Raw genomic sequence first — 72089 nt, forward strand, 5'->3', positions numbered from 1 at the left:
ATTTTATTCTGCGCGGTGAGTACCGCTTCAGTTGTGGCCGTCATTTTACTCTGTTCCTCTACCAGATCTAACAGAATATCCCTATCTGTTTTTCTAGCCTCTAACAGCCTTCTAAGAGATCGGTCTTGCATTGCAATTCGCTGCAGATCTCTTCATTGTCTTCGCATATTTGTTGCGTCTCCTGAGTTTGTGATGCCGATAGGCTGGTTGAAATGCACACGTCCTGGCGCGATTGCTGCTGGTGAAAGTGCAGAAAGGGTATTTCTTCGCCTTCAATGCCATCTTCTATTGTGCTGACAGTCGCTATGTTCGAAGTCTTCGGCTGTCGTCCTTCGTGGGTCTTGAGCATGTTCACGGAGAAGAGGTGCTCTTCTTGCTCAAGTCGATTTTGTAGTTGAAGTCATCGCGCTTTACAACTACCGTGAAGAGTCCCTTACAGTGCATCATGAGTTTGTTAGCCTCACTCGGAACGAGAACGAGAACGTGATCTCCAGGTTTAAGCTGGGGTGAAGCGTTCTTCCGGTAATAGTATTTATTTAGCGACATCTTCGCCTTTTGCAGCTCTTTTTTGGCAGCTTTGCACGTCTCTTCGAGCCTGTGTCGTACCTCGACGAGGTACGTGTAGGTGGTTAGTAGGTCGTCCTCCATTGCCTCGCCAGTCTATAGTTCTTTGATGACTGCCACAGTTCTACGGATATGTCGGCCATATGTCAGTTCGAAACGCGACAATCCGAGACTGGTTTGGGGTACTTCTCAGTAAGCAAAAAGCAACAGTGCCAAATACCCATTTCATCATTTTGGTCTTTCGTGACACATCCGTCTGAGCATTGTCTTCAGGGTACCGTTATACCCGTTTATTGCTCAGGGTCATGATAGGGCGTCGTATGAAGGGACTTGATGGACAAGACTCGGTTGACTTCTCGTATGAGCCCTAAGGTGACGTTTTTTCAACGATTTCTGTGACAATTTCTTTTGGAAGTCGCACTCTGGAAAACATCTCTAAAAGACATTCTGCGACGTGGACGATGTCGATGCTTGGCAGCGCGATGGCGTCAGCGTAGCGCGTCACAAGTCTGTAAGAGTTGGGGTAGATTTGTTTCCTTTCTCGAAATCAGGTGTGATCAGACCGATTATATCAACTGCTACTCTTCGAAACGGAGTGTCGTTGAGCGGCCTGCGCCTAACGCTGCAAAGCCTGTTTTTCTTTTGGTGCAGAGGACTTTAAGAATCGCTTCGAGTTGGCATGCATGCTCGGCCAGTAAAATTCGTCAAGCATCATATTCATTGTTTTTTGGATACCTCTTTGTCCGCCCATGATGCCTTATCGTGCCATCTGTAGAACCACGTTCCACAAAGGTTGGGGCACCACAACCGGCTTGAATGACCGTCCAGACGAAAGGTGATTCTGGCGATACAGCAAACCCTTGCCTATGACGTATTTATAGTTGTTGCCACTTCTTGATGTGAATGTTGTCACCCGCTTACGGAAACAGTCTTTTAAGCTGTCATCTTGTTCTTGTTTTTCCATGACCTGATCTTTGGTGACCTGAGCTATGTTAAAGCTACCTGCAGGAGGCCTGTTGGTTTCGGCGATAGCCACGAGCTTCTGAGCGTCCATCACAACATTAGAGGTGCTCGGGCTCTGAGCTGGTTGTTTAGAGTTTTCTGAGTTTGTTTTGGTGTCAGAAACTTCTGGTTGACATTTCGAGTCAGGGTTGCTTGGAGGTGTGGCTTCTGGTATGTCCCCCAACACTAGATGATACAGCTGTTCCTGCATGCATTTCGCCAGAAGCATCCCTGAAAAAAGTAAGGCGTGTGGACCTTCACGCACGGTTGTTGAAGTCGGTGCGCATTTTTGTGCAGGAACGCCGCACTGGAAGCTTGGCCCGTCATATGTCTGGGGCAAGATCACGGTGCACGATTACGCTATTACTGTCGGCATCACGTAAAACCTATATCTGCTTCCCGTACATCTCCCCAGTCAAGACAGGTAGGTTTTGAACCAAGAACTTGTGTATTTGAATCGCTCTTTTTGGTTGGCTCTTCACCCGTACACTTTTCTAGCAGATTGGAGGCCCTCTCCTGCATACGTCGGCGTTTTGCTACGGTGCAAGCCGAAACCTGTTTTGCGTCGCACTCTTTGCCTCGACAGTTCTCGGTTTTATGACCACGTTTGCCGCACTTGCCGCAGCTACCTTAGAGTCCTGACATTCAACAGTCACTAGCACAGTGGCCTAGTTTGCCGCAGATTAATCAACCTTGTGTCTTTCTTGATTTTGGAGACTCATTTGCACTGTGGTCTCCTCTCAGTTGATCTCGGGCCTTACCCTAGTTTTTGATCGCCTGTGCTTCCATGAAGTGATCGCAACCTTCTTCCATCTCCCTAGTTGTCTTGCAGTTTCTTTCCTTAATAAAGCTGATAGTTGCTCGTGGTGGCACTTTATGAATTGTTCTCCAATCATTTTGTCCCGTGGTTCCTTGAAAGTTTTCGCGACGCCAGGCGTCTCACGCCACCTGTCATAATAGCCAGCAAGGCGGGAAACCCACTAACCACCGGTTTCCCCACCTTCGGCTTTCGTGTGCCTGAACGTTTCATGTACCTCTGCGAAATGAAGCAGAATAATTGAAGCAGGACGAGCTTCACCGTTTTGTAATTTAGGGAGTCATCTGGGGTCATTCTGCCTAGCACTGGCAGCGCTTCAACCACGAGGCACCAGCTAAGATACCAACACATTCAAAACCGTCATTCATGAAACGCCGTATTGAAATATTTCTTTGTACCTTGCGCATTTTTTAAATATGTTTATTCACCCACTCGTTTCTGTAATGCCTTCGGGCCCTGAAAGTATGTTGAATAAATAAATAAATAAATAAATAAAAATATAAATAAATAAATAAATAAATAAATAAATTTACTGCCCATTCACTTCCAGGCCACTTCAGCGAAACCACGATTCTTTCGAGCCTGACAAGTTAGGCATGGAGATGTTTTTCATGTCATCAAAAGGGGTCATACGTTTGTGAGGCCTGATCGCGTTGCGTGTCCAGAGACAACAGGTTCAGGTGCGGAGCGATCAACATGGGCGCTATCCCTCGCGAGCTCTTCTAAACGGATCTTCAGCTCAAGCGCCTTCTGGTTCCCCGCGGATGCTACTTTCTAGAGTTCCGCTTGTTGGCTCTGCAGCTTGCTTCATAGCCTCCCGCTCTGCTTGTCGTTGTACCCTTACTCGAGCCCGTTCAGACTTCAGCCATTCCCAAAGGTCTGCGTCCTCAAAACCCAATTGCTTTCCAAGAGCGATTGTCTGTTCGGGGACCATGTTGCCACTTCACTCGTGAAATCCGCTCGTAGGTTCTACGTCCTGTTCTTCAAGATGTTAAGAGTCCTGTCGCGGTCGCCACTTCGATGTTATCGCAGGTTCAGGATTGTAGTTTGAGCGGCTCAAGAGACACGAGGCAGGCGACCATCATGTGAAAGCGGAAGTCTTTATGCCGAAAAATACCATACAAAAAGATGGGAAAGGAACGAGAAAAAAAACGGATAAAGAAGTCTAGAAGTCAGGCGTAGCACGCGAAACAACTCTCGCAGCAAGAAGAGCTCGATTCCTAGCCCGGGGGGAATTGCACAGGGAAAGTTGATACAGTTTTTGTGGCGCCGGCGGCGAGTAGAAGCTCATGTCGAATGCCAGTACCGATGGCGGTTGTTAATGTTGATGCGGCGCGGCCCCGGCATCCGAGAACCGTCACAGCGCCGTGATGACGCGGCCGTTCACGCCGTTATGACGCCCCAAGAAGTTGGCGGCTGGAAACACGAGCCGCGCTCGGGGTAGCGCTCCCGCAGTACGGGCGACTGCCGCCGGAACGCAGGATCTTCGAAGGATCGCTTACCGTCAGCACGGTCGACTGCTGCTGGTCCGCAAGGCTTCCTCGGGGTGGACAATCAGCCGGTTGCTCTCCATCTCTTCTTGATCTTACTGGAACCCCGTGCTTCGTTCGTCCTCTTCTTCGCCTCCCTTGTCTCGAGACCCCTTCGGATCGCCGTTTCTTCTTTCTCTTCACTCAACCATTCGCGCGCTTGCTGCGTCTTTTCCCCCGATTTCTTATTTATTTATTTATTTATTTATTTATTAACAATACCACTAAAGGCCCCATGAGGGGGTTATACATAGGGGGTTGCGTAGCACACGTCTTGTATTAGCGCAATAAATTGAAGGATACAAACTTAAAACAAAAAGAAGCAGCAGTGCACAAACTGTAAACGCAAATAAACACAGTGTAAGCCTAAAAAAAGTGATAAGAGAGAATTCAATACATGATAGCAAATAAAGAGAGGAATTTTATACAAATGGTTCAAACTCAAACCTGACACGATATACAACTTATCAGCTCAACAAAAAAAGAAAATAAAGAGCAAGAACAAAATTGTTCAGTGCACGTTTTGAAGGAGGAAAAGAAAAACCCTGAAATGAGAACACCGTGTTATGTTCGCTCTTTAATTAGTTTCTGGAATTTCCTGCTGTCTTTTTCAGAGGCGATATGAGATGGTAGATAATTCCATTCGACTATCGTACATGGAATCAAATACCGGGCAAAAGCAGATGAGTGCAATATTATGTGTTTAACTTTGTAGGATTGGTTTGGGTGAGACAAAATTATGGGAGGTGGCTCGCAGAAATCATCGTGCAGTTAGGCGTGGTGATAAAGCTTATGGAACAGTGATAGGCGGGAAAGTGGGCGGCAATGTGCTAGATCAGGCAGCTTGGCGTGACATTATGGGGCTGTGACACTAGAATAAGGTGAGTAGTCTGAATATGTGAAGTGAGCAGCAAGGTTTTGCAGGCATTCAATATCAGTTTGTTCAATATCAGCGATTCAATATCACCGTGTTATTTGTTCTTGTGTTTCCCGCGCTCAGAGCACTTCATGACGACGTACAAACACCCTGGGATAAAATCATCGGGGGATAAACGACGGCCTTATTTTACTGCCCTGCTTACGTGATCAAATGTCCTATTGAGTTTGAAATGGTTGCTGCTTAGTTTTGTAAATAATTTCGTTGATTTTTCTTCAGTACCCGTACGCTGAAAACCATCTATTAGGTTTGCAAAAACGTACAGAGAAACACTACCGCATTCCATTGGTCAATTTTATAAAAATAATGGGAATAACGGTTTCTTCTGCATTTTAATACAGGTGACCTCGAGAAGCAGATTTTCTACAAAGTTGCTCTGTGTAGACTCCATGAAGAGTGTATTCCAATTCACCGTTCGGAGTTTTCTTGAATTTATCGTTTACGCCTGCGAGGTTACCCACGTTCTCAGCAACGAAGACTCCATCTTCAATCATGTCCTCATAGTAATCGACGCCATCGGCAACAGCTTCATGGAACACAAACTTTCCTTTGAAGTGTACTGTTGTTGTGAACCCGCAACTCTGAAATGTGAGAAGATATATAAATGATTTACTAAACATTATTAAATAATTCATCTCTTAAATATATTCATCGCACATGTGCCTACGCGCAGGTTTTACAGAATGCCGCAGAGAAATCTAAATTAGAAAATTATAATTTTATGAAGCCATTCGACGCATTCTGGATTAATTATCTGCTAAAAATCATGATTTACCCAAACGCCACATAAACTGCAAATTATTGAGAAGACAACTTACGGGGTGCACAGAAAAGTGAGTACTCACTTAGAAATATATCTGCACTCTTTGCTTTTGCAACCAGCAGGGGACTGTCCTCTGGTAGAGTTGGAGGCTTTGCGCAAAAATCAAATATTTGAGCGCTAATTCTGGCATTATGCATTTTAATGTGGCCGTATGCAAGTCAGGATGTGGATATGAAAAACGTTTTAATTATGAGGTGGTAATTTTGTTCAATAAGTCATAGAATCTTATTAAATACCAAGGACGTATTCCGTATCATTTTAACACCTACCAAGAAGGGTGTTCATCATTTCCTTCTCTTTTTTCCCTCATGGGTGTAAAGCTACATATTTGGGTGGTAGAAACTAACAAACAATGCATTGAAAACAGGTCAAAATTTGCAGTTATTTTATACGGGTGGACTGGAACATTTTCTACAAGCGGGGGAATAGTTTGGACCTCACGATGTTTAACACAATATGAATTAACATAATTTATTACCAGCAGAGCTGTTTAATCTTGAGCCAGGCTTGTTGGCTTTAGCAAAAAAGACCAAGTAGAGAGACTGCGCCCATTGTGAAGTGTCACCACAACAGACAGAGCTCTATAACAGTGCAGCCGGCTTTCCCGCAAGTTCCGGTGTGATCCCAAGGGGCGCATGCGTATGCGCACAACTTAATGTACCATATCAAGGATAAAGGTCTTTTTTGGATGGTAAAGCACGTAAAAAGTTGCACAGCTTGATCTAGGAGTTGCAAGACTGGAGAAAAAGCGGAGCTGTGGGTCGACGTAGCTTGATTCCCCCATTGATCCGCTGCCAGTGTGGAAACAGGCTTCTAAAATCCGGGTAAACATAATCTCACCCCTGGCCACTTAGCCCTGCCTAGCAAGAACATATCAAAATCTAACAAAACAAAACAAAAATTAGCGAGACGTCGCAAAACTAAGGAACAGGGGAAGAATCTAGGTCGACCACCAGCTCCGCTGCTGTTTTGCATCTAAACACCTAATTTGCATCCTTTACAAATAAGTGTTCAGTTGAAAATAGTCGGTGAACACCCTTCTTTCGACACAAAGAGGGTGTAGTGCGACAAATGGTGGTGTTGAAACCAGAGAAAAATGGCGTAATGACTGCCAAACACCCTTAATCCACTTATACTACCGCTTTTTTAGGCAATAACGGTGTACAAGGTTTTGGGAGTGGACTTGCTGATACTGTGGTGTTATTAGTCTTTCAGCGGGAGACTAGGCTTCGATGCCACAAGCCATTCGGTTTTAGCACACTGCGAATTCTTTGCCTTTTAAATATCAACTAGCTTTCTGTATCATTTTTTCTTTGGAAACAATGCATTACTCAATAAACTTGGGTATTTTACGTGGTAAGGGCCGACAACATTCAATATTTGGCATCGAAGGAATCCGATAATAAACGGTAATTTCAATGCAAGCATATTTTCAAAAGCCGTGCAATCTTTGACGCGGTAGCCATTTTACCAAATGTATCACATACTGGATGCAGCGAGAAATTACTGCCATTGAAAAAAAAATCTAAAACTTATATTTACATTTTTGTGATTTGCTTCACTAGAGTTTGAATATTTTTGAAAAGCTTAAAATATAACAATGCGTAATCTAACAAAAAAGTCATCTGGAAGTTTTTTATTACGACGTTTTAGGTTTATAGCAAATTGGAAGTAGTGAAGTCCCCTGCGCACTTTATGCTTCAATCACCATTTCCGGACCAGCCTGTGAGGATAGGGCACAAACGGAAAGCTGAGGCTTACTCATAAAAACAAGCGCCAGCATTTTAGCTCCAGCATTATTCGTTGCTAAACCTGTTTATTTTCACAAGCTGGCAACTGCTGCCGGGGATCAGACCGCAACGTGTGGGTATCTCACATGTCTGGATACATGCAGGAGGGAAGTACTTACCATCCAATACCTGGTGACATAGTCTTGTGGCTTAATTTTTAGTGGTCGCGTTCTTATCTGGCTCTGTATTCTTGTTGTATTGTTCAGGTCGAACACGAGCGTTCTCTTTGGTGCTTTCTTGGGGAACTGCGTCTTTATAAATGGAATGTAGGCTTCGGCTTTAAGTTCTACGGGGCTTTCAATAGGATTGATGATATGCAATGTTGCTGTTTCCTCACAGGAAAAGTTTCTGCCACCCTTTAAATTGAACTCTGGAGGTGAATTGTTACATTTCAGCGGATCTACTGTCGCAGAGACGGGATTTCTGAAATAAAAGGAGAGCATAATTTGCGTTTATAAATACAGTGCCGATATTTAACAATGAAAACGTATGGCGGCTTCTGTAAGATTTATGAGAACTTGCAGCTAAAGTAAATTGGGACGCACTTTGCGCTGATTCTTTGGAAGAAAATGTGAGGTTGTTTTGTGGACCAGTTACTTATACTGAAAATTCCGCGTGTTTAATCTGACAATAAAACACGGTACACACCGAAGTGGCCAGCAGATGGGAGGTTATGGCACCAATATGAATACTGATTCCTTTAAAAATGGCATGTCTAAAACCGTGAGAATCAGAGAAGGCATATTACTTGGAGATTCAGCAAGAAAATAATTCGTAAGTCCCTCCACTCTGTGATGCATGACGATCGGCGAAGCTCTGTGTTTTATCTCCCTCGAGTAAGCTTATGTATTTGATCAAAATGTCTAAACAATCTCTTGAATGATACTTTAGAGAACTACAGCTTTATTTTAGGGGGCAAACATGCCACATCCGTCTACCCTATGGTATGATCCTATGTATTGACCTAAGACGGGAGTTACGCAGTGTGCACACTTCAACTGTGTGCTATGTAATAACAATAGACAGGTTAAGTTCAGTTTATTGTTTGAGTCTAGTTCAAGCATGTTGTCATATTGTTTCTTTCCGATTAGTCCGCATAAAACAAGAATTATATTCGTTTTCTGTGACCGCCACCCTACTCTAGACGGCCATGGGCTGACAGCAGACAGGAGTTCTGTCACGTTTACCACTTCAGCAGGAACTGTTTAGGAAAAGCATTTAAAACCCTGCAGAATGATAGAATTGTCACAGCGGCATATTTCAATAATTTTTAAATGTTTGATTGACAGCTGCTGATGTTTTCCTTCTTAGTGGTGTGTCCGTAACTAGATAACGTGGAGGGGTTCCGCCGCGTACCAGGAGTTTTTAGAACTACCCAATAGTTTGCCCAGTGCGATGATGGTCGGCAACATGTCCACTGCACGACTTTGTGCGGGACGATCAGGTGACTATTGCTTTAGCTCCAGAACACGCGGCAGGGTCTCCGTCTTGTACAGCGTCACTGATATATATCTAGAGCGACAGAATTCATTCGCAATTCTTATGTTTGACGGCAAGATGAATCACCCATGGCATTAAAACCCCCAGTGCATTATGTGAATAATGCCTGGCCGCCAGCATGACTTTACAGCACGTTTAGAGGTGTTCACGCGCTCCAACTTGGTATCCTGGCTCGCAAAGTGCAATTTTCATTCCATGCCAACGATGTGACCGAACCTGTCAAGCAGCGAAGACACTTGAATCGATGACGTTGTTTGTGCCTGGCTTTACCGCAGACCTCAAACCAAGTGAACTACTCCTACATCGTGGCCGCACTTCAGGCACACCACAACCCTCATCCACCGCGGTCTACAGTCGTGCGATACAGGAAAGCCAGGATCAGCTGCCAGGTGGGTCGATGGACGACTAGGTTGCAGTACTACGACATTGGAGAAGCCTACGAGCTGATATGTAGGCACACTGCTTACGGCAACAGCTCCAGGATGACGCCAGCTGGTGAGGTGACATCACAGGTACAGCGGGGAAGAAAGGCATGCAATCCAACATTTCTGTCGTTAGGGGTGATGTTGCGAGATTGTTTTGTGTGTAGTGTCTGCAAGGAGAACGTTCAACAGCGACTGATCCCAAAAAATCTCACATTATCAAGCCCTTCTGTTCCGCTATTAGAGCTGAAAGCGTGTAAGATTTGTAAAAAACGATAATACCTGATAACACGCAAGTCAACAAGGCAACAATGCCGCCCAACCACAGTTCTTCGATCTGCAACATGCATCCCCAGGTAAACGCTGTTGGGGTGCGGACGAGCCGCACAGTCTTAAGGCATGAAGATATTTTACTCAACGTTGAAGTATAGCTGCAGATGAGTCGCATTTTGAGAGCTTGTATCTAAGGGAGAGAGGCGAGAAAAAAGAGTACTGTCGCGACGTTTTATTGGGAACAGCACAGTCAACCGAAATGACCTACCAAACAAAGCTCGGGATTTGAACATGCCACCTCTGTACAGTGGCAGAGTGGTTCAGCAACCCGAAGTTCACCTTAAAGCTTGAACTGCACGGGAAACCCGTCACGTTTAAATTGACTACGGTGCAGCATGAAACATGGTAAGCAGAGAGACGTTCCCAACTGTGTGGCCAACACACCTACCTTCTCTAGGGCAAGACAACATCCTTCTACGCACCTGGTTACGTCAGCAACCCGGAGGGGTTGCAACAGCGATAATAAAGGTTCGTCACCAGAGCACGACTTGCCAGCAACTACACGTCGTTCCCAATGCACCGGATGTGGCTTGTTGGGATGCAACTGTTTTGACAGCTGGGCATCCAGCTAGCGGACTTAACTGGACAAAAGATGAAAACAGTTTGACCGAGCTGCTACAAAATTATGAAGACGTCTTTTGAGGAGACAGCATGGTACACAAGGGACCACCAGTAAACCTAGTGCTGAAGGATGGGACAAGATACATTTCGCCAAGGCACAGTTTCGGCCCTTGCCATGCTGACGTCTTCGGGTGAGCATATTGACACGTATGTAGAAGACAGTACTTAAAGCGGCCGAACAATCAGACTGGACTACGCAGAAAATACGGGTGAGGAAAAAGGCGGTCGTTGGCGTGCCTGTCGTGGCTACCGTTGTAGAGTACACGTGTCTGGGAAAAAAGCTTCATACCCTTGTTAACAACTTCGGAAGGGTGTAGCACTTTGAAAGGAGCCCAGTTTTCAGCGCCTTGCACATAAGTTAACCTTACGTTCACCTTCACGTCACACCAGCGACAGCACAGATCCTTACACTGAACACCACAAAATACCTGCGAATGTCAAAAGTCAACAATTTGGTGTTTTAGCAGCGCCAACGTTTTTCCAGTGCTTTATAGAGACCACCTAGAGCGGCGAGCACGCGGTGTGTGGAACTGGATGGTGTTAATGAAACATTTATTTCCTGTGAGAGGAGGCTCACAAGCCAAAGCGGAAGTCCTCAGTTCAGGGCTCTTGCGGCGGCTGCTGTCCTGCGCATCCGATCCATAAGCTGCAGCTGGTCCTCAGTACCGAACTGCACAGCGCGGCGTGCACTCCTCGAAAAGGGGTGCGAATAATTAGCAATGCTGGGAAATCTACGTGTTGTGGTAATGCAGGACATTCGCTGCAGTGCTGGGAGGTTGGTGGATATAACGTAAGGTGTAAGATATGAAGGAAGCTGAGGTGGCGTTCGTCTGTGGTTGCCCTCAAGCTACAGCCTCCTCTCGGGTGAGTTTCAGTATTAACGAAAGAGACGCAGCTTGTGTGATCAAGCTGAACGAAAAATACAGTTTAAAGATACTACAGGCTTATGCGCGAACTAGCTGCGATAATGAAGCCATATACATTTTCTCCGAGGACTTAGAATCAGCAATGAAGAAGGCAAAAACAGTTTACAATTGTGATGGGAGACTTTAATGCAAAAGCCGATTAGAAGCAAATGGGAGAAGGGCCAGTGGGAAACTGGAATAAGCAATCCAAACAGTCGAGGAGATACACTGTTCATATTTGCGAAGAGAAATAACCTGCGGTTGATGAATATATTCTACAAACAAACGAACAGCAAATAGACATGGGGATGTCCCCATGGCACAAGAAAAAACTAATTCGACTTCATTGTAACCAACGACTGAAGTATTGTGCAAGATGTACAGGAGCTAAGTTAGATTCGGAGCAGTTATTATAGAGATTAGATGGAAGCTAAGGCTGAATCTTAAAAAGTAAGGAGAAAATTCGTGCAGACAAGGAACCCTGAATGTACCTATCCAGAGCCAGATCAAAATAGTAAAAAATAACTCTTCAAATTCAATTTGCGCTTCTAAAGGACGCAAACGAAGATATTGTAACAACGGCGAATAAAATTTGCAGCAGCTGTACGAGAAGCACCATGTAGGAAACAAACTGAAAAACTATCAAAGAAAACGAAGGAACCAATTGCGGAACGTAACACCGTGAAAGTGTCTAATACAGTGGATCAAGTGGAGTTAGCAGAGCTGCGTAAAGTGATTAACGGAAGTTAATAATGACATTTGCGCATATCACTTCGCGTGATCGAGGAAACTCTGCCAATAGGAGGTATCTTAAAAGCAACTAAGAGGAAGCTGCCCATCGGCAAAGGCATACTCTACACATTCAGGGACGCGCAGGGTAACATTACGCACAACGTGGACGACATAATAAAGGGAGCAGATCTAATCTACACGATACTATGCCAGCAACGTTAGACCAGGGGAAAATACTGGGTGTACAGGCTTAAGCTGGGAGGTCCCACTCGTAACTAAATAAGATGTAGGAAAGGTTATCAAGGGCATGAAAAGAGAAAAAGCTGCAGGTGACGTCGGTATATCCGTGAATCTCTGGAAGACAGAGCAGATATTGTACTGGAAGAGCTTGCTGTACTAATTTCGGAATCTTTAATAATCCTAAAGCGCCAATACCGAGGAGAAAGGACATTTTTTTCTTGTTTATGATAACCGAGATACAAAAGACATTAGGATTTACAGACTCATCGGCCTACTATCAGCTGTTGCAAGCAGTTATCTAACGTTATAATTAACCGTAGATGCTACAGTTTGGATTCCCAACCACCCGGATAGCAGGCTAGATTTAGGAAGGTGTACTAAACCCCAGATCATATGTGTGACGAAAACCATGTGTTAGAAAAATTAGCAGAATACACTAAACCCCTTTTCTAGGCGTTTAGAAACTACGACAAGGTATTTTACTCACTACACACGGCAGCCGTGCTAAAATCATCAAAAGACAACGGAATAAGAGAGACCTTCGTGAGGACTTATGTACGGATGTATGGACTGGATAACACTTCACAAGCAAAGCGATTATTCCCAGATTCGAAAGGGAGTAATGCGCCGAGATACGATCTGGCCAAAACTATTCCCAGCTTGTCTGGTGGGGGTATTCAGAAAGCGTTACTGTGAAAACACTAGATTAAGGAGAAACGAAGGATACTTGAGACATTTCAGACGGGATGGCCTTGCTGCGTGAGACTGCAGAAGGCCTGCAAAAAATGGTATCGGTCTATAATCGTGAAGGAGAGCGTGGAGCTAAACGTTATTATGAATAAAACTAAGTTACAAAAACATGTCAAAAGCATCCTATTCAGCATGGAAAACGGAACTGTAGAAGAAGTAAAAAATATAACTACCTCGGACTGACTGCTAGTTCTAATCACAGCTACGATAGAGAAATCCGGCGCAGAATAGGTATGGGCTGCGGAGTACTGGGCAAGGTGTCCCAAAATGACAAAGCGTAACATACCTCTACCACTAAAAAGAAAAACATACAACCTGTGCCTACTGCCGGGGATGACATACGGACTTGCTGCTTACAACACAACTGTAGAGCAAACTTAAACCGACTTAACGGACCATGGAAATAATAATTTTAGGAGTAACACTTAATAGCAAAAAACGAGCTTCCTGATCAGGAAACAAATTGAGTAGGTGGCATCGTAACTTAAGTAGAGAAAAAGAAATGGATTTGGGATGGCCACGTATTGAGGCCAGGCGACAACCGGTGGACAAGTACGGTAACAGAATGCTAACCAGGAGATGGTTGTAGAAGAAGGGTACGGCAATAACACGATAGAGGGATGACATTACGAGATTTAGTAGGCCACCGTGGACTTGAGCAGCACTGAACAAGCGTGGCTGAAAGTCACTGGTAGAGGCCTTCGCCCTGTACGTTGGCTGGTTGGTTGGTTGGTTGGTTGGAGGAACAGCAAGATTAGCACGTACCCACCATGGGGATTTGCCAATTCTTATTGTGGTTTCATTGTTGAAGAAGCTTACGAATTTAAACGAAGGGAAAACAGAAGTGTGATAATAGTGGCTAAAGTAAGGCTAACAACTTGAGAACCTAAAAAACAGAAAAAAATAAATGCTGCTATAAAAACCGGTTTTGTAATAAACGATTAGGCTGTTCTTTATAGTGATGATAGTGGTGGTGTGTAGGCACATCTGGCAAGACGGTGATGTTCGAAAAGTGATGGTACTGCAGCTGGATAGGCTCTGGATAATGTTATGGCTAATGCTGTGTTTGGAGGCTGCTTCATCGGGCTGTAAACTCTTCTCGCTCATTTCCATGGTCCCACACGTGACTTGTTGTCGTTATAAGCAAAGTCATCATCATCACCAGCCTATCTACGCCCACTGCAGGGCAAAGGCCTCTCCCATTATTCTCCAATTACCTCGGTCCTGTGCCAACTGTGACCAATTTATCCCCGCAAACTTCTTGATCTCATCTGCCCATCTAACTTTCTGCCGACCCTGCAGCGCTTGCCTTCTCTAGGGATCCACTCTGTTACCCTTAATGACCAGCGGTTATCTTGTCTTCGCAATACATGCCCTGCCCACGTCCATTTCTTCTTCTTAATTTCTACTAATATGTCTTTAACACCAGTTTGCTCCCTGACCCACTCCGCTCTCTTCTTGTCCCTTAATGTTACACCTATCATTTTCCGCTCCATTGCACGCTGAGTCGTTCTCAATTTAAGTTGAACCCTCTTAGTAAGCCTCCAAGTTTCTGCAACGTAGGTGAGTACCGGTAAGATGCAGCTGTCATACACTTTCTTCTTCAGCGACAATGGTAGGCTGCTATTCATTATCTGAGAATATCTGCCATATGCACACCACCCCATTGTGATCCTTCTAATTATCTCTGCCTCATGGTTGGGATCCGGGGTCACAACTTGGCCTAAGTATATATATTCGCTTACCACTTCCACTGCCTCGCCATCTATCTCAAACTGTTGTGCTGTCCCCAGATTATTGATCAGTACTTTAGTTTTCTGCATATTAATTTTCAGGCCCACGGTTCTACTCTGTTCGCCCAGTGCGGAAAGCATGCTTTGCAATTCGTCACCCGAATTACGTAGCAAGGCCACGTCATCAGCAAATCTGAGGTTACTGAGGTATTCTCCATTAACCCTTACTCCCACCTGCTCCCAATCCAACGTTCTGAATACTTCTTGTAAGCATGCTGTGAATAACATAGGAGAGATTGTGTCTCCTTGTCTGACACCCTTCCTTATAGGTATTTTACTGCTCTCCCTATGGAGGATGATGGTAGCTGTAGACCCATTATAGATATCCTCTAGTATTCTTACATAATGCTCATCTACCCCCTGGTTCCGTAATGCCTGAATGACTGCTAGGGTTTCGACCGAGTCAAATGCTTTCTCATAATCTATGAAGGCTATATATAGGGGTTCAGTATACTCAGCGCACTTCTCTATCACCTGATTGATCGTGTGAAAATGGTCCATTGTTGAATAACCTTTACGGAACCCTGCTTGTTCTTTAGGTTGACTGAAATCTAAGGTTGCAGAGATTCGGTTAGCGATTCCCTTGGTAAATACCTTGTAGACGATGACCGTAAGCTGATCGGCCTGTAATTTTTCAAGTCCTTCATGTCGCCTTTCTTATGGATTAGGATGATGTTCGCGTTCTTCCAAGATTCCGGTACCATTGCAGTCATTAGGCATTGCGTATACATCTTTGCCAGTTTTTCAAGTACAATTTCTCCGCCATCCTTCAAGAGGTCTGCTGTTATCTGATCCTCACCAGGTGCTTTGCCCCCTTTCATTTCTTTCAAAGCCTTCCTTACTTCTTCGGTCGTTACTGGTGGGATGTCTATCTCCTTTAAACTACTGTCTCGTTCGGCATTATCCTGTATGTCCCGGCTACTGTACAGATCCCTATAGAACTCCTCGGCCACTGTGATTATTTTATCCCTATTTGTGATGACATTGCCTTGCTTATCCTTAAGTGCATACATCTGATTTTTTCCCCACGCCAAGACGTCTCTTTACTGCTTTCAGGCTACCTCCGTTCTTTACAGCGTATTCGATCCTCTCCATATTATACTTCCGTATGTCAGCTGTCTTGCGCTTATTGATTAACTTCGAGAGCTCTGCTAGTTCTATTCTGTCAGCTGCGGTAGAGATTCTCATGGTTTGCCGTTTCCTGATTAGATCTTTCGTCTCCTGTGAAAGTTTACCAGTACCAGCTGTGGAGTAAAACATGTGTCAAGTTTTGTGCCTTGTAGTATTGGTGTGGTGTATATGATTCCGTTTGTCTGCGGTCATGTCTATATCGGCCAAACGGGCCGATGCCTTAAGTAGTAGTAGTAGTATGAAACTTAATGAGCCTTATAAAGTAGGAGTGGTTCCCTAGTCCGGAAATCCAAGTGACGACCGGGCTACCGACGCCCTAGATGCCAGTAGTTGCTGGACGTCCAGGTGGTCGCTGGTGATCAGGTTCTCCCACAGCTCATGGAGGGGGAGGGGGGAAGAAAAGGGAGGGAGGTCCGGGTTATGCGTACACTCTAATAAAATGTGGACGAGTGTGCCAGGCTGAGAGCAAAAAGTGCATTGGGCGGGAAATTGAATAGGAAACATGTGGTGTAAGCGAATTGGATGGACGAAGGTATTCGTTTGGATGCGACGAATAGTCGTTTCTTCTGATTTGGACAGCTTTGAGTGAGGTTGAGGGAATCGTTGCCTGTCGAGTCGATAGTACTGTGTGATGCCCTGAAACGTAACCAGTGGTGTGGACTCCGCTTGTTCTTCTGGGGCCTGCGAGGAGAGTGCGCAGGCTTGATGATGGGCAAAATTATTGCCTGTCAATGTACAGTGGGCGGGTGTCCAGACGAGGGCGACGTTTCTTTGTGGCTGATGTTGCGAGAGGAGGCGGAAAGTTGGTGGGGCCCCCCTCCCCGCCAAGAAGCTCCGACAGGCAGCTTGGGAGTCGGTTAAGATGACCGCGCTCTTGGTGTGAATAAGTGCGAGTGCGATGGCCAGTTCCTCAGCAATATGCGTGGATGTCGTGGTAATTGAAGCACAGGTTATAAGGGCCGATTTGGTGGTGACGGTTGCAACCTCGTGCTGCCCGCCTGGATACGAGCTAGCGTCTGTATACGCGACGTCCAGACGGTTACCATAGATGTTCTCGTGGGCTTGACTCCGTGCTTGTCTTCTGCCCGGGTGGAGATCAGGGTGCGTGTTCTTCGGTATTGGGCGAACCCGTACAGCAGATCTCCAAGCCTCGGGGAGGACAAGAAGAGCAGGAGGAGATGCTGGGTGCGCGAGTCGTAGGCGTTGGAGTAACCAAAGGCCCGCAGGTGTTTGAGTGAGCCGGACACGTTGGCTGGCAAGGTGGCCTTCAATTAATTCCGAAACCGTATTATGAAGACCCAGTTGTAGAAGCAGCTGAGTAGAGGTGTTCATAGGTAGGCCCAATGCCTGTTTGAATGCCTTGCGTACGAACTTGTCAAGGGCGTCCAAGTCACCTTTCGTGAGCAGAGGTATGGAGCAACGTAGATAACTCTAGAGATCAGAAGTGCTCGAATCATTCTAATCATATCTTGTTCTTTTAGGCCCCGATGGCGGTTAGAGATGCGTCGGAGCATGTGCGTAACTTGAGTGAACGTCTTGGATAATTTGGATAAGGTCAGATCGTTCCGCGTATTTGCTTGTATGGTGAGACCAAGAATTTTGATTGAAGAGCTGGGTTTGATGTCCTGGCCGTCCAGATGTAAGGAGATATGCTCAATAGTTCGAGCAGGTGGGTGCTTGCGCACAATTATTAATTCTGACTTATGAGGTGTGCATTGAAGACCCACTGACAATGCGTAAGACTGCACAATGTCCGTGGCTTCTTGGAGAGCATCTTGCATGTTTCCTATAGAGTCAGTATCTGTCCATATGGTGATATCATCTTCATATAGAGCATGATGTATCTTGGGGATGGGATCCAGTTGTTTGGGCAAGTCGATTAAGGCCAGATTGAACAGAAGTGGGGACAATACGGAACCTTGCGGCGTGCCTCGATCACCAACCAATATAGGATCCGACGTGAGGTCGCCAACTTTCAGGATAGCCTGATGTTGGGTTAAAAAATCTGAAATGTAGGAGTAGACGCGATGGCCACATCCAGTCTGATTGAGCCGGGAGAGAATAGCAGAATGTAAAACGTTATCGAAGGCGCTTTTAAGATCAAGTGCTAGGATGGCCCTCGGAGAATGACGGGTAGCCGGCGCCAAGACTTCTTCCTTCAAACGGAGGAGGATGTCATGGGTACTGAGGTGTTTGCGGAACCCATACATGGTATTCAGGAATAGGCCTCTGTCCTCCAGAAATGGTTGAAGACGCCTCAGTACAAGCCGTTCTACCAGCTTACCCACAGAGGATGTGAGGGATATCGCGCGCAAGTTGTCCAGATGAGGTGACTTGTTGGGCTTAGGTATGAAGCGTATCTCCGCCGTTTTCCATTGGGGAGGCAGGCGACCAGATGACCACTGGGTGTTAATGTGGTGAAGTAGGTGATCAAGGGAGTTGCCGTCCAGGTTTGCAAGAAGCCTGTAAGTTACGTGGTCTGGTCCTGGAGCGCTATTCTTCTTGCATTCTGAGAGAGCGGATTCCAATTCGTAAATTTAAAAGTCCCTGTCAAGTAGGTCATTCGGTAGTCCTGTGTATGAGGGCGGGGAAAAGTTCTTGCTGGTGTTGACGTACCGATCTGCTAAGGCTTGTAGAAGGGCTTTTGGGGAACCTTGAAACGAATGTATGGTCCGAATCATGCTTCGTTGGAATTCACTCTTGCTAGTTAGGGGGTCGATCAGATGTCTAAGTAAGCGCCAAGTATTACGTGTGGTCAGGGTTCCTTGAAGACTATCGCATAGTTGAAGCCAATTTTCTTTCGATAGTTGTTTGGCATATTCAGTGGCAGTTTGATTTAGTGCGGCAATTTTATGGCGAAGTCGGCGATTGTGGCGTAGGCGTTTCCATCGCTTAGTGAGGCTTCGACGCGCTTCCCAAATGTGAAGCAGCTTGGGGTCGACGCTGGGTGTTTGGTAGGACGTGGCGATGCTTTTGGTGTGCGTTCGTACTGTTTGGACGAGGTCGTCAATCCAAGCGCTAAAAGGTTGAGTGGTGTCAATTGAGTGGGAGGATGTAGCCTTTCGGAAGGCGTCCCAATTAGTAATACGGGCCACACCTGTTTTGGCGTTGTAATGCCTATTCCGGATGGTGAGTTGAACAATGTCGTGATCAGAGCCCAAATTTTCATGAGTTGAAGTCCACATGACATCGAGATTCCCGGCTAAAAAAGATAAGTCGGGAGTTGTGTCCCTGGCAGTACTTGTGCCCGTACGGGTGGGTGAATCCGGGTGATTGAGCAAGATAAGCTGGAAATCTTCTGCGGCCTGGGCCAGCAGGGCGCCTCTTTTTGTTTTGTACGTGTAAGCCCACTGCGGGTGGGCGGCGTTGAAGTCGCCCGCTATGATCAATGGTCTGCCATTTACAAGGAGATTTGTATCTCTTATAGTGGCGGCGATATCAACTGTCTTTTGAGAAGGGCGACAATATACATTCAGGATGAAAAGGCTAGACTTAGTTTTAGTCGAAGGGGAGAGGAGCTCGATGAGAACTTGATTGCATCCCCGTTGTGGGGTGACGTGATGAATCGCTGAAATGGTTTTATGCACTACAGTAAGCGTAGTGCATAAAAAAGTGCTTACTGTAGTGCACTACAGTAAGCGTAGGGAACGTGTCAATGGAACCATAAGCGACGTAGCCAGGTAGTTTGACAGATGAATTAGCCTCCTGCAAGGCGACAACCGCCGGTTTTGGATCAAGAGTGTTAATGAACTGATTTAAGGCAGCTGCTTTTTGTTTAGGACCGCGGCAGTTCCATTGAAGGATGGTCGTAATATTAGACTGGGTCCCGGCCATCTGGAAGAAATGCGGTGATGCAGTTGTCGGGAGTGCGTGAATATGGGACGCTTCGGCTATGGGCTCTGATGGGCCTGTAGAAGACTTCTCTTGACGCGTGGTTCCCAGTTCATAATTGTGATCGGTTGAATTACCGGCGGTGGTAATTTCCTGTCGGAGGGAAGTGTGATCGGAACGTAGAGACCGGAATTCTTGCTGTAGCAACTGATTTTCTTGGCGGATGTTTTGGAGTTCTTGGGTGATGGAAGTCAACCGACTAGCTAATTCAGAAAACATGTCTTGGATCTGAGGTGGAGGAGGCGATTGTGTTTTCGCCACAGGAGGAGAGGGAGGGGCCTCTGTTGTGGCCGGATTCGGTTTCTTGCGTTTTTCATTGGGTGTTGCCTGTGTTTGCTCAAGTAAATCTAAGCGAGCCTTGAGTGACGCTATTAGTGTGTTTTGTTGCTCAAGTAGTTGAGACAGATGTTTGCAATCCACACAAGAAGTAGGGTTTTTGGGGTAGGGTTGGGGGTGTTGGAGGGGTAGTTTGGGGACGAGCTGTGGGAGAGACTCGTTGGGCCCAGCTTACTTGTTTGGGCTCGTTCTGGTCTTCTGGGCGGGTAGCCGACTTGCTTCGAGAGTGGTGGCGATTATGTTCGGCTGCGTTGATTCGCGAGCTTGATCTTGATTGTCGCCTCCTCTGGCTGCTACCGTTCATGTTGGGATCCCTGGAGCTTCTTCTCGCACCCCTGCTTGGCGTTGCCGACCGGTCCCTCTGCCCACGGCTTGGGCATTCGACTAATGGAGCATAGACGTTTTTTGAAGGGCGATGACTATTGCCACGTCGCACAACAGTGCACGAAATGTAAAAAATGTAAAGATGTTACCCTGTTTTCACGGAAACAAAAGTATTAGCCAAACATAAAAACCAGCAGGTCCGAGAGATAATAGAGGCCTTCCATATTGGAAGGAACTAGGGCAAGTGCGTTAGTGTACCTTCTCTGGCATTACTTGACAAGAAATTTCAGTTTCTTATCCTCTAGCAGATTGTGTAACTTCTTGAATTCTGAATTTTATCGCGTGCCGCAGTGTTTTAAAAGATGTTACTCTGTTGTCGCTCACACGCTTTGTCAGTGTTATCTGTTCACGCGAGAGTATGGTTCTTGTGTGTAAATATGTGCTCTTTCTAATAAACTTTCAGTTGCGGGTTCAGCGCTGCGCGTCGTCCACTCTTCCTTTTTGTCCTTGTGTTCCTTGCGCTGTTTTTCACCATGAATCTTAAGGGAGATACAGGTCTGAAATGTGCTCGTCTTTTAGAACACCGAGTATCTGGTCGTCGCAGCCATTGTGGGAGTCTGGCGTCAGCTCTGCGCTGCCATCGCAGAGCTGACGCCAGAACAGTCTCTTGAGCTCGGCTGCGTGCTCCACTGCTTGCTGTGTGGACTCCACTACCCTTCATTCCAGCATTCTGCTAGTTTTCGGCCTCTTCCATTTCCGTTGGGGATGGAAGAGGTAGATGGTTAACAGAAATACACTCGGCTCGCCCCTGTTTCTATGTACGACTTCTATGAGTGCATTCTCAGTGCTTCAGCTTTCAATTTGGGGTTGCACAATGCTCGTGGTTCGTGGAGTGAGGCGGGCTGCCATACGCAAAAGGTTCTCCGAGGGCTGTTTGACTCACCATTCCTCACGTGCTGTACATCCGGTCTTCTGTGGGGGTGTTATAACTGTTCTTTTGCAGAATTGTTTTCAACTTTCGCCTAGTGTCGGTAGCCATGCTGATGTGAAGCAGAGGTAGCAGTGTTTAGTGGAGGCCGGGCGTATGGCTTCTCGCGCTTCTCATTATGGGCGGATGTAATTCCCGTGTGCTGCATTTCGTCCAGCTCCACATCAAGCTTAGTCAGGGTTTCCTTGGTGGCCAACATGTTCTGACGTATGAGGGTGCATTTTTCTCGTAGTATGATAAGTACGGAGTATTTAGATTCCCGGCTTTTTGTCGTCGCTTGTCCGGCGTCAAGCGCCAAAACAGGGCATGGCATCACGGTGTCACGCACCCAACCAGAGGCTTCGAAAAGGCAGCGCATCTACTGGCGGGGATCGAACTAGGGTAGCTCGCGTTACGTAGCTGATGTCAGTCCCACTGCACTACAGCGGCACTCGTTCTTTAGATGCAAACTTTTGGGGGTGATCTTTGCGCTGCGGCGTTGCCATGGAGGCTTCCACTGCTAGGATGCAAATAGGTGCACAAAAACATAAAATAGTGCAAAAATTATGAATTATGGCATATTCACCCCAAAGTAATGAGAAGTCAATATAGTGTCTCTTTATAAGCACGTTCAGGGGATACAGAGCTCTATCGTGACTGCTTTCAGTATCAACGCCGCGGTGATACTGAAACTAACCAAGAGATGGCACCACAGCCCCTCTGGCGAGTCAGAGGTCTGTAGTTGACCGCTTTCTTTTTCAGTGGAGCTGCTGTTTGCCTGCACTTTCACATCATATTTCGATGATGCAGTTGTCATACGTCTCGCTGAGGTATGCGCCCGCTTTCTTGTTTATTGGCCTGCAGGGCTTTTCCGAGTTCCTGGTTTATATTTCTAAGCTCCGCATTTTTGACTCGGAGTGCATTGACTCCCAGTAATCCGGTTCTAGGGGAAGTAGGCTCTCGGGGGAGGTGTCATTGAGTGGAATAGCAGCAGGATAGCACGACTACCATCTGGCGTCAGTTCGCAAGAGGCTGGCCCAGGGAACGCTTGGACTGTTCCATTTCAAAGGTTGGTTTTGTGTCGCTGAAGTTTCTGGGGCACGAGATTCTTGCAACAGGGATTCACACGTCATACGACAAGGTTAGGGCCAGCGTGAAAACACCGGCGTCTGTGAGTAGGCAGACACTACATTCTTTTCTGGGCAAGCTAGCCTTCAGAGACAGCTTTCTGGAGCGCAGCGCTACACTGGAATGTAACCTGTATGAACTTTCAGTGAAGGACACAACTTGGAGGCCGGAGCAGCCGCATCAGGAAGTGTGTAAGAGGCTCAAACAGTCGCTGTTGTAGAGGGCTGCCCTGTCACACTATGAGAAAAGCATACCCCCCCATGATTTCAAGTCAGGGTTTTTCTCACGGTAGAGGTACGGTGCTTGCTGGGCTCCGAAATCAAGGTAGGGGGCGGTAATTGTATTTTCATGCCGGAAGTTGGGTGAGGCTGACTGTAGCTTTGTGGAACATGACCTTGAAGAACTTGCCTTAGATGTGGCTGCTACTCGTTTCCATAAGTACGTTGTGAGCCCAGAAGTTGCTTTTTTCATGCTTGACCAGCTGTTACTTGAGATTCTCGTAGCACGGAAACGAGTACCTGAAGAAGTTGCTTTTTTCATGGTTCAGCAGCCGTTACTTGAGATTCTCGGATCACGAGAACCAGTACCTAAAGTGATGTCGCCCGGAAGAAAAGGGTGGTGCCACAAACTCTCCCCGTCCAACCGCAACCTCAAGTATCACGGCAGTAGCTGAAACCAGAATCCGGATGCGCTTACGAGACTTACAGTGCAGTGCCGCATTACCGCAGTTCAGTGCCACGTTACCACTGCCATCTTCGACAGCTGAGGTTGTGGCGACACTCACCCAAGAGTACCACAGTCGGTGAAGTCTTCACAGCTTTACTGAATGGCACCGTGAAAAAATGCTGACAGTTTCACTGCATACAGCACTAGTCTGCCGAAGTGCTATTCATAGACGATACTTCAGATGGGGCTCACAAGCCGTGATAAGCCGCATTTACATGGATGCGACAAGCGGCTCATCGCATTGAGTCGCATCAACTTCATAGCGCATCGCATCCAGGTAAGCAGGGCTAATGTGTTAGGAAAGGACGTGAAAATAATGCGCCAGACAGGGGTGTATTTGGACACGCAAGTCAACTTTCGAAATGCATGTAAACGGGAGCGCGTCGCATTAGACATTACGGGAAGAGAACTGTCGGTGGATGTGCTACGCTCGTAAAGCTGCTGGAGAGCAAGTTCCGGCACGTTCTTTGAAAAAAAAAAAACTTCCCGACTAATCTGGTGTGAGGAGCCAAACCAGGCGATTCGAGATAAAAACGCGAACCAGACGCGCCGCAAGTACCGTAAGAGCCAGAAACGCTGCCTTGCCTCCGCTGTGCGACACCGTTTGGCGCCAACATCGCAACAGGGGTAACGCACTACATGGAAACGCTAGCCCGTCGCATTACTTGTGATTCTCTAGGAAATGTGACGTGCTATTGTCGCATTCTCTCGCATTCATAAAGACGCGGGTATATTTGCAGAAGCAGGATAAAAGGGCACGTCCATGTTCAATGTTTGGAATCGTGTCATCGTAACCATGAAAGTTTCTACCGGAAGTTATATTTGGTGACATGGCTTGGACACGAAGCTTAAAACAACTCAGAGGTCAAATGGCCAGTGCCAGCGCACCCAGAGCGACGCCAAAACGGCTCCAGTTTCAACTTGGACGCAGCCGCCGACAGCACGTAGACCTTGCATATAAATTTTGTGCGTCTTGTGGAGGGTCATATCTTTTGGGTAATTCTCGACGCTTTCACAAAATGTCTGATGGTGCGACCAATGAACAGCCTAACATCGACATCAGTCATCAGCGTGCTGCGCATTCTTTTTTGCATACCCCACAAAGCTGGGTCGAACAAAAAATGCGTTTGTCTTTTCTGGGATACAAGACTTCTACCGGGCAAAGGGTATTCGAAGAGCAACTTCAGCTGCAAACCGCCGTTTTAGGTATGGGAAAGCTGAACGTTACGTGGAGAAAACGAGAGAGCGCGCTAGCCATAGATGCTTCGTGTTCGTTCAACATTCGCTTGTCACATTTTCTGTTTAGGAAAGATACCACTGGGTATCACTCGACACGGTTAACACCAGCTAAGGCCATGTTCAAATGAGACCGGCCTATCAAGGAGGACCACGTCATCGTATCTAAAGGATATCATCGTATCTGAAAGATAGTCGACCTACACAATAGCCGTAAACTCGTTCAAAGAAATGCAGTGTGAGTCCAGCAGTTGCTTGAGAGCAAGGGGCAGGACTTGACTGAAGGAATTGTGGTTAAGAGGATTGGTTACCCATCTTTCTTTATGAGTTGTACAGAAAGCTCAGGAAGCGAACAGGCGAAGTTACGCTCGACAACACCACCTGCAAATCCGTCCTCACGTGCGCTGGATTATAACCTACCGAAACGTCCAGCGCGGGTACGACGACCGCATACATCTTACAAGGCATCCTTCTAAGGCGGAAAAAGTGTTGTATCGGTGATCCGATAAAGTGGACGGGGGGCGCCACATATTAGGAATTTGTAGATCTACACTTAAGGTACGCCAGTGCGACAATCTGTGGCACCACATCGCCAGCAGGCACGTCGTGTGGAACTGCCACGGGATTAGTGCTTTTGTGCCAAGAAACTTGGCGCTGTCTCCGCCTCGTGCACAATCAGTGATGTATACCTCGAGAAATTTATTCGGAATGCTAAACAGGCTTTTACACGAATGAAAAATACCAAAATTAGAGCACACTGTTTTTTTCGTTACGCAAACTCACAACGGCGTCAGCGTTATTTTAGTATTCTGGCGATCAAGAACGGCAACTCTTCTAGCAAAGCATAAAAACAATTCTGGGCCATCTCTACTGACGTGAAACCTGTGGATTGGCGAAGCATGCACTGTATAAGTGTATTCAAATATTGTAAGTCTATCTCTTGCCATACGATGGCGCTGAAAAAGCGCCGGTCGGAGAAGCAATCGCGAACATGCTGAAGCAGCGGCGCCCTCTCTATTACTAAACTGGATTTACGCAAAGTGCATGCCCACTCTGCCTCAGTTTTGGAAAGTGGTAGGGGTGAACGTGAGAGCAGGGTCAGTGCTCATGCCTCAACCTCGGGGCTCGTCCTCGGTCATCAACGAGGCCCCGGCAGCAGCTAAGCAAGAATTTTCTTTATTCGAACATCCACCTCAGCCGTTGAGAGCTAGCGTCGATAGCCGGCGGATATTTGTTGTAACACAAATTACGACTCATCTACAAACAGCTTCAGCCTGTGCTTGACGATTGCTGAAGCTGGCAGAGAGAGTTTCACAATTATTTAACTTATGCTAGTTAATTTTTAACCGGTTTTATCTTATACACTCTTCTTTAAGCACGTTTTGCGTTCTAGTGCAAGGCGCTGGAAAACGAGTGTCCCGATGTTTTATACATTGACTACATGAGTCAACTACTACAGTTGATTCCGAGAGCTTTAGCCCCAAAGGGGCATCGCCTCTAACAATGCTGCAGAAATTCAGAGAATTGTCTGCTAATGCGTAGCTATCTTACAGCGTAGGAAGAGACGTCGGGTTATTCAAGGGTTTTTAATTTTTTGTCTGTTTTTCCCCATTGTGTGAAGGTATAAGATTACTCCGAATAATCTCCTATACTTTGGTAATTATTTGTACTTCCTGTGATGCAAGGCCCAGTGCAGGCTAGGTCCATTTTTCTTATTTTTATGAGTATGTAGGTGGGAGACTCACTTGGTGCTACTGATGCGGCTTCCTAAATTTAGTTGGAGAGCGTAGGCCCAGCCAGATGTGGGAGCGGCGAAGACGAACTACCGCTCATCGGCACCGTCGTGTTCGATATTTTGTCACGTGGCTCTGCTGACGCCCGCCAGGCACCGCTGATGATGATTGTGGCGCTGATGATTACGATGACGATGCTGTCACCACAGGCCTTCCCCCTGACACGCGGCGTGTTAATATGACAAATGAATGACATGTTATGCGTAACAATATAGTTAAGTACAGGTATGTACAGCACGAGTGTTTAGCAGGGTATGTCCACGTTCCATGTACTTAGGTGGTCGTGATCAGTTCCGTGACTCCGTTGAGTAAAAGCCGTAGGGTGGTCTTGGCTGGGAGTGACAAAGGGCACGAAATGGAGGGCGGTTTTTATGTCCCGAAGACAAAGAGCATAGAGCCGCGGCAATGGTGTAGACGAAATTGCGATGCTCCGAGAAATGGTGCTCAACGAGCAGCCTCTTGCGATGCCTGCACATCGGCGTTCGGCTGCGGTTAGAGGAGGCTGATGTCCTTGACGTGGAATTATCGAGCGTGGTTTCGGGCGCAGCATCGTTCCTCAGCTTCGTAGTGCGTCCGTGGTATGACGACTCTGGCGAGCGCGACTACACCAAGACACCCGAGTGCCGGGCGCCAAAGAGTGCTTGCACGAATCCGGAGTCGCCGTCGACCGGGGAGGTGCCAAGGACGTTAGGCAAGACGCCATTGATGGCTTAGGGATGTGCTTTGAAGGAGCCCCATGGACGAAACTCGCATTGGCGACTGCTACCAATGACGTCCATGTCGCTTTGGCTGCGCCGAATGACACAAACGCTCTTCATTTGTTTCGAAATCAAGCAGTTTTCAAAGTGAATGTGTGCCGCCGGCGTGCCAGACTTTGTCTGCTCGGGAGACTGTGGCCACGTCCTGGTCATCCAAGTCGGGAGCGATAGCCTGTTCTCATGGTGTTGTTGTCTTGGGTGTGCTGTCGACGTGCTCTTGTGCTTCGATTTCTGGGCGTTCCGCTGGTAGCCGGAAGGATGGGATGTAATCGTCACGCGTGGCATTACCACGTCCTTGAAAATCCAGGTGCACTGTTGTCTGCAGCAGGACGGGAAACGTGAAGTCATCGGGGTTGGCGTGGTGTGCAACAAAGTGCGTCCTGCGTGAGTCACGCTGTGGCTGCAGTGGAGCAGGGCAGTCTGTCAACTTTGCGGGCCTCATGACGAGCGATGGTGCGATAGCGCGCGATGAGATTGGAAAGTATTTTGTGGTTTCACCGCACATTCCTTCACCAGAACCCTCCCTTGAGGCGGTAGAAGCGGCCGAGGCGGGCTGTGGCTGGTGGGCGTCCGCGATGCTATCGGCTGCAAGTCTCGTCAATATAGGTGCGGCTGCCGCGCTAGAGATGGCGTGTAGGGGGCCGACACTAGTGGCCGCGTATGAAGGCGATGGGGCACAGGGTAAAATGGCCGCTGCGGAGCGTGCACTGAGCGTGCGTGTATCTCTTCTGCAGCGGGCCGAAAGCGGTTGTCGCTGATGCCGTAGTGCGCGAGCACGGCACCACAAAGGTCGTCGTAGGGGGGTTCGGTGCACGGTGGTGTGGCGAGGACACAGTGGAGCTCGAACGGAAGCACCTCCCAGAGGATGGAGTGCTTCATAGGCTTTATGCTGACGTGGTTGATCCAGAGTGTAGCCTCGAACTTGAAGAACCAACCTCTGAGGTAGCGTGTCTCGAAATCTGGTATTGGCGGGTCCCCCTACGTCACGATGTCGGTGTGCCGCTGGTCGGGTAATAGGCGCGGAACTCCCAGGTCCCCCCATGTAGGGAGCAGACTCGGTTGGTGTGGCTGATGCGGCTTCCTACATTTATTTGGAGAGCGTAGTCCCGGCCAGAAGAGGAAGTAGCTGAGACGAGCTACCACCAAGCTGCACAGTCGTGTACAATCTCTTGTTGCGTGGAACTGGTGACGCCGGCCAGGCATCGCTGATGATGATTGTGGCGCTGATGATTCCGATGACGGTGGTGTCTCCACAAGTATTTCCAACGTCTTTTTGGGGACTTATGTTTGTTTATTCTTTGGTTTCGCACGAGATATGTAAGACGCAGATATTTGATTTTGTAAAACTATTTGTGTGAACATTCTCTTCCTATTTTTGGTATTTCAGACTCCCGTTCAGCCAAACCTCTCCATTTCCGCTATTATAATATTTAAATGTATTACTTCCCCCCTTATGGACTTTTGTGGAAATCGACGGCGTTACCGTATGCCCGTTCCCGGTATTTTTTCGTATTGCCAATGTTCTTTCCTGTGCCTTTTTCTATTTAGTACTCAGTTTTTGCAGAAGATGCATCATTATCATCAGTAGCCTACTCAGGTCCACTGCAACATGAAGTCGTCATAAAAAGCATAATTCTGATGTCGTTAACTTTTCATTTTCCTCTTTATTCATTGTTTCCGAAACGTTTGGTGGACCATTTATCCCCATTTGCGCTATTTTGAAGATTACATGTATTACTTCAGTGGCCAAGGCGTTGTTCTACTGAGCACGAGGACACAGGTTCGATTACCGGCCGCGGCGGCCGTATTTTTGATGGAGTCGAGAAGCAAAAACGCCGGTGTGTTCGTAGATTTTAGCGCACGTTAAAAATCTCCAGGTGGTGAAAATAAACTCGAGCCCTCCACTAAGGTGCATCTCATCGCCTGCATTGCATCGGCGCATTAAAAATTTACAATCAATCACACAGAATGATTCCGACCATTCAGCATTTTTGTGGAAATGACGGGAGTTTTAGGGTTTGCTCATTTTCGCTATTTTTTAATTCCCAGTTCTGACCTAATTTTTGGGGCTTCTTTCATAATTCTTTGATTTTTGGAGCAGATGCATATTTGATACCGGCCGATAATTTTTGTAGATGTTTTATTTTCCGTATTTTTCTTCTTTTTGGGTTTTTGAAACTCTGTTCAACCAATTATCTCCCTTTAAGCCATTATAACGAATAAATTTGGAACTCCCGCCAATGCTGCATTTTTTGTGCGATTGCAGGTCCTGGGTGAGGGGGCGCTCGGCCAACAATGGTAAGCAGTAAAAAGACTTTAGTAGGGACCTCGGGAACCGTGTGATAGTTGCTTACGTAAAGGTTTTAATGTGCCGTTTCTCCATTGCGACGCCGAAAATGGCATAATGTTGGCGAAAAACCAGAGTATAGCGTTGGACAAAAAACTGGTAACACCGGTAATAGATTTTCCTTGAACTGGCACTGAGAATCTCCTTGTCCCACTACACGAATGAATAGGACAGTTTAAAAGGTATTCTGTGCAGTCAGTTTACTTTTATTGCCGTGGTTATTGATGTATAAGGAAATATTTAAATGTCACGATTCATATACAATCACAAAGAGTCTGCCAAATCCCAAAGTGCGATACGCACACTGTCATTTCGAAATTGTGAAACTGAGCATCTTTAAAGCTAATTCCAAAACTCGCATACAGGACTTCAAGATATTCTTCTTTTGTATACACACGAGCAACCATTTTTGTCTTTTTCCAGCTCCAGTGCCATTCCCTAAACTGCAGAGTGCAGTGCAACTGCTGCCTACGCCTCCCTTAATTACACCATTCTAAGAGTCGATAGAACAAGATTATAAGTTCACCAAATAAAAAACTAGGAAGTGGTGAAAAACGGAGAGAGCGATTCATCCCCGCCGTGGACATCCTGTCCTCCCCGCCACCCCCGTATTAACGCCGGCACACACAAAAAATAAAACCGTTCCACTAAACGTGAAAGCTATGGTAAGCGCAAAGCAGTGATTGGCCAAATGGCCTGCAGCGGCGTTCCGCTCACTGCTACCACCCATCGCATGCCCTGCCTGAAACGGCGCCAGAGGGAGTACTGTTTTTTTTTAGCTTTCATTTCATCCCGCCCGTGCTGGCGCCGCCGGCGCCTTACCCCGCAGTGTGTAACACGCTATTTGTAACAGTGTGTAACACCCCACAAGGCTCCATTTTACGACCTCTCCTTTTTTTACTATATATAAATGACATATGCAATATACCGCAAACGCAAGATATTATACTATATGCAGACGACCCTAACGTGTTTTTTACTGGTGATAACATAGGAGATCTTGAAATAGTAGCGAACGATTCGCTTAAGGAACTCTCCGCTTGGCTATTGACAAATGATCTGGAGCTAAATACAAAAAAAAACCAAGTGCGTAATTTTCAGAGCTAGAAACACTCCTTTAGATAAGAATCCTGAACTCTATTTTTCAAATGAAGGTATTAAATCTGTGAACAGTATCAAATTTCTTGGCGTATATTTTGATGAATTTCTTACGTGGAACTAGCATACTAATCAACTATTACTGAAGCTATCTAAGGTTACTGGCGCACTATGGAAACTCCGTCATAAAATTCCCAAGAGTTTCAGACTGTGTATTATGCAATGTTCCAATCACAATTAAATTACTGCCTTTTAGTCTGGGGCCTAATTAATCGTTCTAATATTTTAAAGCTAACTATAACGCAGAAAAAAGCTATTCGGGTTCTAGAAAATGTAGGTCCCCGACACAGTACCAGACAGTTCAGAGAAGCACATGAAATACTGAATATACAACAGCTACAACATATGTACAACTTAGCATTATATGTCTACAAGGAAATGCGCATAAATCGTCATGAATTTCAGCAAAAATATCTATCAATGAATGATAGTTTTCAATTCAGAAAAATAAACTACAGGTTACTCCGTATTAGAACAAACTATGGCTTAAAGACAATGCACTATCTCATTCCTAAATTCCTAAATGATAATGCAGATATCGGTGGGATTATCGAAACATGTCCTCCAAATTCCTTTAAACGAATATTACGAGAATACTGTTTTGCAAGATCTCTTTTTTGACTTATTTTATAAGTAAATTTTGCTATTGGCATCCTGTGTTGTATATGTACCTCTCTTTTTTTGTATAAATAATTCCCTTTGAAGTTCCGTTCTTTGTAAGTTTATATATATATGTTATTTTGTGATGATATGTTGTGTTATGCTCACACTCTACGCGGAGTGTTGCGAGTGCTTGAAAATTTGTTGTTTTTTGTTTGCTCGGTTACCAGTTGTAGTGAATTTTTATTTTTTTTTCTCTCGTCTTGTAACTGTGTGCTGCTGGTGATGTCTCAAAGGGAGCAGGAACCCAGTCAGGTACTTATGTGTAACTTTTGTCCCCGTACCGTTAGTCTTTGTTTATGAAAAATAAAGAGTTTTTACATTGAAAAAAAAAATTCAAATGCATAGCACTCCAGGGCTTGCCTAGTCGTCGTAGGTTGCTGTGGCGCGTATCGCTTTAAGATGCCAAGATTTCTTAGATAACGGACCCAAGTAAAGCTTGGAGTAGTGTCGTAGCCGCGTCCCACAGAGGCTCCAAAAACCAAGCGGTTTGTATAGCCATAACCGTTGGAAACTCGTGAATCACTGGCGCTTGTCATGCATTTCCCCGTTGTTTAGCGCAAAGAAAATTGCAGGGTCTTTTCAAGCAAAATATACGCAATTAACAGGCCCGTGTTCATTACGTTAGGAACGCCCGATGGGTTGGTTTTTACGATTAAGTAAAAAAGTGGTCCCCAAATACGACACGTTTTAAACTGCTCAGTAAGGCGCTGGCTCATGCCAGATATGACAGACGCCTCTAAATCCACCCATGGAACATGCTGTTGATTTATTTGTAGCTTCAGACAGATACGTATACGATGGTTCTCTCATGGTGGGCATACTTTCATAGAATATGGAAGCTAAATAAATAATTGTGAAAAAAATGAGCGAGACGCGGACAAAGTGAGGACAGACACCCACGGCACCGTGTGTGTCTGTCCTCACATGTCTATCCGCCCTCATATCGTCCGTGTCTCCAGCTTTTTTGCGCAAATATTTTATGTAGTTATGGAGTACCCACGTGCCCAGGACGCTACCCTTATTAGGATGGAAGTTTGAAGGACTGCTGATTAATAAAGTGGCCACAAAATTTCCTTAACATAACCAGCTACCGCATGACTTCAATTCTGGCGGTACTCTGGACAGGACTGAAAAATTTGTTGTACACTGGAATAGCGAATTGTTATTATAAAATTAGCTTGATTATGCCGGCGCAATTTGACTTTCATGAACACAGACCTTCTCAACAGCTACACATTTCTGAAAAAATCACATTGAAATCGCTAAAAAAAGCTGTAGTTGGAGTGTATATTGCTTTAAATTTTAAACTCTACTAGCAAAACTGCGACTCTACAGCGTAAGAGGTGTTATATTGGCGTTATAAAATTCCTATTTACAAATCGTAAGAAGGCAGTTTTAATCGGTGAATATTCACGGGGTGCTCGAACGTTGTAAGTATGCGTCTCTCAACCGAGCATTTTGGGACACATTATATTTAATTATCTATCCATGATGTTTCTAAAATATTCACAACACTAAATCACATCATATACGTACACGATCCTACTTTTTCTCAAGCCCTAATTGGCAAGCTCTTGGATCTGAGATAAAGAAAACATGTAATAGTTGTATGGTTGGAGTGAGGTGACGACCGAGGAAATTAACACGAAAAAATAAAACATTCTTTGTTCCCTTATTTAAGAAAGCGCGCCTCTAATCTGAACCAATACTCCCAGGAATAATACTATAGATGTAGTGGATTCCGTAAGAACATTTTGCGTACGCTTGTATGCAAAAGAGTCTTAATAATAATGTAAGCAACCTAATTACCCGCATATCAAAACTGGAAGAATAACAGCAAAATTAAGGAATTTTTGGCGACTTCTAAATTATTCATCTATCATTTCTTTTTTTATCTTATCCTAATGCTTTCTTGTGTGGGGAAACTCAACCAAAGCATACCTAAATCGAATGCACGCATTACAAAAAAAAGCAATACGACATATAGCTGGACCAGAGCCAAATACCCATACGGGAAACCTGTTCGAAAACATTTATTTTATTTGGCGATAAATGCAAATCTCACTTACATAATCGTGTCAATTTTATCAAGCTGATTTCGAACCTTATGTCAAAAACATTCATATGTCCACATATTCGGAACAAATGCGGATGGTAGGGCATTCAACTTCGGACCAAACTTAGCCTTACTTGCGATATCTTCTCTGCACCCACGACTTTATTAAAGAGCGCGCACAAAATTTTGGGTTAAAAAACGTTTTTTTCTTAAGAGAGATTCAGGAGAGACTGTATATTATGATGCGATGACACATATTTTCTTTTAAATTGTCCGTTTCTTGAAGCGTGGGCCTCTTCCAATGGCAGCATGGACTGCGGATATATTGATTGAAAAGCATGTGGCAGGAACAAGCGTTCACAGCTTTTAAAGCTTTAAACTTTATTTTAAATTTTAAATTTTAAACTTTAATCATAATTTAAAGCTTTTCAGCACGTTCTCCACTTTTCGTAATCACACATCTGCTCATCAAGCGTAGGGCACAAGGCCGGGATATTAATAAATAAGAAACATTGTTCAGTGGCGCTCTGGATACAAAGCAAACGCTTTTACGTGGTGGCGAAACAGCAATCTGCAGTTAACCGAAATGAATTGGTTGTGTGGTAGACAACGAACTCGCCATCACGTATCTCATAGCACTTTTACGTCACTTTCACATTGTATATACCTGCAGCATAAGGGTACAGTTTAGAAGAGAGTGACCGTTCCCGCTCTCAAATATCTACTGCAAGTTTTTCAGCTCGGCATGATCACTTCCACTTAATCTCCCTTCATGGCCTTGATGGACAAAATGTGGACCAGGCTAGTGATGGCTGCCTTGATTTTCAAGTAACCGTTTTGATGCATCACTACCTGAAGGATGCAGGCTAGGCATCTCCAGCAATGGCGCGCTCGCACAAAGGGTCTGCCTATACTTAAAAACGTTCGCTTGCTTAATTCAACAGAAATCCTTCTTTGAAGCATGAATGGCCTGGGAGCGTGGAAGCCATTTTGTTTATTAGAAAAACAAGGTCACGTAACCAATTGTCTCCCAAGTTTGTAAAACACGTTACAACAATTACCACAAGCGGCAAGTCAACAGGCGCTGGTTCGTTCACGACTTGATGCACGCAGCCAGAGTAACTGGTGTAATCTCTAGCCAGAAGGCACTCTTCCAAAAAATAAAGTCACATGCAGAATGACTGGATAATATATAAAAGATTTGCAATAAACGTCGCCTTGGGCATATCTAGTGGAAGCGGTAAACAAATATAAGCCTCGGTATTAGGTATAAACGCCATCAGGCAGTTCAGCCGCTCTGATCTGGCAGCGGGGTTGCCGAATCGTCCGCACAGCAAGGTGAAGTCTGGCCGTAATCTGCCATACGCGCCTTCCGCTCGAAGGAAAGGAAACCAATCCGACGACTTTGAGGCTGTTCTATGGAAATATTTTTTCGCAGTCAACTATCTTAATTGTCTTTTCAGCAATGACTGCCTTCATGCATCCCTAAAAAAAGTAAAGGGGAGATAAAAAATTGGGGTCAGTAACTTGGGCAAAGAGAAAGGGTCGCAGTTGCGTTTGTTCTGAGGCTGCACGGGGTACTGTTCTCTGTCTCGGTTTTTATAAGCAGCTATTCTAGCAATTTTGTCAAAATAGTGCTTAGAATTGCTAAGTATAAAATTTAAAGCTCCGGCATGTGCTGCGACAATATATTTCTTTTATACGTTTGTGGGCGTAACCAACTGGTACACTTGCGCCTATTTGAGACACCTACGTGTCGCGCGGCTTTTAAATTTTGGCCGATTGCTTACCCATAAACGGCAAACGCCTAAAAAAGTAGCTGATTTTTAATACTTCCGTTAACTACGGTTGTACGGCAGTCAAAATTTTTGGTCTTAAGCTTGCCTGTTACGCGTCGTTTATAACGCCGGACAAACCACTAGTTTTATCAGAGAACTTGATTTCACCGAGAAATTATTGTGGTCTCTGATTCCAAGCAGGATACAACCATATTTAGCAAAAGCGAAACTTTTTAACGCACCCTCGAAAATTCAGATGTGGAATTACTAATTTTTCCGAAATACTTGAAGTAGACTTGAAGTTAGAACATTCAACCCCTATCAGAGTGCCCCGTAGCCCCAATCGTGGGCTATTCAGCAGCCAGAAAAAGTTAATAAGATAGGTTGTGTATTAAGCTTTGAGGTGAATGCTATTAAACATTAGAGGATAATTTCGTCATAAATATCTCTATACTTACGCGTTGCCGTATCGGTGTGACCAATAGAAATATTTCCGCGTCATGCCCCAAGATTTTACGCTGCCTGTGCGCTCATTAATTTTTTCCATATAATTTCGCAGGGTCTCGTTGAGGCTTACAGTTGCTTCCGGTCCTGAGGAGGAGATGAGAGAGCAAAGGCTGCTATGACAACGTTACTTCTGCTCAGTAAACTCATTGCCTAAATGTAATTCGTAACGAGGTAGTGTTCGCCAGCCACCCTGGCAATTCTTTTTTGTGTATACAAAGCTTTCATTGTTTGACTTTTCTATGTTGTTTTGCTAGAATTTTTACACTTAAAAAAATTTTGAAAACTTCTACAGAGGAATTACAAAAGAATGTAGCCCAATAAAATTTTCTAGGATAAGTTTACAGGAACATTTTATTAGTAAACTGTTTTAATAGCGTTACCTTAGGAAAACCATCCCCTATATCTGGGAAGTACCGTTGTAGTATATGGAACATGTTCACTGTGTGGAGTAAATTATCATAGTGCCACAAAAACATAGCCGTTACAAATGTTTTAAAATGCAACGCGCTTGAACCAAATTATCATATTTAGGTTGTGAATAAACTTGTTGGAGGTTTTCTACTGATGTGGAAAATCACCCAAGCATTCAAAATGCCGACACGTGTTGAAATGGTACTGATTTGATTTGTACTGCTACGCCTCAACCCATCGATTTGTGCTCTGTAACAAGCTCTCACCGATCACAAAAATGGTATTTTCACGTACGCATTTCAATTCGTTGATGATTACCGTTCGCAAAGCATGTGCATGGCACGAAGAAAGAAAACTTCCTTCTCGTAATTCGCTATCATACATCTGCTCTATTTTGAATCATCGTTTAAGCACTGGGAAGCTGAACAAAATTTCGTGTGAAACAAGCAGTAAATTGAAAAGCGAATGGAAATACATGCCTGTCCTCTTCCTGTTCGCGGCCATGCTGATCAACGACGGCTTTTCTAGCCTAAAAAAACAGGAACTGCCGTTTTCAGGATCTTAACAAGAAGGTATGTCATAGAGGCTAAATTTGTGACTGGCTTCGCAATGCATCCGTCTTCTGATACGCGCAAACAATACTTACATGTCCATGATTTCTTAGCAATTTGCCTAAGTTCTACCTCAAACGTTTAAGACTTTCCAACTTCCGAAAAGCAGTAGTCACACACAGACATCTTTTTATTTACTTTAGTGTTTGTCAGATACTTCATGATCAACAATGTAACGTTATATATATACGTAGTTTCTGAAGGTGGTCATTAGCAAAAGTGGTGAAAATACCCGTTTTTTGTCAAACTCATAATTTTCTGAAATGCTGTCACTAGGCGTGGGGGCTTCGGGATTCACTCCATTCATCATAAACCAAATTGTATCATGCGCTCCGAGATCTATAAAAATCGTAGCAAATAAACCGAAGGACTCAGCACCCCTCTCCAGCGAAATTTTGGGAGTAACATTCTTACCGGCAGTGAAGGTAAAATTTCACATCAGTTTACGCTGGCCACGAATCTATAATATATTGTCACTGAGCCAAAGACGACGCAGTTGTCTTCAACGAAAACAAGTTTATTGGAGTGCACTTGTGCTCCCCTAACAACAGAAACAATAGACAGGCGGCGAAGCACTCAACAAAATGACGTCCGTAGGCGGGCGTCAATGCATCAAATGCCGCGGCGTCGGCTCCGCAAAAATTTATCTCTAGGCGCGACTGTTTGTGGAACCATCGAATTAAATCTTGAACAAAGAAGATTATTCTAGGCTGTTCGCGTTAGTTCAAAACGTTCTGCCTAGCAGAAGAGATAACACATACAGCATAGAAAGAAAGAATAGAACACGCGCTTCCCTTGGCATACAGATAACGCAGACCGGCGCAACTGTGCGGTAAAAGCAAAACACAAATAAAGACACCCAATGCATGGTTCGCGACATTAACCCCCCTCCTCTCAGAGTGCATTGACCCGATGCTAACTAACATAAGTGACAGTCGGAACAAATAAAAAATGAAAATACGTCATTGTGCGTAGAAAGGTTTTAAGCGGACCACGTGAACGATTTCGTGCCGTGTGCGTCCTCGTGATGACCCGGAATCACCATCGGGGATCACCTGGTACGTAAGTTGGCCAACACGTTGTAGAATCCGGTAGGGTCCGACATACCGTCGTAGAACCTTCTCAGTGAGTCCACGTAGTCGGATGGGAGTCCAAATCCACACACGATCCCCAGGATTGTACTCGGCGTCTCGGCATCGGAGATTGTAGCATCCGGCATCCACCAGCTGCTGCTCCGTTATACGAACTCGAGCGAGCTGGCGGGCCTGCTCCGCACGTTGAAGTTATCCTTGGACGTCGGCGTTGAGGTCGTCGCCCTCTGCGTGGAGAAGCATGGCGTCGAGCATCTTAGTCGGCCGTCTCCCGTAGACAAGCTCGAATGGTGTCATCTGCATAGTATCCTGGGCCGCTGTGTTGTACGCAAACGTGACATACTGGAGGGCTTCATCCAAAGTCTTATGTTCGACGTCGACGTACATAGACAGCATATCGACGATCTTGTTGTTCAGACGTTCCGTAAGCCCGTTCATTTGAGGGTGGTACGCCGTCGTTCTTCGGTGATATGTGTTGCTGTAGCGTAAGATTCCTGGCATAAGATTCGCAGTGAAGGCCGTTCGCGGTCCGTGATTAAGACTTCAGGGGCTCCATGTCGCAGCACAACTTGGTTAATAAACAACTTCGCGACTTCTTGTGCAGACCCCTCGGAAGAGCGGGCGTCTCTGCGTAGCGCATTATATAATCAGTCGTTACAACAATCCACTTGTTCTCGCATCGTTAAGTAGAGAACGGGCCGAGAAGATCCATTCCAATCTGTTGGAAGGGCCTCGATGGGAAGGCAATGGACTGCAGAAGAACGGCGGGTCTCATCAGCGGCGTTTTTCGTCGCTGGCAGTCACGGCACCTGCGGACGTAGTGTGTGACGCCAGAGATAAGGCGGGGCCAGTAGTACGTTGCCTTGATTTTTCCAATAGTGCGAGCTGTGCCTAGATCTTCGGAAAACGGGTCGTCGTGGCACGCTTCCAAAATTTCGTCATGAAGGTCCGCGGGGATGACAAGAAGGTAATTCGTTCTTGTTCTGGGGCTGAAATAATTCTTCACGTGGACAGAGTTTCGCAGGCTGAATGCTGGTAAGTTGCGTTTGAATGTTCTGGGAACGGCGACGTTGCGTCCCTCGATGTAGTCGACTATTACGCGTAAGTCGGGGTCGGCAGGATGCTGTGCGTCTAGTTCGCTCTCCGTCACGATTCCGAAGAACGCGCTGTCTTCATCAGAGTCTTGTGGTGGTGGGTCGACGGGTCCCGGGACAAGCCGTCGGCGTCAGAGTGTTTCCTGCCGGATTTAGAGACGGCTGTAACGTCGAACTCCTGGAGGCGGAAGCTCCACCGCCCAAGACGACCAGAGGGGTCCTTCAAATTGGCGAGCCAACACAGCGCATAGTGGCCTGTTACAACCTTGAACGGTCTTCCATACACCTATGAGACAAATTTCGAAATGACCCATATATTCGCGAGCCACTCTTTCTCATTGGCTGAGTAGTTTTTTTTCTTCCTTAGACAGACCAGGGCTGGCATAGCCGATTACGTTTTCACCACACGTTGCTTTTGTACGAGGACGGCACCCAAGCCTATATCACTGGCTCCCGTGTGCACTTCCGATTCGGCGTTTTGGTTAAAATGCGCGAACACGGGCGGGCTTTGTAGGCATTGTTGCAGCTCGCAGAACGCTTTTTCTTGGGCGTTGTCCCAGCTGGAAGGGGTGCTATCTTTCATCAAGCGCTTGGGTGGCTCTGCAACGCGTGCAAAGTTTGCGACGAAGCGCCGGTAGTATGCGCACTGTCCGGGAAATCTTCGCACGCCCTTCTTGTCTTTCGGCCTTGGGAAGTTCGCAATAGCTGCAGTTTTTGCCGGGTCAGGTAGGACTTCTGCGGCATTAACGACGTGGCCCAAGAACGTGAGTTGCTCGTACGCGAAACGGCAGTTTTCAGGCTTCAGCGTTAACCCCGACGTACGAATTGCCTCTAGTACAGACTCCAATCTTGCGAGGTGTTCGTCGAAAGTTCGGGCGAATACCACAACGTCGTCGAGGTATACGAGGCAAGTGTGCCACTTCACACGGCTAGCACAGTGTCCATGACTCTTTGAGACGTTGCTGGCACCGTGCACAGCCCAAAAGGAATCGCCTTAAAATCGTATAGGTCGTCCGAGGTTATAAATGCAGTCTTCTCTCGGTCACTCTCGTCGACTTCAATTTGCCAGTAGCTGGTCTTCAGATCAATCGATGAGAAGTACTTCGCATGGCAGAGGTGGTCGAGGGCGTCGTTGATTCATGGCGGGGGTACACGTCCTTTTTGGTGATTTTGTTCAGTCGCCGGTGGTCAAAGCAGAACCTTAATGTGCCATTTTTTTTTCTTCACGAGTATGACCGGCGCAGCCCAGGGGCTTTTCTATGGCTGTATAATGTTGTCGCTGAGCATGTCCTCGACTTGAGTCCGGATGGCTTCCCGCTTGTCTGAAGAGACGAGGTACGGTGACTATCTGGTAGGTCGGGCTCCATCTTCTGTTATTATTGGGTGTTTCGGTAGGGGTGTCTGACGTAATTTTGAGTTTGACGAAGAAAACTCGCTGTAGCGACGCAGCAAATTCAGTAACCCGTCCCGATTTTCTTGCGACAGCGCCGGTTTCACGTCGAAACGATGCAACAGCTTGAAAGCATCTGTGCGTTGAACGTTGGCGATCACGATCACTTGACTTCCTTCTTGCGTTTCTTCGAGGAACGCAATTGCAGCGCCCTTGTTTTGATGCTGGTACTCCTCGGTGAAATTGGCGACCAAAACATGGGATTTGCATTGCTTAAAGCGCGCAATGCCTTTTGCGATGGAGAAAACATGGTTGAGAAGCAACCTTTGGTCGCTCTCTACGATAGCGTCCAATGTCAGGAGCAGCATCCTCACAGTAGACCGCGATCATCAAGCTTGCGCGGGGTGGCAGGGGGACGTAATCGTCGGCAATCCTTACAGCAGCACAGTGATCGGGGTTCGGTGGCAGCGAATGTTCAGATGAAAAAGTTATCTACTTAGTTTGCAGATCAATTATGACGCCGTTGTTCGTCAAAAAGTCCATTCCGAGAATTACGTCGCGGTAGCAATTAGGCAAAATGACGAACACAGCACGGTACGTGGTGCCGTCTATGGTGACGCGTGATGTGCACGTTCCTCTTGGCGTTACGAGATGACCTCCTGCTGTGCGTGTGTGCGGACCGTTCCACATTGTCGTAACTGTCTTCAGTTTAGACGCCAATAACCCGCTCATCACTGAGTAGTCGGCTGCTGTATCGATGAGGGCGACTACGTCTGTGCCGTCGATGGAGAACTGGACGTCGCACGCTGCCTTCAAAGAGTTCCGGGTGCGTCGGGGTGTCCCACCTCCGCTTGTGCGTGTTCATGTTCGGGCACTGCAGGTCGTCGTTGTCGTCGTCCTCTCACCGGCAGTCTCAGTCATGTTGGGTACGCGTCGCGCAGTGTAGTTGTCGTGGTTGAGAGTCTCGTCAGCGTTCTCTCGGGTCGTCGGGATGAGGGCGCCATTGGAGGCTTTTCATTTTTCCGCCGTTGTGCTACTTCACCTCCGGAAATTGCTGCTTTCAGTTTCCCCGCGCGTGCGGGGGGACCTTCCACGTGCGAACTTAGCACTGCTACGGCGGGTCGGTGACAGCTATTGGAAGTGCCACGGCGAACGGCTGAAACGGGTGGGTCCACGGCTGGTGTTGGAAAGGTATTCGTCGATCTCAGATGGGCGCTGGCCGGGTCCGGGGCGTGGTGGGTCGATGGAGAACCCTCGCAAACCGAGCCTCTTGGAGGGGCAGCGACGGTAGATGTGGTAGGCCTCTCCATAGTAGTAGCACAGCGGACGATTGTAGGTTCATTCGCCACAAGTCGGTCTTCCTTGGGGCGTGGGGTTGCACCGTAGGTGGTCGGGCCGGCGACAGGGATCGACGGCACGGAGCCTTGGAATGATAGGGCGCCGGGGAGTGAGGGCGACGGACAGCAGACGGGTAGGCCATTTCTTGCGGCTCTCGAAGTGGTTCTGGCGTCGTTGAAGTTCCCAGAATCCCATCGGTTAAACAGCCTGACCCGTCCGACCTGTTCCAACCAGTCTTCGGGGTCTTCCGCAGGCGACCCATGGAATGATGGGGGCTCCCTGGGTTCTGAAGAACAAGGGGAGGTTTGGAAGCGCTGGCCATGGTGCCTGTGTTTATCCTGGTGGTTTTTACGACGTATTCTTTCTTCTCTTTATCCGGAAGCAGTCCAAACTCTGGCTGAAGACCTCGTTGTCGGCGGATGACATGACAAGCCAAAGACGACGCAGTTGTCATCAAGAAAAACAAGTTTATTGGCGCGAAATTGTGCTCCCCTAGCAACATAAAAAATAGACAGGCTGGGAAGCAGCACTCAACAAAGTAACGTACGCAGGCGGGCGTCGATGAATCGAATGCCACGGTGTCGGCTTCGCAAGAATTTATGTTTAGGCGCGAGTGTTTCTTGAACCGTCGAATTACATCCAGAACAAAGAATAATATTCTAAACTGTTCTCGTTAGTTTGGAACGCTCTGCCTATCAGAAGAGATAACACATACGGCATAGAAAGAAAGACTGGAACATGCGCTTGCACACACATAACACCAACCGGCGCAACTGGGTGGTAAACGCAAAGCATAAATCAACAAACCCAAAGCAGGGTTCGCTGCAATATGAAGAAAGTAATCATTCTAGCCGACACAATATTCGCCCAATTTATTTACTAGCCTCTGTTAACTCCTAAAACCCAATTTTTTCATTAAAGTGGCTACCGAAACTAATAAAACTCCTTCCTTAGTAAAACTAGCACGTTTTTCACCCTGGGTCTTGCTGTGAAACGCTACTTTTCTATGAGGCTTTACATTCAGCCATCAACGTTCGACGTTAGCGATTATTTTGATTGCGTAAATAACTAATATGTTTAAACTGTCCTGCCGGCGTTAACATCACCTGACTCCCTCGAACGGGGCACCTTGAATAATCTATGTGACTTTATTGGCGACACCGCGGACCCCGAGTCCCCAAACATAAGCTGCACTCAACCGTGGCGATGTGTTTATAGGGGCATGGTGAGAAACCAGAAACGGTGGCTGTCGGAGTCGTGGTCAAGCTCCGGCGGATGGGCGCCCGGTCTGTTTACGAGACAGGGAGCTCCGAGACCTCTGAAGCTATCAGGGCAAGGTTTGAGAAGGAAGTACCCCCATCCCCTGCTTTTTTTACATGCCATATTGTTGCTACATTTTTTAAATTCAAAGATCAGCCCTCTAAAAGGGGCCGCACCGATGTACCTTTTCCTGCATTGCCAACCCCGAGTTTCCCAAAGACAGACAAATATCCTAAGTTTTTAATAATAAAACCCGTTGACGCGTCGAACCGCCTTAACCAGACGTGAGACTTTCCCATCTTGAAATATCTTGAGGGCATCATTGGTGAATCCTACAAAGCAAAAAACGTAGAACTGGAGAAGTTCTTGTAAAAATCAACAACAAGGTACAAGCTACAAATCTCTTGACTCAAACTCGCATAGCAGATCTGGACATCAGGGTTACACCCCACCGCAGCCTTCACAGCTCCCATGGTGTGATCTCAGAGACAGATATGATGAATGAAACTGAAACCGATCTGCTAGAAGGTCTTAAAGACCAAGGTGGGACAGCAGTAACGCGCATGATGACTCGTCGATATAACGAGGAATTCCAACAAAACATGTAATAATAACCTTCGATGGTTGCACAGTTCCTGATTCAGTAAATGTTGGCTTCATCCATTGCCCCGTGAGACAATACATCCGCAACGCGCTCCAGTATTTAAAATGACAGCAGTTTGGGCATGCCGCTAACGCCGGCCGTGGTCGACTAACATGAGCGAAATGCGCACATGATCATCCCTCAGACAACTGTGCCCAACAAAATCTTATCTGTGCAAACCTCCAGGGACCACACGGTGCATATTCCCGAAAGTGCGAAATATTTAAGCTTGAGAAAAAGATAATCAACATAACGGTCACGGAGAACATCGCCTTCCCGGAGGTGCGGAACAGGCTCGCCTCTTTCTCCCTTGAGGACGTACGCTGACGCAGCTCACCGGGTCTTGCGGAGCGTCGTCTGGGTTCGGCGAGGACACAGTACTGCGAGTCAAACTTTGTCGCTCCGCTCCCCCCCCCCCCCCCCTGGGCTGCCTCTGGCGGCCCAGTCTGTCCCCGCACCGCTTGCTGAGCGAGCAGTGGTTGCGGAGACAACCACGTATGGTGGGTGTGATGCTGCATTCACGACTTCCGCTCCACCATTCCAAACCACACGTGAAGGCACGGAGGAGATGGAGACAGGCGAACCAGTCCCACCTCCCACCCCCGCCGCAGGGCTGGTGCCATCCGAGGCATTCCTCAAACCCTCGGCAGTTTCGGGTCAGTCAAAACACACCCCAAAGGATGCGCATTCCAAGGAGACTGAATACACAGGCACTCCGAGGACATCCGAGGTTGAAATAGAAGTCAGACGTCGCACCGTTCTTGTCTGCGGTGCACTGCAATGAACGTGTCCCGACGCAAAAGCCTACCGACAAGTCAAAAAAGAACGAGAGTCACATCTCCAAAAGACAAAACGTACTGATACACACTCCAGTAGCGCTCACAATAAATAATGGGAAAAGAAATCATTATTCAATGAAACCGTAGAGGCCTTCTTAAAAATCTTGACGATGTGCACCAGATACTGCATTCCAGTCAGCCAAGTGTCGTGCGTCTACAACAAACACATTTAAATTCCAAAAATACAAATGTTTTTGAATAGTTACCTGGTATTTAGGAAGGATACGGATGGTATGGTACATCTTACAGCGGTGTGGCCATCATTGTCGGAAAGTCCTTGGCGTATCACACTATCCCATTGCAGACCTTCTTTGATGCTGCTGCGTTCGTACCATAATTTTTAACAGGATAATAACACTATGCTCGGTTTACATCCCTCCTAATTTCCAGTTCTCGAGCTCGGATTTCGAGGGCCTTGTCGATCAGCTACTCGCACCATTTATCCTTTTAGGCGACCTCAAGGCACATTATGCACTACGGGACTCCTCTCGCATGGATGCTCGAGGTCGCCTTATAGAACAATTTATAACATCTTCGGAAGCATGCCTATTCAATAAAAACAAGCCGACATACTATATTACACGACAAAACACATATTCACACCTCGACTTGGCTATTGGTTCCGCCGTTCCCTGTCCATCTCTTGAGTGGGATGTTGGCAATAACCCTAAGTGTAGTGACCACATTCCAACTACGTTATCATACCTACATAAAGGCTGAAACAGTTCACCTTCCCTAAAAGGTTCAGTGAAGCTAGAACTGGAGTGCGTTTACAGAAACATCTCATATACACCACACATACTTAAACACCTACACGTAGATGGAGCCACTCAACTCCTTACGGCGCACATCCTCGACGCTGACTAAATGTCCATTCCCCACGCCTCTGGTGCCCCGTACAATCAGAGGAGGCCACGCTGGAATGACAACTTTGCGAGAGGGCGAGAACAAGGCGGCGTGGGGTATCCTTCGTCGGTACCCTACGTCGGGTAACCTCCTGTTGTTCAAACGGGCAAAGGTGTTTGGAAAACGTCTGCGCCGTGAGGCAAAACAATATAGTTGGCGCTCATTCATAACATCAATAAACTCATATACAGAGACACGAACAGTAAGGATACGAATGCGCAAACTCAAAACACAACAAGCACACAGCATGCCTCTGGTCAGCACAACAAGGGACAGACTCAAAGACCAGGCTGACACACTTGCACAACACTTCCAACACGTGTCCAGTTGAGCACGCTACACAAACACTACCATGAAACATGAACTCTCGGCCGAAAAGAAGCCTTTACATGACGAAAAATCAACCACTTCCTATAATCCGAGTTTTCGCTTCATGAGCTGAGCGGTGCTCTGAGTACCTTTTGAACCCCCAGCTCCAGACGCAGACATTTCATATACAATGATACAGCACTTACACGCAGGCACATTTGCAACCATCCTTCACCTTTATAACAAGATATGGCTTTCGGGCCACATTCCAAAGTCTTGGAGGGAGGCCATTGTGCAGCATTCTTGAAAGAGGGGAAGGACCCTTCCTTTCCCGCAAGCTATCGACTCATCGCCCTCACAAGCTGCCTGTGCAAGATTCTCGAGAAGATGATCAGTAGAAGACTCGTGTACTTCTTGGAGTACAACGGTTTTTTCGAGAGCTGCCAGGCAGGCAAGGTTACGGCGATGCACAACCGACCAACTTGTCGCTCTTGAATCATATATCAAGGATGCCTCTTGCATAAACAGTTTTGCCTTATGATGTTTTGCGACATCGAGAAAGCCTATGACACCGCTTGGTGGTATGGCATCCTTAGTGACCTGAAGTCAATCGGTGATTCCGGCAACATGTTGATCATCCTTTGTAGTTATATGTTGGAGAGAACCTTTCGTGTGAGAGTTGTTCTGCACTGTCAAATGTTCATGTGCAAGAAAATGGCGTGCCACAAGGTGGAAAGCTGAGCTGCACTCTTTTCATAGTTAAGATGAACTCTCTTGGAAAGGCATTGCCACCTACAATATCTTATTCCATGTATGTAGATGGCATCCTAATTTCCTTTAAATCGTATAATATCTCAATCTGCGAACGTAAAGTCCAGCTTGGCATCAAGAAACCTGGTGGCTGGGCAGAAAAAAATGGTTTTAAAATTAATACTGGAAAGAGCTCTTGTGTTGTGCTTTTCAGGAAGCGTGGGGTCCACCCAGAACCAGAGATGACTCTTAACAGCGTGTCGATTCCTGTCAACAAAGAGGACCAGTTTTTAGGTATTTTATTTGACGAGAAGGTTACATTCATTTCGCATATCAAACCGACAAAATGCAAATGCTTAAAAACAATAAACGTTGTTAGGGTCTTCTCACACCAATCTGATGGGGCTGGCAAACAACTCCTGCTGCGCCTTTACACTCCCTTGGTAGGGTCTTGGCTTGACTATGGTAGTGTCGCGTATGGTTCGGCGACAGAAACGGCACTGAAAATGCTTGGCCCAGTGGTTCACTTGGCCTTCACCTCTCATGCGGCGCTTTCCGCACTAGCCCTATCGGAGTCTGTCGAGTGTGACATATGGTGCCTAGGGCATCAGCGGGAGTATGTTGACTTGCATTATCCATCTAAGATCGTGTCTCTCAGCCACCATTATTTAAATTCTACCATGAACGGTGCGTCAAACTTGCAGCACTTTTTAAATAGGCCATTTATTTCCTTACGTTTCTCCTTCAGCGGAGGGAGGAGGCACCGCACTCAATGTCCCCCTTTCAGACACGCCAGACACCCATTCATATTTTAATTGCACCATGGCATTTTCGTCCTATATTATACGAACTGTCATTGAGGCACATAGAAAAAAAGGGTACCCAGGAGTGCGATTCTTCAGCACTTCCTCTTCTTGCAGCACAAGTAGAGGTGCACGGAATTCTTCAGCAACGCATCGAAAACTGGTTGTACAGTCTCCTGAGCAGCGCACGGACCACATTTTAGTGTTAGTAACACAACAAATTTTCATAGCATTATTTACACGGCAGAAACGTATGGCATCTTACTCGTTTCAAATCACATCATCAAACATAAAATTCCCATGTCCATTGTGTACACAGATTCTACACAGGCACTGTCATCAGAAAGGTCGTTAAAGACTATGTTATCAATGTTATTTTAAAGGATATTATGACTGCATTTGCTTCAAATTAAGAAATAACTATATTCTGGGTACCAGGAAACTGTGGGATCCCTGGCAATGAGACCGCTGATCAAATGGCTGGTGCTGGTGCTGTCATGACCACAGTTGACATAACAAGAGTACCGTACACCGATTCAAAGACACCAATCAGACGAAAGCTTCGTAACATATGGCAACTACACTGGAGTAAACAAACAGACAAGAAGGTACACGTAATAAAACTCCAATTGGGACGCTACACAACTGACTCGCACAACAGATACACTGAAGTCGCCCTGGGTAGGCTGCGGATAGGCCACACACAAGTAACGCACTCCCACCTGCTCACTGAATCTGCGCTACCCATGTGTAGCAGGTGTGGAAAGTACCTATACTTAGTCCACATACTAATCACATGCAAGGCACTTGACACAACACGACACAAAAACTTCCCTGAATTATGCAGAAGACACATTCCACTGCACCCACCATACTTTTTAGCCGATAAACCAATGTTTTCTAGTCAACGTGTTCTTAAGTTTTTAGCTGAGGTAAAATTTCTGCAGCTCTTGTCATACCACTTCTAATCATCGTGACCCTATACACCAGCCATCTCCATTGTCTTTTTTTGCGTGACGTTTACTTTTACTTCCATATTCTAGTAATTACGGTCCCATCAACGATTATATAACTTCTTCTCTGACGCTCTTTGCCCTTGTTGGCCTTGCGCCTTTAAACACCAACCATCATTAACATCACCTGACTCAACATATCATCGGTACTAGTAGGCCGCTGTTTCTTTCGTTTTGCAGCAGTGTTTCTGTGGTTATTTACGGTACACCGCATTCTTGCTTTGATGAACGGGGGTTCATTATAGAAACCGTATGGCGATGAACCGCGGTGTGGTCCACCTCTGGGGAGCGCGGCAGCGCCCCATACTACAAAGAAAACCATAACACCAAGCAGTATTCAGCGCACAGTGATGATGACTGCGTTGACGTCTTTCAATCGCATTTCAGGAAAAAGATAAAGCGAAGAATACTGGCGGCCTCTCAGCGATCAAGCACATTGGCAGTGAAGCCCGTTCCAAAACCTCTTGCGCAGACGATCCAATCGGAACAGGAGGGCAAGAACAAAAACTTGACTCTGGTCAGCAAAAAAAAATATTCTCCGCGATTCTCGAGGGCACTGTACTCGTATGTGTAAAGGGTGTGGAGGAATTTCGACAAAATACCTATGCAATGGGCGTGGAGAATTGCAGCAGCCTAGAGATTTCGCACACAATTTCATCATGAGGCAAGTACCAGCTAATAAAAGTCCACATTTAGGCACGACGGCAGGCGTAATTTCTGCTACTAATGCGTCAATGGCTCAGAAAGACCTTGAAATACCAATTAAACTGGCAAATGAAAGTATCTTCACGGGCGAAGTTACCAGTATTTGTACGTCCAGGTAGCTGAAGGTTGTTTTGAAGAGAGACAGCCTTTTCCACGAAGTTGAAGCACGTCATCTCCCTCAGGTTGTACGACACCGCGCGCCAAAACATCTGCGAAGCTGCAAGTACCTTCAGATTGGGAACGTGCTGGCGAGCCAAACTCGGGGATTGCCATAAAAAGGCCTAGTATGGCTGCACGTCCAGGGCGTTTTTTATGCCTCCTCAGAGACATCATCCATGCCTGAAAAAGGAATTCACTGTGCCTAAGGGTCGACTACGCATACGAAGGCCGCGCGAGAAGGAGGTAGCGTAGTGGCACTGCTTTCGCAGCATGAATTCTCCCAATAACCCGAGCCAGTGTTAAACTCACGGCTACCCAGAAGCGATTAGTCTAATAATATAACAAGCAGATCCAGCACAGGCTCGGGCGGCCCCTAAGTCATTGTGACAAAATGATTTTGAGATTCCTTCGTTGATGAGCTACCCGGGTATCACCCGAACTACCTCGGACTGAGTCCCGCAGCTCAGAGCGAAAATCACCCTCAAGATTTTTTATCCCGATTGTATCTGCAGATAGGCATGTTGTTGCGGTCCCGAGGTACCTGGCAAAACCACTCCGACATTCCTCTCCAGCATCCGTACACCATCTCAATCGAGTGCACTACAGACACTGAGGGACCTCGATCCAGTAGTCACATGCTCTTGATAAGACAGTGCCATGTCCCGCTTGTGTCCCCCAATAATTCAGAAACCAAGAAAGCTTCTATCTTTCAGTGGAGCGCCGTTCGACCTACGGCGCGTAGCTGTGATGAGCATCAGCTTGTGTTTAAGAAACCTCAAACCATTCTACCTATCTTTGAGAGGAACGTATCCAAGCCTATCTTGTATCTGGCTACAAACGTTTTGATCAGCCACCTGCGCGAGGGCCAGAGAGTCACTGAATTTATCACACCCGAACTCACCTACGCTCACCATCACCTGAAACCTCACAGGGTTAATTACTGTGTCTGCCTCACCACCAAAAAGTGCATGCTCACGGTCACAAAATCTGTGCGTGCGTACACAGCCGTATCGCTTTTATCGCGGAAGCCTAGTTGCAATGTTGGGCCCATCTGCTGGCTGAGGTAATACAAGTAATTTTATTCCACTCAGCTTGTGCTTGGGAGCCCGCGCATCAAGATTAGGGGCTGGAGCAAGGTGTGCCTCGCCAAAGGCCATAGAGTATGCTCACTGACCGACCGAAGTTTCACTTTTAAATGAACCGTACTTAGGTGCAGAGCCCATCTCGTCCTCCTAGCTCTTTCACTGTCACAATGTCAAGCCACCGCCGGAATCAGGTGGTGCAGTGAGATAAAGGACCGAAGTAGAGCCTCATGGTGCTACGGCGTAACGCACCCAAACAGAGGTTTCGACAAGCAAGCGGTTTATATAGCCATAACTGTTCGAAGCTTCTGAATCGCTGCCGCTTGCCATACATCTCACTGTTGTTTAGGACAAAACAAAGTGCAGCCACATTTCAGAGAAAATCTGTGTACATAACCGGAAGCCAACGCGTCTATTAGTTAGGGACGGCCGTTAGGTTCGCTGTTACGATAATAAAGGAAAAGGTGGCCGCCAAAAACGACGCGTTCCAAACTGCGCAGTAAGGCGCCGCCACATACGATATGAAATAAAGCCCACAAACAACAGAACTCCAGCTCGCGCTGTTCCTGGCAGGGGGCGCGCGGGCACAGCGAAGGAAGAAAATTTTTATTGCCTCCGTTCAAATTATCAAGAGAGGAATGAGAGAGGGAGGCGAAGAGCGTGGTGGGTGTAAACAGTGAGCGGATTGCGGAGCCACAGCTCATTCTAACTAATAATTGTACCGCACTTCCGACAGTTTTAAAGTTGAGTGGAATAGTTAATTTTTAACACGAAAGTGTATTCTGCCAGTGTACACCGAGATCTAACTCACATCATATCCGTCATGAAAGTGACCTCGGGAGAAAAAATGCCATTGACGCCGCCATGCGCGGATTCGAGCACGGATTGCAGTATGCTAGAGGATAAGGTGTGTCGTGCGGGGAAAAATCAATGAAGAGCGCGGGTTCCTTTTGAGACGAATAAAATGTATGGAGTGCAGGCGCTCCCCAGACAACTCCTGCTGCAGCCTCCACCCCATATAAAATTTTAAACCAGACTCCACTGTTACTTGGTGGCTTTTATAAAAGCTGTATGATATAAAACGATGAAATAAGACTATCTAAGGCAATGAAAAGGGAATTACATAACGAACGAACTTCTGGAAGCACCTGGTAAACAGCAGCCGCCAGAGGCGCTTTTTGCAACAGGAGTTCCTCACCTGAAGTTTTGATCACAAAAAGGACCCTCCTAATCGGCCCCGAACACACCTCTATCTTCTAGTTCACTGTACCCGGGCCCTCTTGCCGCAACGGGAGGTACGTGGCGCTCCACCGGCTGGGCTAGGAGCAGAGACTAAGACAGCTTTACGAACGCGCATTATGCCCTTCCCTCTTACACATACAGGTGGTGCTGCAACCTAGGAAAGGCGAAACGAAATAGCACATCATGACGCTAATGAGCCCCGACAGTTGGCGTCGCGATGTCAGCGCCTTCGTGCACGAGGGACGCACATGACTTGAGGCACCCTCTGCTGTGGCGTTGTTGCCTTGACCATTGTGTTTCAGGCTGCGGTTTCTGTCATGTCATTGTTGCTTTTGCTAGCCGTAATAAACCTGTTATTTTTTTTTTGTTTCTTGCCTGTCGGCGTCACTTTGTCTGGAGCAGTCAGGCTCGCTAACCCTTGGCACGTAAAGAAAGTTCCTTTATTATTCAACTGCTCCTGTGAAGGCATCTTCCACTTTCGTGTTTTCGCGATTCCTATCAAAAAGGGATTATGCACAATTTTTTCCGTATAATGACCAAATTGGGTTACTCGGGCAAACCTCTTTTGTAGCGATGCTAAAAGGCCGTGCACAACCAATTAGATATCAAGAAGCCCACAAAAGCTAACATATTCAGCCCTATTAAGGAGTAATGGATTAATAAGTTTCTTTGTCCTTAGTTTCACCCTGGTGACCGATTGAACAGTGGTTGATTCTTGAATAGAACACATTCTCTCTATTTGTTTTATAGAAATCTGGAGTCTAACGTGGGAAGCACCGTGGAAACGTACGAGAAATTGGTCCGTTTGTCAACAAACAGTGAAGGATGTCCACACGCCATCCGAAAGGCTTTGTGATCTCCGTCGTCGCACTAAACGAAGTTTCCGCGAACCTAATCTCTGCAACAATTAAAATTTGCACGAGAACGCAGAATGAGAGACCAGGACGTGTTGTCCAATAGCAAGTGTGACATTGGAAATCGTTTTGCGATTCAAGAGACCAGAGCAAGCTTTTGTCTTTTTACAGGGCTAATTACTCTCCCGTAGCAGCACTGACAACTGAAGCTATTAGCTTTATTCAGAACACCCGAAAGATCACAGCAATTAAGGAAACATTTTGGCGGGCTACCAGTAAAGCATGTCCTCCTAAAATATTCTAATTCAGGGTCATTTCCGCGCTGTGGCACCAACGAATGAAAGTCTCCTTTTGCATGGCGGAACTGGAGGTGGTATTGACTCTGTACAAGGCATTTTCGCCACCTAGACCTTGAGTCAAATATGCCACTCCCTGCCACTTGTTCAAGAATGCCTGATAAGCGCTGCTGAATGAGCTAACAAGGAGTCGCTCGGTGGGTAAGTTTCACAAAGTGTTAATTTAGCCCCCTTGTTCCACATCCTAATCCCGAATAATAAATACTGAACTCGATGGTATTGGCCTCGAGGACATACCGTGGCGCCACCTACGAGTTACGTCGCTTGTAGGACACCGAATCGTGTTGTCGTCTGCTACAACACATTTCCCGTGCGTATGCGGAAGCGTGTTTTGTTGTGGCCACCGTCTCGCCCCCTCCTTGTGGATTTGATGCAAATTACCAAAAAAGTTGTTTGTAAACCAAATAATTCAGGCAAGCAATCAGCGACTCGCTTGTTCCCGGCGACACCGCCGCGTTTAGGTAGTTAATTTACCATCGCGACCCACAGCTCTTACAACGCAGCCAGCTAACACCAAGGACGATGCAACTGATGCCGAGAAAAGTACGCTGTAAATTCATTATGAAATACTTGTGACGGGACATCTGTGTGCAAGGAAACACCTTGTAACAGCGACGGAAACGGGTCGCTCACTTATGTTCTCACCGCGCGAACTGCTCGTATTGCCTGGTAAATAAATGACTACGCGAGAACGGTGATCAGATTGCTTCGCCGCACATGCTTAAAAGTATTGTTATGGTCTGCAGTTTGGCTTAATCAGTGCCTATTTCCCCTACCATGTTTTTATAGTCATGCCCGGATTTGATTAACGATCACAGCCGTAGCCTGTACTCTGCACGGCTGATGTTTACTTTTCGCGACTTGTCCGCAATGTACTAACTGTATGAACCGGGGTTTTTAACGCCTTCGAGCGAATTTGGACAAGGCTATATTTAGCTTTCATTAGGAGCTCGGCGTGGTAATTTATAATTGCAGCGTGTTTTGTGTGTTTACAATGAGCCGGCCTTTCGAAGCATCAATTTCGAAACTCACGACTGCTGACAAAAGGCGAGGCTGCGTAGGAGGCGAAACACGTTGTTAATGATTTCGTGATTTCGAGTAATGGGGAGATTTAGAATAGGAGAACCGAGCGTTGTGGGCCCCCAAGAATTTAGAGGAACCCAAACGCAACACGCGCGTGCGCGACGGGAGGGCCTTCTCCAACAGCTCGCAGCCGGCTTCGGATGCACGTAATCGGATGTTGGGAACTTTAGGCTTGGCGTCGCAGCAGATATTTCACCACCGTTAGAGTTGCGAGTGACAGTCCCTAACAGAACGTTTCACCGCGCTGGGAACTTTGTAAGCGCGGTGATTTCCGTACAAGCGATCGACGATCAAGATACCTGCACGGCCTCGGCCGATTCTTGCGCGCAAGCATAGCCATCCTTCGGCAGCTCGCCGCACCGCGCGTGAACGGGCGGCCGGTCGGCGTAAATCGCGGCAGATATTTGAGCATCGCTTTGTAGACCACAGCTGATGACCATACCTATCAGAATTTTTCATCACACTAACATCCACTTTCACCAATCTGGAACTTCTTTTCCACAACTTGTGTGATTATAGAAAGCGGCGACAAGTTGTTGCTGCCGCGACCTGCGTCGGTTCGAGCCGCACCGTCGGCCGTGCGGGCAGGCACGGTGGGTGCGTGTGCTTCTGCGAGCTGTTACCGCTTCACGATTTCCTGCTTTATACATTTCTTGCAAACAAGGGAAATCTAAAAACTTCACTCGGCGATCGTCGTTGTCCACACTGTTGATCGGGGAAACAAGCCGCTGCTTACGCTTCGGTCGCATACGTAATACGCCTCCACGCTCATGGTGTTTGCGGATAATCTACCATAGTTGATACGGTTATAAAGTCCCCATGAGGGAATTAAGAATTAAGCACTGAGAATTAACTTCAAACGAAGTAAATTAACACGAAACTACTTTTAGAACGCGCTTCCTAAGCGAAGTGCCACGCGCTGCAAGCCAACTACGCAGCAAGGTATGGGAACGGTGATCCTACAAGTGACGTCAAAACGATCGCAGCGCCGGCCTCTCCAGTGGTGGGCCTCGCGGCCAATACCGACCGATTACAATTTGGGACTTTGTTGAAACACTGATACACCAGCGCATACCCGCATGTCTGGAGTGGTTTTCTGCTGGGACAGTTTTTCATTTACTCGCTATATATATTTGGCTTTTGTGCATGAGCAAAGAAGTGCATCTGTGCTGCGTCGTTCTTCGGCGTTAGATGAGCTTACAGCAACGTGGAGCATTAGGCGATTCTATTAGCTCCCTTGCAGGAAGGTCATTGTTTAAATTACGAAAGGGGGTCCAACATTATTAGGGTATTCCCACACGGTGCCCCAAAGAGAAATCCTAACGCACACAGTGTACTCCTTCACACCAGCTGAACTGGCTACCTGCTCCATACGTACAATTAACGCGTTGATATGGGCCTCGTCAACCGCAGCTTTGAGATGACACGTTGTGCCACTTGGCTTGCTATGGCAACATTACTTCCCTGCTGCAAACACAAGACGTAGAAAGATTTCCGACTTTACGTCATTGCGAAGTCCTAAAAACACACCCTAGAAGAAGCAGGTGTGTGTTTATTTCTATAACTATTTTGAAAAACTATGGGTCTACAACATCGCTCGACACGAGCGCAGACACCGAAAGAGTTCGGGATGTGAGCTAAGTGATTCCCATTTATACCGATCTAAACTCGTTAGTTTACCATGTTTCAGAATGGCGAGAAAGGTGACAGAACTTTTATAGTCGATATTTATCAGAACCAGTTGCTCCTTTCACCTTACGTAATACCTCTTAAAACACAACCGAATCGGTATTAATGAATTAAGAAAACTGATTCTCATTCTTGGAAAGCAGTGCGGAAAAAAGTTCGTTTCGGGAGGTCCGTCGTGTTAGGAGTTTGCGCCATAGCCGCGGCAGGGGGTTCACGGCACATTTCACCATCGACTTCATCGACAATGTCTACGCTGGAAGACAACAATTACAACAACAACAACCAATAGGTAATCCATACGACTTGCAGGCGCGCCCCCCCGCAGAAATGCTCTGCATTTGATCGTGCCCCTCGCAAGGGGGATGTTTCTTTTACGTCCGGCAATAAAAGAAAGCGCACGCTAAATTGCCCAAGACGTGACCGACCGGCGGTAGCTGCTTTCTATCTCGTAGCTTCGCTTCTATGGACACTGGGCTCCAGCGGAGCGCAGTTCGAACGCGGGGCCCACGCTTCTGCGTAACTTGCAGCGACAGGTGGCCAATGGACGGCGCGCGGTCGTATAAAAGGATGGAATTGTTCGCCCCGCCCGATACACCATTGCTACACGTTGGCCGGCAGTCGCCGGATACCCCGATCAGGCGTTTGCAAAGGGGTATCAAATCGGCGGCGGGAAAAGCGAAATAAAGTGAGCCTGCTCTTGGTCAATCGCGAAGTGGTTCTAAACGCGATAGCACTTCCACGCTCTGCTTGCATTGCAGAAGGATGAGGAATGTAGCTAAGAGAGATGAAGCAGAGAAGTCAGGTGAGGAGACGAACGAATACTGGAGGAAAGGGTGCAATGCCCGCGACGGCATCACGGTGTTTCTGAAATTTTTATATAGTGTAGGGGGAGCGATGCGGACGCGGACTACGGACGCGAACGCGGGTGACATCGTGAGTTACTGAAATGCTCTGCATTTAAAAGGCCGCTTGTTCTATCAGGCAGATGTCTGTATGTGGTTTGTACATTTTATTTTCCCCCTTTGAAAACCAATTCTTTACGTACCTTTGCCGTACTAAAATTTCATTCCGTCGGGTACGGGTTACCCAGGAGGTGCTGTCGAACAAGTTAATCAAGCCTTGCGAAGGAAGTGCGCAATGAACGCCAAGCTGCACCAAAACAGGCACAAAGCAACCGTCGCTGAAGCACACGAAAAAGCTGTCCCTCCGACGCGCCCGTCGGTGTGAGAAGCGCACTGCGAAGGCTGGGAAGCAATTCGCCACGCCTTCTACACTCTTCTCCGTGAGTTAAACACACACTCAACCTCCCCAGCTGCGTTGGGCGTTTCTTCTCCCGCACGTCACGAAGGAACCGCTGGGTGGTAGAGGCAGAAAGCTTTGCTTTAAAAATCAATCAATCAGCTTGAACAGTAGCGCAAACGTTTGGTACAATGGTATGAAATACAATTCAACGCACTTTTTCGGACATTTTGCGCTTGCTCGCCATACAACTGTCATGTGTCAAGGGCACCCCAGGAGAGGGGAGGCATATTAATTCCCCGAAAAAGAAAAAAAAGAATAACAGAAGGCCTTTTGAAGTGCGCGCCAGGAACGCGCCAATTAACGAATGCTCCGCCAAAACCCCGAGGCATCATGGTCAAGTATGGCAGTGCACTGGTCAGCCAATCAGAGCGCCGCGCAGGAGGCAAGTGGCGTGATGACCATATACCGCCGCGAAAAGGCAAGGAGCCAATGCAAGTGCGCCGCGTGAAGCCCAGAGGAGTTAAAATCCGGGAGAACAATGAGACAGGAGGCGGCAAGAAACGAAGAGGCTGAAGGAGCATGTGAGCTTCAAGGAACGAGCCAGGGGGACGCGGCCAGGCCATAGACTATGCCTACTAAACCTGAGCGGGAGCGGGCAGACGTCGCATCGGCTGCGGCATCCTAGGCGCACCACGAAACTGGGTCGTTGTGGCCCCAGCAGCGGAAGTCGGGCACTTGCAGCCAACTTGTACCGTCCGTCGACATTCGTCTGAGCCACCGAGGAAACACGCTGTCCAAGGAACGACCGTGCGCATCTAGCGCCGTCGCCAATGATCTCCAGCGTCAGCTGCTACCAGGGGGTAGCAACCGAGCGAACACGTCGGGACACGGGGAGCCCTCGCGATCCAAGGAATGACCGCGCGCATCGAAAGGCGGCATCGAAGCAAAAGGAGGACGGTTACGATAGAGTCATGGCCATGATGGGGTGCGACACGTCCGTGCCGACGACCGGAGAAGGCCAGTAAATTAGGGACGCAGTCGGAGGACACAGCTAGGGAGTTGTAGTACAAAGGGAATTAACTGGGAGTGGATGGAATGAGTGTATTTTGACTTATTGTCCAATCTCTCTGGCGTGCATTTTTTCGAAACTTCTTGAACATATTGTTGCCTGTACTATCGTGAACCACTACAAATCAACAATTTTTTCTATCCGTGCCAACACGGTTTCCGTAAACATTATTCTTTTGAGACACAGCTTGCCGAACCTAGCCGCGACTTGTTTCGTTTCATGATAACAACCTTCAGGTAGATGCTGCTTTTCTTGACTTCGCCAAAGCATTCGACCGTGTACCTAACTACCACCTGATTCGCAAGCTAAGTTCTCTTGGTCTACCTCCAATATTATTAGGTTCGATGACGCACTTTCTAACGGGAAGCATGGAGTTTACGGCCGGCAACAACTATAAAGCTGCCTTCTCAAAGTAACTTTTGGTGTCCCGCAAGGCGCCGGTTTATCACGTCTTCTGTTTATTATCTACATCAATGACTTGCCTGGAAATATTGTTTGCTTTTTATTCCATCATATACACCGTAATTATAACCCTGGCGATATTTCGGGTCTTGAAATATGACCTCGACTCGATTACGGCATGCTGTGATAAATGGCTTATGGCACTAATCATAGCTAAGTGCAAATCATTATCATTTATTCGTAAACGCGAAGCCGTTTATTTCATTAATGCCACTCCCATCGCCTCTGTATCATCACATAAATATGTCGAGGTTCACTTGACGACATCGCTACCATGAACTACCCATATTTATGCCATCTTCTCTGCAGCATCAAGAACTCTTTAATACCTTCGACGCAACCTGAAGTGCGCATCCATTGAAGTAAAACAGCTAGCTTTCATCACTTTCGTACGCCCGCAACTTGGAAATGCAGCCCCGATCTGGCATCTATCACAGGCCTATCTAACAACCAAATTAGAGTCCATCAGAAACCGAGCCACTCGCTTCATATCTTCTCAATACTCCCATAAAACCAGCGTCACTGCAATGAAACTCTCACTCCCTGCAACGCTCGAATGCCGCCTGAATGTTTCCCGTGTATGCCTCTTTCACAACTACTTCTATCATCCGCAATCACGTGACCCATTGCTTCAATCAGCGCGCAGAAGTTCAGCGCGCCTACATCACTGCAGTCTCAGTGCTCGTATCACCGGCCGCACATTTCCATTTACTTCCTCATTTTTTCCCCACGCAGAAGTTATTTTGAATGCCTACCGGAGCACTGCGCATCCCGCTCAAACCGCGAAACGTTCTGTGTTAGGCTCACCGACCACTTGTCTCTGCAACTTTATTGTTCCTACTAACATGAGTAGCTGTGTTTTTGTTATTAAATTCAGATTTGTCCTGACTTTTAGTTTGTAAATCCTTTATATATGTTTTTTTTTATCATGTACAGACAACATTTATGCTTTTGTTGTTTTACTCGCTTTTTTTATTACATTCTGGTTTCTGTGTTTTTTTTTGCTTTTGTGCGCGTTATTTTGAACATTGCTCTGTACCTCGTCACTTGCTCTCCTTAAGTGATGGCATCAGGTCCTTCTGGATGAGTTTAATGAAATGAAATGAAACTTTTTATTTGCATTGCTTCACTTCACTTGCATTCACTTTCATTACGTTATTGCTTGCAGTGATATAGTTCATAGTTCACCTATTATTACTGCCTTATTCCTCGCTCCTACAATCGAACCCAGTATCAAGCATACAGTATGAATGGCCATCACCATGTTTGTGAATTTAGGAAAAATAAGAAGGCCTTGAATCCCGGTGCCGCACAATTCCCGCCGGATAAAGAAATCCACGTGTTGATGTAATTGCACAAGCAGGATTAGGATGCGGCGTAATCCCGGCAGCCATTGCCGGTATCGCAGTCCCTCACAAGAGGAGGATGGCCACCCTGGTGTAGGAATGACCAGAGCCTCTTCGAATAACCAAATCACTGTGCGCTCAGTCTCCAGCGCCCGGGAAGCTACTGACCACGGTGGTGGTAAGACCTGACGCAGCAGAGGGCGCTAAGAATCCTGGACCCGGACATGCCGCCATCGGATTGGGAACCTGGCAACGTTTAACACGAGAACTTTAGCAGGCGTGGTGAGTCTTGGAGTGTTTTTTAAGGATTTAGAGGGCAATAAATCGGATGTAATAAGGCTTAGAGGGGCTAGGAAGCAGGTTCAACCTTTTACAGTGAATAAAATAGGACACGTTCTTTGGTACCGTGGTCTAGTGGACAGATAAAATTTTGAGTGAGATTTCTAGTCAATAAAAGCAAAGCTGCCAACACAGACGAATACTACAGCATTAACGAAGGGTATCTGGTGTATGTATGTAGGCCTAATAAGAAGTAACATTTCCAGGGGGAACAGGGCTACGCACCTACGTCCACCCATGATGACCACCTAGTGGAGCGCTTGTATGATGATATGGAATCGGAGAGGCTAAAGTGAAAACACAGTACACAGTAGTTATAGGAGACTTCAAAGCTAAAGTAGGCAAGTAGGAGGATAGTGACAAGCCATTTTGGAACTATGATCTAGGTTTCAGGAATAACACAGGAACTTATCAGTAGAGTTCGCAAAACGGAATAATCTACGCATCATGAATACTTGCTTCCGAGACCGGGAGAGCCGCAAGGGGATCTGGAAGAGCACGAATGGTGACGATAAAAATGAAATAAACTTCATACTGTGCGATAACCCTGGCTTCGTGCAGGGATGGGTGAGGTGTAGTGCCCACTGTATGGTAAGATCTGAAATTACGCTAGGTGTCAGGAGGGAATGTAACAAGGTAGTACGAAAAAATCCAATCAATGAGCTAACAGTAAGATGGAAAGTGGAATAATTGAGCTCGTGCTGCAGAACCGATATTCCGCTTTAAGTGACGAAGCACAGTTTACGACACTAGAGGCGAACGACAATCTTACACGCATTATGATAGAATTTTCACTAGAAGTCAGAGGTACAATCGATAGAAAGGGTACTGTACACTTTCCCAGGAGACGAAAGATTCAATTAGGAAGCGGCAATGCATAACAGCTGCCTACCGACCTTACAGAATATAACTATTAGAGCTTTCCATTTTAATAAGCGTGAGAGAGCTGACATATAGAAGTATAATAGTGAGAATATTTAGGCATGCTGTTAAGAATGGAGGCAGCCTGAAAGCAGTGAAGAGGCGTCTCGACGTGGGGAAAAATGACATGTAGGCACTAAAGAGAAGTGAGGCAATGTCATCACAAATAGTGATAAAATAGTCGCAGTAACCGAGACGTTATATACAGATCGGTACAGTAGCCGTGACATCCAGTATAATACCAAACGTTGAAGTAGTTCAGAAAAGCTAGACATTCCACCAGTAACGACAAAAGAAGGAAAGAAGGCCTTGAAAAATTACAAGGGGGCAAGGCACCTGGTGAGGATCAGATAACAGCACAACTCTTGAAGGACGGCGGGCAAATTGTACTAGAACAACTGGAAAACCTGTATACGCAATGCCTAATGACCGCAAGTGTGCCGGAATCATGACAGAACGCCAACATCATCCGAATTCATAAGAAAGGGGACATGAAGGACTTGAAAAATTACAGGCCGATCAGCTTGCTGTCAGTCGTCTACAAGGTACTTACCAACGTAATCACTAACAGAATGTCTGCCACCTTAGACTTCTGCCAACCTAAAGAACAAGCAGGGTTTAGCAAAGGCAAATAAGCTATTGGCCAACTTCACAAGATTAATCCGGTCGTATAGAAATGCGCGAAGTCTACTCAACCCCTATATATGGCCTTCAGAGATAAGAAAGACTTTGACTCGGTCAAAACCTCACCGTCATTTAGGAATTGCTGAGTCAAGGTGTAGACGAGCATTACGTAAGAATACTAGATGAAATTTTCAATGTGTTGGCAGCTACGATCGTCTTCCATAAGGAGAGCAGTACAATACCTGTAAGAAAGGGTGTCAGACAAGGACACACAATCTCTGCGATGTTATTCACGGCATGTTTACAAGAAGTGTTCAGAACATTGAATTGGGAACAGGTAGGCGTTAGGGTGAATGGAGAATACCTCAGTGACCTCAGATTTGCTGATAATATTGCCTTGCTAAGTAATTGAGGGGACGAATTGCGAAGCATCTTTACCGCACTGTACAAGCAGAGAAGAATCGTGGGCCTTAAGAGAAATATGTGGAAAACATAAGTGACGATCAATAGCATCGGGAGAGCACAGCGGTTCGATATACGTGGTGAGGCAGTGGAACTTGTGTGCGAATATAGGTATGTAGTCAAGCAGTGACTCGGGGCTCGGGGGTGGCAACCATGAGGCAGAGCTAATGAAATGGATAAGAATGGGGTGGAGTGCATTCGGCAGGCATTCTCATATAATAAATGCACCCAGTATTCTTTCTGAAGAAGAAAGTGTATAACAGCTGCATCTTACAGGTACCCACCTGTAAGATGAGACTCAATTATGAGGCTCAATAATAGGGTACAATTTGAATTTAGGACGACTCAGCGACCAATGATGATGATGATGTTTTGATTGTCATGGCGCAAGGCCATCTAAGGGAAAAAGCGCCAAACGAAAGTTATTTCGCGAGAGTGACATAAAAGTAAAAGTAAAAAATTTGAGTAAAATAAGCGAAGTAAACCACAAGGTAATGAAGATGACTGGTGTAAAGGACCAGGTTGTAATGATGCATGATCAGAAACGATCTGTAAAAAAAGTACGTCAGTAAGAAACTCAAAGACGTGTTTAATTGAAAACAGGGCTCGTCTCCTAAAAATAACGGGTATTGTGGAATATGTCGTGTGTATACCTGTGAGAAGTGCTTGCGAGGTGTTGTATCAAGTGCCTTGCATTGAATGAGTATGTGGATTACAGATAGGCCCTCTCCACAACCGCTGCACATGGGTCATGGTGATCCAGTGAGCAGGTGGGAGTGTGTTACATGTCTGTGGCCTATTCGTAAGCTTGCTAAGGCAACTACTGTGTGTTTGTTGTGTGAATCGGTTGTGTATCGTCCCAAGTGTGGTTTTACAATGTGCCGTTTGTTGTCTGTCTGTTCGCTCCACTGTTTTTGCCATGTTTTACGTAGCTGTTGTACCATGTGTGGCCTGAGGTCGGTGTACGGTACTGTTTTTTTCTGCACTGCCATTGTGAGTGCAGTAGCAGGGGCCCTTGCATCTGCCGTCTTGTTTCCCGCGATCCTTGAGTGGCCCAGGACCCAACAAACAGTCACTTCATGGTTTCACCCATAAGCTGACATTGTTGTCCTAAGAAGGAGATGCAAGATTTTATTTTTGGACTTGTTTCGGGATAATAGCGCCCGCACAACGCTTAGTGAATAAGTGTAAGTAATAGATTTTGAGATTTCACTTTTGACATTGTGATTCACAGCAAAAAAAATTATATATGCCTCTGCTGTGAGAATGCTGAGAATGGTCCCCAAAACATTAAAAGTGGGTCTGTGCGCGGCACATGACAAGGCGGTGGTAGTTTGGCAGGCGTCACTGCTAAATCCTATACAATGATATTTTCCCTGCAGTGACAGAAAGTGTTGCAGAATGGCATTTCTAGGTAGCCTATTTTTGTCAAGTTTGAACAAGGACAAGTCACACGACAGAGGGCGAAGCTGCCATGGCAGTATAAAATCAATGCAACACGATTTGAAGGTGCTTCAAAAGGACACATCAAGCACAGCAACCTCCTCTCTCACTCTTTGTGAGGTGGGAACAGAAATGAATGGGCGATTTAAAAAGAGCTGTGATGTGGATGTATCCATAAAAAGGGGTTTAAAAGGATGGTTACAAAACAATGAGATCTTAGAAGCACATAACCGATAAACATAAGCTCTAGGCACTTTTTGTCGCATTCGACGTGCAGGCTTTGGACAGGGCTTGTACGGAAAGCACCACACGATTGGCGAAGCCCGAGGTGCAGCGCTGGGTTTGAACATTTTTAGCGCTGCTGTCGTGGCCGACCCCTCGACTATACTGTCCTTATACAAACAAGATCCTACCAAAGCGGCGTAAAGGCTAGCAGGAATTGTTTGTCTGTACCGTATGATCGGTGACATACGACTTTCAGAATATTCATAGTTTTTTTACTTTTTTGTTTGAACTGTTTGATCGGAGAGATGAATGTGAGCTTGTCGGCCATCACCACTCTCAAAAGTTGTGTTCCTTTTTTACAGGAATTGGGTCACTATTGAAAGTCATGTCAGGATCGGTACTTACACCATGTCTCTTTGAGAATAACACACAGGTACTTTTTGCTAGATTAACTTTGAAACCATTATCGTCTGCCAAGCGAGAAAGTTTGTTTACCTTAAGCTGGACCTGACGTTTACAGATGAATATGTTACAAGATTTAAAAGATATTTCTACATCATCCACATACACTAAACAGGAGATTAGTAGAGGCAAGGATTTCCGAAGCGAGTTCGTCTTGACAATGAAGAGCGTGCAGTTCAAAACTGAGGCACGCCCTGAGGTACGCCATTTTCTTGAATGTGATTTTTTGACAGTACCGACCCGACTCTGACGCGAAACGTTCGTTTGGAGAAGTAACTATCAAGAGTGTTCAACATGTTACCTGTTGTGCAATAAGATTTTAATTCCGTAACGCCATGCCGTATTATAGTTTTTTAGTGATGTCAAACAATGCGGTCATCCAGTACTGCTTGTGTATAAAGGCATCTTAATATATACTTCCAATGTAACTACTTGACAATTTGTGGATCGCCCTGCCCGAAGGCCTGCCTGGGAGCACTCGACACCATTGTATTCAAGAAAGTACACAAGCCTACGGTTTATCATTTTCCCGAAAAGGTTGCACCGACAGCTCATCAGGGCAATGGGTGTATAGCTGGTGGGAGAGGAATGGTATTTTCCGTCTTTGAGAAAAGTCACGACTAAGGCCTCCCTCCAAGACCTTGGCCGGTGCTCAGAAAGCTATATCTCGTTGTATAGATGTAGGAGTGTCTCAAGAGTGTCTGCGTGTATGTCTTGTATCATAGTGTGTGTAATGTTGTCTTGCCTGGAGCTGAAGGCTTACAAGTGGAAAGAGCAACCTTAGCTCATGAAGTGTGAATTCAGGGTTACAAGCAGATTTTTTCTTTTTCTTGTCACGTAAGGGCTTCTTTTCTGCCGATGTTTTGTGCTGCATGAAATGTTTGTATAGTGTGCAGAACTGCACACGTGTTGGAAGTGTTGCGTGAGTGTTAGCCTGGTCTTCCAGTGTTTCCCCTGTTGTATTAAGCAAGGGCAGGCTGTGCGTTTGTTGTCCTCCGAGTTTTCGTATACGGATCCAGAATTCGGGAGTGTCGGCGTACGAGTTTATAGATATGAGGAAGGCACGCGAACTTTTCCTTTTTGCTTCACGGCGCACGGGTTTCCCAAGTGCTTTTGCCTGTTTAAACAATACAAGGTCATCGGACGAAGGGTACCGGCAAAGGACGCCCCTCACCTTGTTCTGGAACTCTCGGACTTGCTTTCAGTCCTCATTCAACCACGGCCTCCTTCGGTTGAGTGGGTCACCGGAGTTCTGGGGAATGGACTTTCTGGCAGCATCAAGGATATGTGCCGTGAGAAGTAGGGCGCTTTGGTCTACGTGTAATTGTGATATGGCTGTGTGCTGGAGTTTACATGTATCTGTGAAAGTACCCCACCTTCCTTTTGATTCATTAAACCTTTTATGGGAGCATGGACTTATTGGGCCTTTACCTATACATGTCAATGTGGGTGGGAAGTGGTCGCTATCTTATGGGTGTGTGCCCAAGTTCCACTCGAGTGATGGAAAGAGAACTGCAGAAGCGAGTGCCAAGTCAAGGTATGAATGTCTTGTGTCCTAGATTATGGTATGTAGGCTGTTTTCTGTTAAAAAGGCATGCTCCTGATGATGTTAGAAACTTTTCAACGAGGCGTCCCCGGACCTATGTGCGGGAAGAACCCCAGAGGGGGTTATAAGCATTGTGGTCTCCTAATAAAGGAAATGGTTATAGTTATTGTTCCATCAGAGCTTCATACTCGGAGCTCGATAGGCCGTGATTGGGAGGAATGTAGACGGTGCATACCGCTATTAATCTGTTGAATTTAATACTGAGAATTGCGACAGCTTCAAGCACAGTGTTTAGATGGATAGGCTGAAAGGCTAAGGATTTCCGGGAAGTGATGGCCACACCACCTGAAGACATACCACCACCATCCCGGTCCTTTCTAAATCTCATGTAGCTGTTCAACATATTTGTGGGTCTAGTGTTGAAATGTGTTTCTTGAAGACACATCACACTTGGCCGATTCGAATGCAACAACAAAAGAACATCATCAGAATTTTTAAGAAGACCTCTTTAGTTCTATTGAATATTATCTTGTCTTTCCATATTTTCTCTTCCCTTTCACACATAAGACCCATGCCATACTTGATCAATCTTCGTTTGCTGGTTGCATATTTCTTGGTTTTTCAAATGTATTTGAAAAGGTGTGCCATAAACTACTACACAACTTACGTCAGCTTAACATTGAAACGAAAGTGCTTGCATGGCTTGAGATGTTCCTAAATATTCGCTCGCAGTTTGTTTAAACTAACCACTGAAATTCTAATAGCACTGTTGTCCTATCAGGTGTACCACTTCCAATGTAAGGAACGCCTGCCACGACAGGGTACCTCTTGAGGGGAGTGGTTGTTCAGGCCAACAGTACAACCGCAACGATATTAGTAGGAGCAGAGCAGCCGCTTTTGTTCTTGCGATGCTGCGATCAAAAGATAGGTAGATTCATCGGGTAATCATCGATTACAGACACAATCGCACCATATTTCGTGTCTTACCTGCTCTGCGCTGTACTACAACCAAATGAAAATATTGAAAATTCCGAAAAGTACAAAAAGTGTAACCGTGGACCTTCATATTGTACAGTGGAGATAATGCAGCCCGAGAACGTTAATCTTTGTTGCACTCACCTGACATTTCATTCACACTACAGCAAGTCACCCAGTTTCCACAAGTCGCCCAGTCGCCCTAATTCTACATGTGTAGAATTATGCTCTATAGTAGAATATTTCGCGCAAGTTTGTTAGATGCTGTTAGAACATTAGGTGCTGTTCTTTTTCGAAACGCGTGAACTTGAGCCAATGTCTCTATACTACGTAAACGGGTACATTGAAGCGGGCCCACTTTCTCGCTTATGTCGCACTGACTAAGCCCTCACCCCACAAATATGCGTTTGGTTCGTATTGTATCATCAAACCATTGAAGGACAGTTTTATTGCTTGTCATTTTTATCTTATTAAGGGCAAGAGGGACGTTAGACAATACACTAAAACGGGATAACGTTTAAATGTTTTTTAAAATAAATTATGCTAAAGACCACTATTTGTATCGACATTTTTAAACTAAACAGACAGTAGGCAACCAGCAGCATACATATAATATTTAGGTAAGCTATATTCGCATAATCGTGCATAATTTTAGCACCACTTACTATAGAAAGCATTAAATTTTCAAAACAATATTCTCAAACGGGTTTGCTCCTGGAATTTGTGGCCACCCATTGCTCTACATACCATAATCAAAGCCATAACTTTTCTGGAGGGCCATCTGAAAATTTAAAACGCTTTTTCAGCATAAAGGGCATCAGTTAGAAATGTGGCACAAAAGATTAACATGTATAATGAACACAATGAGCAAATTTGTATAGGAGACACCTAATGTTGAAATATCGACAGATATATGCCATTGAACGCCAAACACAAAAGTAGTTCGGTATAATAATCAACACTTAGCAGTCCCTTGGAGAAGTTGCATCAGGGAGACTGCGGGCCATAAGTACGTTGTTTCTCGTTGCAAAGAAGAACGTGCGGCGTGAAAGGGCACTTCAGTTTTTTCGAAGTGGTTCCCGCTGTAGGTGTTGCAATTACATGAAATGTACTAAATTTAACCAACTTAGGTACGTAGTAGTTCTGTGTCGGGATCCGAATTCTTACTCAGTGATACAGTAGAAACCCCCGTCGCAGCTATGCACGCCATTACGATTACCGTCAATTATAAGCTCTTGTGGTTTGCATTAAATCCCAGTGTCTACCGAGATACGTACGCCGCAGCAATGCACAACAAAGACGACCAGCCCCGCTTTCTGGCTGTTTCAAGCTAGGAACGAGGCTTTCACACCGCGAATCTTTGTAGAAATTTTGTAAACCAAATAAAGCGTTACCAATTGCGGACCATAAATTGAAACCTAGAATTCCTATTTTTACATGGTTTTTTGCCATTACAATCTGTTCCTATCGACATGAACAACCTTGTGAGAAAATAAAGCGGCGCTCAGTGCGACCAAACAAACTCTTGGGGAGAAAATACGTCGCAAACGCAACACATTGAACCGAGGTTTCTGATCTGAAGGATTCTAGTGAGTCTATTTTGAAATGAACACGCGCAGTTTCAAGCGCTCAGGACAACACTGTTGCGCTTGCGCGGTGTGCAAGCGAGTTTTGCAGGAGGGCGACTTTATAATTATAAAGAGCTAATGCTGCGGAGCACATGATGGTGTCCTCTTTGTTGCACGGTGAAGACCTTCAGCAATTCATGTTTGTCAGTCTACAGTTCAGAACACAGCGCACTACGGAAAATGTCGAAGCAGTACAGTCTCTGTTGCCTACAACGCCTGCCATTTTTTGTGGCTGTCCTAAACGCATTCTTGTTTAGATTTTCTGAGCGTCCATTGGAAACAAAAGTTACGGTTTAAGAAAGAAGATTATCTGCAACTTTGTGGTGCCACCTCCTGCGAGGTTAAAGAGCATGAACGTTGCCTCTATAAACACAGTAAGAAACTCCTTCTAATAATTCTTACCAAGAGCACAGCAAATCCAATCACATCTTCGGCCTTCATGCTTATTGCAGGCTATCTCCGGAAGATCAAGAAGAAATATTTTTATTGTTGGGAGGAAACTTAAGCATTTTTACATTTTGGCACAATTATCTGCTGAGTAGGGGTGGGTGCGATTTTTTCACGGTATCTACGTGGCCCCCTCTAAATGCACTATTAATACAAAGTTGATAAATGTGCTGATAGCAATAAACTACGTTTGTTATTGTGAAACCGCTTAGTGCCCCATCAGAAAAAGTAAGCGCGTCCGTGGTTAGCCTAACCGAAAAATGAACTCCACATTAAACGTCAATAAAAGTTACAGAAGGAAAATGTGGCCTGAGGTTACAAGCTGGAGCCTAGGGAATGCGAGCTTGAAATTTATCCTTCGTTGCAAACACCTCCCATGGTGGCAGCAGACGAAACAGGGACCTAGTATTGCGCTGCGACCTTTTTATTTAAAACCATGCCACACACATGTGCTGATGTCTGCAGGAATGTTTTGCGAATGGTAATTACCCAATCACAAAGTCATGTTTACGGTAATAGAGAATCATCATCATCATAATCATCTGCACCAGCCTATCTACGGACACTGCAGGGCAACAGCATTTCCCACTATTTTCCAATTATGCCGGTCCTGTGCTAACTGCGACCAATTTATCCTCGCAAACTTCTTGACCTCATGGGCCCATCTTTCTGCCTGTCCCTTCCACGCTTGCAGTCTCTAGGGATCCAGTCTGTTACCGTTAATGACCACTGGTTATCTTGTCTTCACCTACATGCCCTGCCCGCGTAAATTTCTTCTTGATTTCTACTAATACAGCCTTAACAAGCATTTGTTCCCTGACTTACTCCGCTCTCTTCTTGTACCCTAATGTTACACCTATCATCTTTCCTTCCATTACTCGCATACTCGTCCTCCGTGTAAGCTGAATAAACAATACGTATGGGTAATTAAAGTGATTTTCCAAGTTTCTACAACTTTCCAGAGAAATAACAGCGCAAAGTAAAAGGAACAAGGCGATAATCATGAAAAAACATGGTGCTTTAATCACTGTTGTGCCAAGTGCGATGCACTCTTGACTAAATGTCGTAACCAATAAAGTGACAATATCTTCTGGGTGTTGTGTCTCCTTGGATGGCCTTTTGACAATAGGCTGTAATTATTGCGAGGTGGCCGTACTAAATCGCTGCAATGTTTTAAAAATATTATGGTTTCACCAGAAACACATTAGATATATTTTGCGTTTTTCTGCATATTTGTATCGGGGGCTCTTCCTTAAAGACACACCTTGTGGTGTCTCTGCTGGTTTTATCATCCCAGTTGAGCAAGGATGTCGTGGTGGTTGTTGTTGTGTGGGATCAGGCGGGGATTAGCCTGGCTGGACATGCCGGCAATTTCTACACCCGAGCGCCTATTAATTACCCAATGGTAGTGTTCTTTAACCACGAGTTCGCAGTTCCGTCTCCTGAAGGAAGCTTAGGACAAGGCGCGACACGTCTCTGCGCAGCGTCCAAGGTCCTCTTGGAAAGACGTTGAGGTCCGGAGTGCTGCGTGGAGCTGCCAGCTTCCGAATTGCTGAGGGCATTGAAGTCCACTCGACATCATGCTCTGGGCAACACATTACGTAGTGGTGTACATCCCCTGTCACTGCATATGACGAACACTGAGGCGATCGCACAAGGCCCCCCTTGAATAGGCATGCTGTGGTCTTCGCTGAGCCGAATCGAATGCGGTACAGCAATGTTGCCTCTGATCTTGTAAGTCCCTTTGTGACGCTGGGCTGGTGATAGGGATTTCCCAAGGACTTGAAATGTTCAACCACTGTTCACCTGAAGTCGTTTCAGTAATTGGGGGAAGTTTAACAGTCTGTGCAAATTGCAGCGCACTCCATGCCATCTCATCAGCGGTCTCACTGCCCTTGACGCCATAATTGGATGGAATTCATTGAAACCGCACATTAAAACCCTTGCTGCTGAGTTCTTGCACAAGCCGCAGTGAACGCTGGCAGGCGTTTTTCGTGGGGAACCCCTACTGCCAAAGTAAGTTGCAGGGCTTTTTTTGAGTCAGTGAGAATTACAACTTCCTGAGGCTTATATGACTTTAGGTTTCTCAAAGCAGCCGCGATGGCAATGCAGTCGCATTCGCAGGATGACACCAGATGATCCATGCGTGATGCCCAGGAAACCTGTGCATCAGGAATGACCTACGCCGCTGCACTAACCCCTCTGTGTGGATCGACCGAACCATCCGTAAGAATTTGAAGGTGATTGGTATAAGAGTTCTCCAAATGTTCAAGAACCACAAATCTGGCTGCTTCCACTGGCGTGTTTCGCTTGATTCTCATGTGCGGAACATGTAGCTGACACTGAAGACTCTCGTAAGACCATGGCGGCATTCATTGAGATGGGAAGTTTCCCCGGCCACCGATAGCGCAATATTCTCAGAGTGTTGAAAGCAGTGTGCGCATGAGAGGCCGTCCTTCTTCGAAGCTGCCTTATTATTGCTCTTCCAGCACTGGTTTCCCCTAGACGCATTACCTGCGTAAGTACCCTCAGTGACGCCATCAACCGGAGTGTAGCAGAGTGCCTCTCCCGTATGAGCTTCTCATTTGCCGCTCCCTGAGGAACTCCAATTGCTCTCCTCAGCCCTTTCCTATGCTACGCTTCGAGGCGCTCACACTGGTATTCTGAAGGGGATATCAGAGGCAAGTGGTAAAGAATTCAACTCACAATCAGAGCTGAGTGCAGCTTAATCATGAACGCCGGGTGATTCTCCCAATTAGCTCCCGGAATCCTCCTCAAAATGTTCACACGGTGAAGCAGAGCCGAAACAGTCATTTCGACTGCCCGTCGCCAATACAGTCTGCTGTCCAGGGTGACACCAAGGAACCACACGTGAGTGGCTTGACGGCTAGGCAGGCTGCCAGTGGTTAAATTTACATTGGTGGAATGTCACCAGTTCCCAGGGAAAAGCACAAAACAGGACTTCTCGGCCGAGAGCGTCAGTCCGACGTAGGACAAATGTTTCTGCATGGTGTGAACACTCGGCTGAGTCATCACTGTCAGTCGCTAATGTTTTTATCCGAACAACCATATGCAAACATCGTAGCGTACACGGATACTTGAGCTCGTTGTCGAACTTTTTTTAGTGGTGCAGGTAGCCCATTCATAGCCACATTGAAAAGAATAGGGGACAAAACACTATTCTGCAGAACCCCCCTTGAGACGCTTCGTTTTTTGCTTAGCCCACTCCCCAACCGTACTTGCATGTACTGGTTTGTGAAAAAGCCGTGAATGATGCGAAGAAGGTTTCCTGACACCCCCATAGCAAGAAGTCTGTGTACTATTGCTTGTCTCAGGACACAGTCACAAGCCTTCGAAAACAAACAGAGCTATATTTGAAAGTTCATGCACTCGATTATGTTCGACTTAGCTGATAAAGTCCAAAACACTATCCTGGGAGCTTAAGCATCGTCGAAACCCAGTCATGCAGTATGGTAATTTTTTATAACGATCTAGCCACCAGGTTAGTCTCGCACAAAACAGTTTTTCCATCACCTTCGCCATACAAGATATGAGGGAAACAGGCCGGTATGAAGACACCACCGTTCGGTCCTTTACAGGTTTAAGAACCGGCCCCACCCAGGCGAGTTTCCACGAAGAAGGAAAGGCACCAGTCTCCCAAATGTGTTTGAAGTACCGGAGGAGATCGTTTTTCCATTCTGCAGGCTAATTTA

This window comes from Haemaphysalis longicornis, unplaced genomic scaffold (assembly GCF_048455015.1).
Source record: "Haemaphysalis longicornis isolate Haplotype H1 unplaced genomic scaffold, Haemaphysalis longicornis Haplotype H1 scaffold_3, whole genome shotgun sequence".
NCBI classification, from domain to species: Eukaryota; Metazoa; Arthropoda; class Arachnida; order Ixodida; family Ixodidae; genus Haemaphysalis; species Haemaphysalis longicornis.